General features: G+C 41.6%; 2 protein-coding genes across 3 annotated transcripts in view; one reads left to right on the forward strand and one right to left on the reverse strand.

Moving 5' to 3' along the window:
* The first annotated feature begins 24,307 nt into the window (after positions 1–24,307).
* SLC2A12 (solute carrier family 2 member 12) lies at positions 24,308–59,456 on the forward strand. Its single transcript, XM_008923837.3, has 5 exons — positions 24,308–24,624; positions 32,312–33,631; positions 53,730–53,852; positions 55,995–56,127; positions 59,167–59,456. The coding sequence occupies exons 1-5, from the start codon at positions 24,510–24,512 to the stop codon at positions 59,261–59,263; spliced, it is 1,788 nt and encodes a 595-aa protein (XP_008922085.3). The 5' UTR covers positions 24,308–24,509; the 3' UTR covers positions 59,264–59,456.
* Positions 59,457–67,874: 8,418 nt separating this feature from the next.
* Positions 67,875–72,089, reverse strand: part of TBPL1 (TATA-box binding protein like 1) — a 10,683-nt gene continuing 6,468 nt past the window's right edge. For both annotated transcript variants that reach the window (XM_018078136.2, XM_018078134.2), the window contains 3 exons: positions 71,343–71,446; positions 71,148–71,242; positions 67,875–68,405 (listed from right to left, as the gene is read on the reverse strand). In XM_018078136.2, coding sequence (XP_017933625.1) covers positions 68,335–68,405; positions 71,148–71,242; positions 71,343–71,446 — 270 coding nt within the window. In that variant the 3' untranslated portion in view covers positions 67,875–68,334. The remainder of the gene's footprint in view (positions 68,406–71,147; positions 71,243–71,342; positions 71,447–72,089) is intronic.

The raw sequence follows: 72,089 nt of genomic DNA on the forward strand, positions 1-72,089 counted from the left end.
AAGATGAATCCAGGCCCATCTGGACTCTTCTAAAAGTGAAACGAAATACTGCACAACATTATGCTTTTATGTAACTGCAGTACCACATCTACAGATGTTTATGTGATACCATGTGGCTCTACCCCAGCAGAGCTAGTGAGGTGGCTTACAGTAAAGATGGTTTCTGACACTCCCCACATTTGAAACTCTGCTATCAAGACCAACAAAGAGAGGGCTAAAATTTTCCATGCTGTCTAGAACATGCTGTCTATGGAAAGTTTCTGCAAAAAGGTTCCAAAACTTTCAAAAAAATTAGGGTTGAAAAAAAAAAGAAAAAAACTTGCTATTTGAAAAAGAAAACTTCAAAAAATTAATACAGATATTTACTGCATTTGTATGTTGAGTCAGACACAATTTGTCCAGAAGATTGCTTTAGTGTCAGGTCAGGCTCTGAATGAAAGTTCTCTGCTTTGCGAGACTGAAATTTGGTAGCTTATGGCTTTCCTGTACAGGTACGGGCACTGCAGTGACAGCATATAGTCCTTATGCGTATCTATTTTGTCCCCTGCAGCTGTGTGAAATGAGTTTTCCAGCTTCGGATGTTTGCAAGCCCCGGAGAGAAAGCAGGGCTCTGTTGTTTATTCGGGACTTTCCTCCTGCTCCATATATTGGAGTGAAAGAAAAGAGGAAAAGAGAAAGAGTGGAGACCTCTGAGCGGTACGACAGAACGCACTGTCCAGTGCAGAGGCTCGGCAGGGTCCCCTTGCGCTCTTCCCCCGACAGTGCCCGCTCCGGGCCGCGGGATCTCCGGCCCCAGGCAGGGCCGCCTCCCGCCGGGTCCCCGCGAAGCTGCTGCCCGGGACGTGGTGTCGCCCGGGCCGAGGGTGACACCCTGTGGTGGCTGCCGGGCAGCGCTCGGCTCCCGCTGGGGAAAGGAGACTTCGGGGTGGCTGTCAGAACCCAGAACAGGACGGCGTGGGAGATGACGCTTCAATGTCACATCTCCAGTTCCTCTTCCAAACAGGCATCAACCCCCCGTGACACAGGGGTTTCGTTCCTGAAGCTCTGCAGGTCTCAGCCCAAGCTTCCTTCTGTCACATGTAGTCTTTGTACATCCTCGTCTGGACTCTCCTGCCTCTGAGATGCACCCTGCTAATACAGGAGTTCCCTCCAGATTGTTTTCTGGTGCATAGATTGCCAAATGCTACAATGGGTGATGCCGCCCTCCCTCTCCTCCAGCAGGCACTGCTGAATAAGCAGCACCAGGCAAGAACAACATGGTACTGTGTCCATGGCTCCTTCAGCAGTTCCTTATTTGGAAATATTGGACTTTTTAGGAAACAGTGCACAGCCGTGGCCTGTTTATCCAATAAAGATCTGTTCCCCAGATCATCTCTCCCCATGCAGAAAGGATGTGAGGAATTCGGTACTCTTTGGATGGTCTCTTGCATGTTGATGAGGAGGAGATATTCCACAGTTCAGGTGATCTTTTATGAATGTAATATATGAAGCACACAAATAAGTGGTTTATAGGATAAGGCCTAAGCCTTCTTATACTTTATCCCACTTTCTCAGTACTGGTAAACATCCTTCTCTCTGCTCTTTAGAGTCTATTCTTGTGGTTGTTCTCTAATGGTTTGGCATTATTTTCTATGCTGGTATAGAAAAATCTATATACTTACTTTTGAAATCTATAGAGATCTACTTTTGTAAAGATATAATATTCTTTATGGTCTACTAGCAAGTAGAAATCTAGTACAGAGTCTTATATATCTTCAACAATATATTGTAAGTCCGTCAGTTACCATTTTTGCTTTTCTCAGGGAAATAAACTCATTAGGTCAGGTAAATGCATGTACTGCTCTGAAGACAGCTGTGCAACTAATGTCTCTCCAAGTACAAAGTATATGCCATACAGAGAAGCTTCCTGCTGAGAACTGTTCTGTATCAATTCGGTTATAGACACAAAAAATAACCTTTGTATGGATTTGAACAGAAGTAATATATACCATACAACTGTAGTTAATGATTGACAGTGCTGAACTGTACATTGTAATAAGAAATAAAGATGATAGGTGAGACCTAGCTCTTCTGAAGGGGCAAAATAATCCATATACTTCTTTTAAGCAATGACCATGAAACAAACTATGGGACAAGCTTAACTGACTAATGCTAAAGAGGGTCTCAAATATGAGTTGTGTTTCCGGATTTGGGTCTGCAGTTTCTCTGTACTCCAGAATCATTTTGGCTTCAGAGTTGGGATCACATGCATAGTCCAGGCTAGATGCCATCCTTAAGCTCAAGAAAGAGAAGTTGATGGTGCAGGTACATACAATTTCAGACATTGCATTGGTACTAAGGTTATATTTTACTGATGTATTTTAGTGATGAACTTGCAGACTTGGACTAAACCTTCTAAGAACCATTTCTGCTTAACAAGAGATTATCCAATTATTATTATTTTATTCAGCACTGAATATGGAATATCATTTCACTGAGATACCTTGAGCCACACTTCAGTTAACAGTGTGTGGCTAACTTAAAGAAATTATATCACTTGATCAGCCTGGCTCAGACCTGAGCATGCCACCTAGTCTCTCTTTACAGCAATTTTCCAGGTACCCAGAAGGAGCAGGTGATCTCACTTGTCTTAAACAGAGATGTTGGGCACTCTGGAGGGGATGGTTTATTTCCATTGCCTATATATGGAGTTTTCACTGACTTGTAAATGCAGTTGCTTAAAACAGATTTATCCTGCCCCTCAGATGATCATTCAGCATGTGCATATTTTGCTCACCATCAATGTGTACTTAGCAGATCACATCACAGGCACATGGGATTGATATCAAAAGATGTAGAACTAACTGGAAATCATGCAGCTCACTAGGGAGTTGAAGTATTTTACCTCTGCAGATGCTGATAAGCCCTGCAAGCAATTAAAAACATTTACCAGAGAAAAACTGTATTTGTTTAAAACATCACTGCAAGCCAGTAGAAGGCTTAACAGATATGATGACTAGCATACTTCTAAAGCATGGCTTTTTAAATTATAGTTCACAGATGACTAGTGATATACTGCTCCTTATTTTGTGGTCACTAAAAAGAAGTATTTCAGCAACTGACAACAAGGAGACAAGAAGAATAACAAGCAGTCTATAAAATGAAAATTTCTGGAGAAGAAATATGAAAAGCAAAAAAAGCCCCCAATTGTTTTATTATTTCTAAAACACTTATCACTATGGTTATCTTCCCTGAAATATGCATGATATACTAACAATTATTAACATGACATTGCATCTCTTGGCATGTTGCCATCATGCAAAATATCCTGACAGGTAATGGCAAAGAGCTGCAAATAGATAAGATACTGGGACACTCCATTAGAAAATAATTTCCAGAAGAGTAGTTCTTGTGTGAAACAGTGCCAAAATCAACAGAGAGTTATACTAAATCATGTAAACCTCTAAACCATTTTTTCATATAACACGAGAGCATCATTAGTGGAGCCATTCAGCTGGCATATATCAAACCAAACATTTGATGAGGGTCTGTTACCATCTGGGTCAAAAATAATTCACCAACTGTTCATGGTAAAATACTGTAGTTAGTCACACTGTGCCAGGTTTTACAGCCTTACAACACACAAAGCCCACAACATATTCACTCCATGGGGACTATTTATAGGAATAAAAGTTAATGCTGGTGAGTGCCTGCTCTACCATTGTGTGTACTGATATGTTCAGATGAGTATTTTTCATATAATCATAGAATAATGGCTTGGGTTGGAAAGCATCTTAAAGATCATCTAGTCCCAACCCCGCTGCCACGAGTAGGGATATCTTCCACTGGACCAGGTTGCTTAAAGCCCCATCCAACCTGACCTTGAACACTTCCAGGGTTTGGAGCATCTACAGCTTCTTTGGGCAATCTATTCCAGTGCCTTACCACCCTCATAGTAAAGAGTTATGTATCTACCATTTTCTTTCACTCCATTCCAACTATGCAACTTCTGTTGCAGTGGACAGGCCAGAATTACAATGTATGTTGGTTTCCATGTCACCTTGATTGGAACAGCCCGGTAACAAAGGCTGTAAGAGCACTTGTGTATTCCCTCCCTTGCCTTAAGGAGTTCATCAGCTGAGGTGCTTCTGTCCCTGCCAGAGGCTGAAAACTAAAACTTACAGGGTCAAGCTACCTAAGTGCTGTTTTACTCCACAGCTGGGTTAGACCGACAGTGTCAATGTGTTTCCACAGACCACTGAGCCAAAATAGCTCTTCATTTAACCAAAACAGAAGGGTCCTATAACCCCCCTCCTTTCTGTTCTGCCTTGGGACTGGCACAGAATAAGGGTCCAGCACAGAGGTGGAATTGAAAAGACGTGAAGGGGAGCAGAACCTCATCCATTTTGGCAAAAGTGAAACTTTAATTTGGCTCAGCACTCTCACGTATGCGTAACAGCCACTGATGGTCACCCAGATGGGCTATGGAAAATCAATCCCTTCGAATCATGTTATTGCAACTGGAGGTTATAGGTGGTGACTTGAGCCTGCAGGTGCGTTCTCAGCTATTGCCAACAGGACCTTTGTTGTTGTTTTGCCTGTGTACAATCCCATGTATCAGGGCCCAAGGCTATGGCCCACAATAGCCATGTTCCAGCATGCAATTGCAATTTTTGTGGACTTTGCAACATTTTGAAACTGCTCCTATGTTTCAACTATAGTGGTCATATGAAGGCTCTGAGAGAAGCAGTGTCACATTCCAGGTAAGCATAAACTGAATCCAGATAATCTTCTCTTAAATATGTACATGCATCTCAATTTTAGTTATTCCCATTTTGTAGTCAGGTCTCCAGTCATTTCAGAAGTCCAAGAGTGCTCATCTTAAATGTATGAATGCAGTTCACATATTTACTTGATAAGTTTGATAAATATAATTTGCTAAAATTATTTTGGAAAGATGACTGATTGTGAAGTAAGAAAAAACAGAGCAAGCTTGATTCTCAGGTTTCTTTCTGTCAGTTTGGTTCTGGCACAACAAGGTTAACCCTACTGAAACTAGTCTAAGCTTCCTGTGCAATTAAAAAAAATTAGTCCCACAACTGCTTGAAAATTACAAGCAAGTTTTTGTAGTGAAAATAATTTTTGACAATATATCCTTACCATTTTCTGTTAGGGACAATTTTATATGACAGTTCTAAATTAGACAAATCACAAATTTCTACCAAGTTTAAGGAATTGCAAAGAACTTCCTTGCATCTGTACTGTAGCATTTTATGGATATACATGTACCAAGCAGTGACTATTTTTTCCATGTTTAGCCAAGTATATGGTCTCTCTTCAGTGGTTTCATTTCAGCTAAGCTCTTTCATCTGTTGCAGCAAATACATCTTTATGTTATCATGTCATCCTGTAAGTCTTCTTCAAGTTAAAAAAAAATTAAAAAAAATGTGCTGCATCAGTTCCAGAATTGCCTCTTTGAAGAGACTATTTAAAAACAGAAGTCAATACCCTTCCTTGGATGAGAATTCAAGAACTCAGTTTTCAGTGCTCTTGTACTCCAGGCACAGTCCTCATCACTGATGGATGACACTTAGGTATACTGTATTAGTCATACAGGCACATGCAGTACTCAAACCCATTACACATGGAGAGAAGATACACATTGCTTATAGTTTAAGATCCATCAGCTATCCATGTAACCATGTATTAAAAGTAGGATCCATTATACCTCTCTATTTATACATCACTGAGTAGCAAATTATAATTGTAATTTGGTTTCACAAAGACAGCAGCTAAAAGCCCATTACCCCAGTTGCCTGTGACCCCCTCTATTCGTCTGCCCTTTGTCACACCCCCATCTCTGTGTCCTTGTCAGATTCAGACAAGGGTATTTTCTCTGCAACCAAGAAATCTCTCATCTCTTTTCCCTCTATAGATGGTTACTTAATCTCCTATAGAAAGCACTGGAGTGTTCCTTTGACAGCTTTCTTTTTCAGTCTTTTGATTCAGATCATGGCATAGCAAGCCTCTACAATCTGATCCAAATGTTTTTAAGTTGTATACATCTCTAACAACATGCTAAGATCTAAAATGTAAGGCCTTGCGCATCTCAGCTTTCCCTGAATCTATTTCCAATTTCATTTCCAGAAAAGCTTTTATCCTAACTGAGATTTTTAATTCATAGACTCACAAAACACTTGTTGCAGAGTAATTAGGTTCTACATTAGTCTTGGAGGCTCTAAATCCAAGTAGAAATTTATTTCTATCCGAAACACTGCAAACATTGTTCAAGTCCTTTTTAAACTGGCCAGTTTTCAAAAAAGGTAAAATTTTAAATAATAAAAAAATGTGAAAAATCTGTTGTTATTTATGTCAACATAAATTACAGTAAGGCCAAAGGGCCCTTTGGGTTTTCATAGTTAAAACTGAAAGCAAAATTTGACCATCATGATTATTAGCACAAAATAGCGACTCCTGCTAAAGAACTGTATAGCCAGATAGTATTTTGTTCCCATGATGCTATCCATTTTCCTTTTCAGCTCTAAGTACAATGCTTACTGTTACCTTTCCTAAGTTTAGACTGTCCGTCTTTACAGATTTAGATTCTCTTCTTATGTTCGCCTGTCATGGGTTAAGACTGTCCCCCCCTGGGAGTCGGGGGCTCGGAGGTGGTTGGGTGCCAGGGCAGTGTTCCCTGGAGAGTCAATCACCACTTGTCTTGTTCGCTCCTGCTCAAAATCATATACACACAGCCACGGAAGCTGTTGGCAGTTTTCTGTTGGTGTCTGCTGCGTGTAGGTGTAGAAGGCCAGGGGGTAGCTGGGCTCCTTCTTCCCCCTCCAGGGTGGGGAGGGGAGCCCTGCGGCCCCCAACTCTGCCTAGGCCAGAGTTAGAGGCAGCATTGGAGTGAGTGTGTGTTTGTGAGGGACGACTCACAAACAACTGGTAAGCAAGAGAGAGAGAGGCAGGCCTTGCTGCTAGGCCCTCTTCTTCTTCTCCCCTTTCGCAGCCAGGCTGCAGAAAGAGGCTTTTTTTCCATTTCACTGTTTAGTGGGAGTGGTGCAAGGCTCAGCACTGAAGCAGAACCGAGTGGACAGGCTGATAACGAAGCAGCTCAGCACTAGGGAAAAGAATCCCAGGCGACATTGGAGATGGGCCAAAGGGCTCGGGAGTTGCCCTACAGAGGTTTGACCAGGGGCAGCCAAAAACTGGCTTGGAGGAATGAAGATTCCAAACACCTACTGTGATAAGCTACACAACAGCAGCAGCAAACCGAGGTATGAGAGGGAGATCACACAGCAAAAATGACACAAGACCAAGGAGAAAGGACTCAGAGCTACCTTCTTGGACTTCGTGAGGAAGGGACGACTTCCACAAATAGCTGGAGCTTGGTGAGGGGGGAGCATTCGGGTTCCCGAACACTCCCACGAGAGAGAGACTGGTTACCTATCATCCTTGAAAGGCTTTTCCTGGACTAAAGTTAAAAGGAGAAGCTTCGAAGGGACTGATAGAAGTGTTATATATATATATATATACATATATATATATAGTTGCTTTTAGTTTGTACAGTATATTTATTTGTGTAAATAAATGTAAATACTTCCCCCTTCCCCTATAGAAGCCTCTGGCCTGAAAGTTTTCTCTTTGGTGTTAGGATAAATTGTGGGAAGGGGTGGGGAAGTCTGGAAATTGGATTTTGGATTTCCAGTGTGGCTCAAACTGCCACATAAATTGGGAATCTTTTTCAACAGCCCTAAATAAGGTGAGGCGCTAGTGCCAAATTACTTGCTGGCTGAAGACGAAAATATACTGATTACACCATCAGGATATAAAAAGGATGTTAAGAAGCTTGTGAGTTCAATTGTGGTATTTCCAGGAAGCTTAGTTCTCTATAAAGGTGCTTTTTTTTAATTTAATTTATTATTTAAATTTGCACCCTGAAAAGGCAGCTGGAAAAGCACCATTCCTAAAATGAAAAGTCAATTCAGAATCTAGCTGATTACATCAAATCAAAAACCTAATCCCGTTCCCTCCTTTGAATTTAGTGTCAGCTTGCCAATATATATTCCAGAGCTAGGATTATAGAACTTTCATGTTATAAACTCTTCATCAGAAAAGCATTTGAATTGCATTTATTTAAATATTCTGTACTTATTTGGTTCCCACAAATAAGCTTATTAATGACATCTCCTTAATGACTTGTATGGCATTTTAATTTACACTCCAAATATAACAAAAGAAAATTTTTAGGTGCACAAACCCAAACACTTATAGCAGGTGCATCTTGAAATCAGCAGAGGTATACCCTAATATTTTCTCACTCTATATATACTACTTCTATTGTAATCCTTTTTACCTCAACAGCATCAAGAGCACAATAGGATAGGTTTTCTATCGCCCAGGTAAGTGATATAAGAAGCTTTTCTCATTTGGGTTAGTCCAAAATCACACGACTGGTGCCAAACATGGCACCAGTTTGCCATGCTTAGGAGGCATGGTATTGCATCTCAGAAGTAAGAAATCCTGCTTCCTAAAGTGGAGCTCAAACCTGCCTCTGGGAGGTTGTATGCCCTGTAACCAGAGCATGCCTGCATGAAGACACAGGCAGCCTTGAACTAAATTTAAGGTACCTGTAGGCTGCTCTTCCAAAGGAGATGATGTGAACACCCCTAGCCCTGGGTGGGGGGCTGCTAGCAGGGTGCTTGACAAGTCAAATACTTCTTTGTGCTTCTTAGCTGCGTCTGAAAATCTGCACTCAATTCTGCTGCAGGAACATGGTTAGCTTGATCGATGTTTATCCTACTCAACTCTGACAGCAACAGTGAGCAAGATGTGACAACCGGGCTTTCAGCCTGGGCTCAGCAGATCCACAGGGGACATACAGTGCTCACTTCAGCAGTGAGCCTGTGCAGAAACCACAGAAAATGTTCTTCACTACTGCTTGTATTCAAGATCACCAGATTAAGTTTCAACCATGTGCATTTCCCTGTCCTGTTCATCACACCTTCTTGTGGCAACAGATTTCCCACCTTCCTTGATACAAAAGAAAAGTGTCAGGTTGTATACCACAGGTCATATCTTGCCTGTCAGTTCCTAATGTGGCAGGACAGCAGTGATGCTTGACTGTGACCATGAACTCTTATCCCAGACCTTACTTCTATCTCTCTTCCCCTTGATGATCTAGAATTATTGTATTAAGAGGACAGTGAATGATTAATCACTATTCACCCTGTCCATGCCACTTGTGATTTATAAGTGAGCTAGAGGAGTGCCAAAGCAATTACCAAGGGAGTGAACATCCATGATTTAGTGAAAGGCCAATTTTATTCCATCCAGGAGTCTAACTTAAGCTATGCACATTGGTTTTTTTGACCCTGAACAAGAAAGGGCAAAAGTTATAGCAAGGACAGAGAGAAGATCCAGAGAGGCATTGTATTGTTCCTAAACCACAAAGACTTCATTGCAGTGACAGTGCTGCCAAGAGGCAGTATCTGCCATGGATTAAAGGCAACTAATGCTTGTCAAGTGTCATAAGGAATAAAATTGTTCACGTATACAGAGGCTTAGCTCTTCCTTCCAAAATCGAGATGTATAGTGGAGCACTGGAAAGAGTCTGCTTCAGTTCCTGCTCCAGCCATCCCAAACATGGGGATGGCTGAGCTAAGCAGCTGGGGATTTTGCTGTTTCTGATACCTCTAAACCACTACTTGCTGCCAGCAACATTAGGATGTTGTAGCTACCTTCTCTATCTCTCTGCCATGTTCCCCCCACAGATGGGTGTTGCAAGGAGTAAAATTTTGGCAAGTACTCAGATTGCCCAGAGACAATACAGCCAACACATTCAGTGCCCTATTGTGAATAGCTCCCTGCCTAACACCTCTTGCTCTCTCACAGACAGAAGCTGAACTGCTCCATTGCTGATGGGGACTGCGGTAGCTCTGAGTGTCATGCAGGAGAATGGTCCCCTGTCTCCTTACCTCCTTTGGTGGAGCATAGACAAGGTGATGCTTATAGAGGGCTGAGGTTAGGAATGTGAGTAGACCCAAAAGTGTGCAGAAGAACAAGGAGATAACCGGGGTAAGGCTTTGCAAAGAGTTGAGGGCAGAATACAGAAGGGGAAAATATCTGCCAAGGTGCATATGAACTCATTAACTGGTTTATATAAGCCATCGCTCATGGAGCTGCACAGTGTTTGGCAGCTGTATTTGCAGCTGATATCTGTTGATTCATGAGCAATGCATGAGTTTCTGGGAAGAGATTCTTTTTGTTTCCCATTGCCTGGCCCCTGATCTGGTCTGTCAGCAAAGGTGAAGTTCCTGCTGGTGTGCTATGGGCTGTGCAGCACGAACTGGGCTATTGTGTGCCCTTATCTCCTGGAGCAGCAGGATGTGTGATGATCCTACTCCCCTCTGGAAAAGCATACTGAGGCCTTTAATTGCATTATTCATGGAAAAATACAAACCAGACCAATATAGATAGGCTGTAGCTCTGCTCTAGGATCTGATCCTTTTCATAGGATGGAGTGTCAAGGCGAGGTCATGTTAAGGCCTTAGGATAACTGGTTAAGTAAGGCTTCCAGCTGACTCAGCTGCAACGACACAGAGAGAACTGCATGGTGCAGCTCAGTGGGAAGAAAAGTGGGATGCAACATTGCTGTAGGGAAACAAGGAGAGCTGTGAGAAGCCTCAAATTTCTGCAGCAGAAAGGCAGTTTTGGTACTCCCTTTGGGATACTCCTGTTGCTAGATGTGTGAAAGACAGGGAACCAATTTAACAACTGCTGCTGCCACCCCGGCTCTGATGATCTATATGTTATATAGTGTATCACGACAAATTATTTGATATTAGCCACCTGTGATGCCACTCAAAATGGAGATGTGACAACCATTTACTGAGCTCAGTCCGAGCTGCAGGGAAGAGGTAGGGTAGCTGAGGGCACAGCGCTGCAGCAAAAGCAGTGCCTAACACCAAGTATGTCTCTTATGAGTTAAATTGTTGCTGTGACCCCAGACTAGAACCCCATATGGCTGCAGTGAGGAGGCAGCAAAAGTGCCACAGGCCAGGGTATCTGCCAGTCTACTGCCAAGTGTTACAAACTTCGGAGTAGCCATAGGGCTAGTCTCAAGCCTCGGTTAATGTATCTTGCCATAAAACATCCTCTCTGATCCTCAGTTACTGAGCTGGCCACAGGAAGGGAGGAGCACAGAATCTAATTCAAATCCTTAATATTTTGCTTTTTAAGTTTGCCCTCAGCACTTCAAAATAACTGCTCAGTGTACTTATTTTGGTATGATCTAATTTTTCTAAGCTATCCTATATAGTGTGAACACACTAGTACAGAATTAAAGTGTTGGAGTTTTTTTGGTTGGTTGGTTGAGGTTGTTTTCCAGAAAAATGCTCAGCTACCAAAGCAGAAATCTGTGTGAGATGGTTCTCAAATTGGTACAGTTATTCCAGAATGATTAGCTGGCCAAATACATCATATAGTTAAGTCTCAAGTGAACTTCTTGAACTGAAATTATTCTGTTCTTTACAACAGTCTTCTTTGAAAAATACAGTGCTGGTGACCTCTAGTGGAATAAAAAGACATTTTTCTCAAGGTTCTTCACCCAGTGTGTGGTTGGGCACTGGAACAGGCTTCCCTGAGAAGAGGTCACAGCACCAAGCCTGACAGAGTTCAAGAAGCATTTGTTCAATACTCTCGGGCACATGGTGTGACTCTTAGGGATGGTCTTGTGCAGGGCCAGGAGTTGGACTCGATGATCCTTGTGGGTCCCTTCCAAGCATATCCCGTGATTCTGTGAAAAAAAACCCTATTAAAAGCAGGGAATTTCCTCCCCTCCAAACTGTATTAATCTGAAACCTATAAAACAGAAGCTTATTTTGCCTGTCTGTGCTCAAGAAGCCCAAAGCAACAATACAAAACTGTGAGCTCAGAGTTCTGATGGATTTATATAATGCAAGAATTATGATATAATCATTAACATAAAGGAGGTATGTGACATTGCTGAGCAAAGGCGAAGAGCCTGTAATGGGTAATTCCCTCCATGCCTCTTATGAATCCCACCTCGGGTCTCCTGTTGTTCTTCCTGTCACCAGATGGTGAAGAATGTGAAGGCACTTGGAATCTCGAAGATAGACCCTCAATGACACCCAGTAAGCTTGAAACTTAGCAAGGGTAATCTTTTTGCCAAGAATGCTTTCCTCTTCCTGAAAAAAAAACTGCCTAGGTTTGTTTAAATCAGGAGTTAGGACATGTACAGGCATGCTGTAGCTTAAAAGCTGAAGTTTCTGAAGGTGCTATCCTCAGTGAGTATGTTATATCCTTCCTTCCCAGCTCCTGGTGCCTGAGGCTGTATCTTGCCTTTCACTCTCCTTAGGAGGAGAGAGCTGCCCCCATCCAGCCACCTCAGGGAGTTTTGAACTGAGCATGGTGAAAAAAATTATCCCATTGTGGAGGTAGATGAAAGTTGAGCTCCAGTCCCTGTCTGTGAAACCAATTTGGCACCTGATGCTAGGGGAGTCACTTACACAAGACTTTCCATGGCAGTTCATTTGTAGATGCCTTGTTTCTTAAATGCACAGAAAAGAATTGCAGTAGGAACACTACAATAATTTGTTATTAATTCTTAATAAATATTAAGAATTATTAACAAATTATTGTAAGTTGGAGGCAAATCTGTTGTCACCTCCACAGTGGTCTGTCCCATGTCTGCTTCTCTTTTTTGCTTTCTCTTCCATCACTCATGTCATTAGTAGATGTGTGTGTTAACTTTTTGTGGGAGACCACAAACAACACCCAACTGGGATGGGAGCTGCAGGCACATGGGAGGGCAGAAAACTAACAGATTAGTATACAGAGTTGAAAAAGTGTGAGAAATAATTCAGTTAGTAAGATCACAAAATTACACATTTAAGTAAGAGTAATTTATTACAGAATTATGAAGTGAGACTTGGTGGGTTGGCTAATAGTTCTGCAGAAAAGTAATTGAGGTTGTAGAATACCCTACACTATTCATGAGCAGTAATGTTGGTGCTGTTCTGAAGAAATGTGAGGATAGCATCTGCAACATATAAGCAGAAAAAGTAACACGAATGAGTAATGAAGAAATTTTTCTGCCTTACTCAGCACCCCTGAGGCCTGCACTGGTGTTTCATGCTCCATATTCTGGGCAGCATTCCCCAAAGAGAAGTGTGAGCCAGTGAGGGCTCTGGGGTTGAGCAGGAGATATCCAACGCCTTCAAAGAGCAGATGAATATACAGTTTTTCACATACCCTGGGGACAAAGAAAGGAAAGATGGACTAGTGCTTGTACAGAGGATTTAAGCTAGACACCAATCTAACAATGAGCATAATTAGGCACTGGAAGACACCTGCCTCAGAAGACAGTGAAATCTCTGGTTTTAGGCATTTTTTAAGAACAAGTTAGACAGGAACGATTTAGCAATAGGGATGGATACCCAGGGAAGACTGATATACCTGACCTTTTGTTAGGGCAGGAAGATGGACTAGATGGCCTACAGAGGACGCTGTCAGACTTATTTTTACTCTTTGCATGATCTGAAATGCTAAAGCTTTATTTTCATCTGTGTTCCAGATTCCCAAGTGCAAACAAAGTCAACGGTAACTGCCTTTCTATGTTTTAAGACTTGCATAATGCTAAATTGTAAGGACAGTGCCCAGGTTTCTCAGACCGGGCATCCAAATATAAAGGATGTTTTGAGTTTTAAAATGACACATCTTAGTTCCTTGACCCAAATGCAGAGTTAGTGCTACCCATTCATCTTACTGGCAAGTTGTAAAGCTGGATTAATTCAGGCTTATGAAATTTTTATATATTACAGTACCATGTAGCATTTTATAGGGAGATTGTTAACCACATTTCCATGACAGAGTATTTCCATTTCCGAGGTTAGGCTGGAAAAAAACAAACTATTAAAATACTCACTAGCGCTTTAGGTTATAAGGGTAGCAGCAATAGCTGTGGTTTTGCAGTTTGAGCTCAGATGTACCACAGACCTCCAAATTATTAGCTTATTAGCTAATAATCTGCTCTGTTTAGGTTGTCCCCCCAAGTTCCTTAAAATGATCATCTCACTCCATGAGGATAAGCATGGCCAAGTCAGATATGGCAATTCGCTTTCTGAGCCCTTTCTAATAACTAATGGTGTGAAACAAGGCTGCATTCTTGCACCAACCCTATTCACAATCTTTTTCAGCAGGATGCTCCAAAGGGCCACAGCAGACCTCGATGATCAGGACGGTATCTACATTCGATCTCGTACTGATGGAAGCCTTTTCAACCTAAGGCGACTGAAGGCCCACACCAAGACCTTAAACCATCTTGTCCAGGAGCTGCTTTATGCTGATGACGCCACCCTTGTTGCCCACACAGAAGCAGCTCTGCAGCGTTTAACATCCTGCTTTGCAGACGCTGCCGAGCTTTTTGGGTTGGAAGTCAGCTTAAAGAAGACAGAAGTTCCCTATCGACCAGCACCTCAGGAAGTCTTCCATCATCCCCATATCACCATTGGCCAATCAGAGCTCAAATCAGTCCAGCAGTTTAATTACCTTGGTAGCCTCATCTCCTCAGACAGTAAGATTGACGGAGAGATAGACAACAGGTTAGCAAAGGCATATAGTGCTTTTGGAAAGCTTCATAAAAGAGTTTGGTGAAATAAACACCTGAAGAAAAGTACAAAGATCAGTGTTTACAGAGCCATTGTGCTGTCTACTCTCTTATACGGATCTGAATCATGGGTCATCTACTGCCTCCACCTGAATCTCCTAGAATGCTTCCATCGACGCTGTCTCTGCACAATCCTAAACATCCACTGGTCAGATTATGTGACCAATACATCTGTTCTAGAACAAGCAGCAATCACAAGTATTGAGGCCATGTTGCTGAGAACACAGCTGCATTGGGCAGGACACGTCTCCAGGATGAAGGAGCACCGCCTCCCTAAGATCCTGCTTTATGGTGAACTTGCCACCAACTGCCGCATGAGAGGAGCCCTGAAGAGAAGATACAAGGACTCCCTGGAACAACATCTCAGCCTTGGCCATATTGATCAACATAACTGGTCTACTCTGGCCTCAAATCGGGAGGCCTGGAGACACACCATCTATAACGCTGCTGATGTTTTTGAGAAAGCACGCAGGATCACCCTTGAGGAGAAAAGACAACGCAGAAGGAATCGTGCCTTGCAAAATATACCACCTAAGGAGTCTTTCTGCTGTGCCTTTTGCAACTGGACACATCTATCTCATATTTGGCCTTTTTAGCCACCAACGCGCTTGCAACAAACGTGAGTAGAGCCCTTCCCAAATCTTCGTTCGCAAAGCCCAGCCATGATGATGATCTGCTCTGTGTACTGAATAAAACTGTTCAGTTTGTGAACTAAAAAACCTGTGTGTGAAGAAAACTGTATGCAGTACGGATATTTGTGCATATGCACAAAAAACTGAGTAACAGAAGCACGAATACTGTCTGTTTCTGGGATTTACCAACTTCTGCATAACTGCCTTTTGTAATAGTGTTTCAAGGTGCCCTTGTGCATGAAATCAATCTATGCAGTACTCAAACATGAAGAACATATATATATGACCCTGAAATTAGCTCAGTTGGTTAGAGCACAGTGCTAATAATGCCAAGGCTGTGGGTTTGATCCCCATATGGGCCCATCCAACTCAGAATATTCTGTAATTATCTGTGATATGAGTAATTGAGATAAATCTGTCTTGTCATCAAGAAGAAGCTGTTAGTTTCCTTTCCTTGCTCAGTTAAGAGGGGAGACACAACACAAGCTGTTGCTGAGACAGTTGTGAGTTGCTCCCTAGCTTCCTCTTTTCCAGAGCAGCACAGCCCAGGCAGGAGCCACATCCACAGGGAACCAGGTGGCCTCTGGCCCAGCCAGCTCCCAGAAGTCTCTCCTGTTGAACTCCCAGCAACCTACAGACATCAAACATCAATTCGATCTGCCAGTCACTTGGAAATGAAGCTGGAGGGATGGAATGATGTGGGAAGTCTCTGAAAGCAGACGTGCCACATCTCAGAGTAGCCTGTGCCATCTGCACAGTCCATGCAGTAGGTTTAAGCCCATCTGGCCACAAGCATCTGGCCAGCTGCAGTTACTATGCAGAGCAGTAGCACCTCTGCTCTTTCTCCAAGAAGCTCCCTCCAAATCCCACTTGCTCCATGGCATCGATTATCTATGAGGAAGCAGGATCTGATAAAGAAATGACTGAGACTTTGATAAGGAAAGTGGCTTTACCCCTGCACTGAGCTAAACTTTATGAGAGCTAACTACAAAACTGTGCTTTGTTCACTCTTGTTTGACAAGACCTGCTGAAGTTAGAAGTTGTACTGAAAAGCTAAAGCATTGTGTGCACCCTGTTTGCTGTGACCCCAATCTCAGACATTCGTTCCTAGGAGGCATTCCAGCTTAGAGGCATTGCAGTGGCTCTTCAGGGCACTGTGAGTCCCCAACACAGCACATGCTGTACCACTGACAGCCCCCTGGGCTTTGCCAGCGCCTATTTATCACTGTGAATTTAAACAGCTAATGCTTCAGTGATTAGTCTGAAGCAGAAAGGCTTAAGCCAAACTAAGCAGCACAGAGTCTGAATCTGAATGAGAAGGGAGGGAGGAGGGTGTCTGCAGAGTGAAGTCCCTCATAGGCTGGCAGTCCATGCCATGGAAAAGGCAAATGAGTACACCAGGACTTCTGTAGTCTTCAGAGAGGTCTAAGTCTTGATACTAAGGTCTTTTGTTGCACAGAAGTAAGTCAGCTAAGCAGCCTCTCTGGGATGACAAGGATCTTGGGAACAGATGGCAGTTGCCTTCTCGCAAGGCTGTGTCTGCCTCTGCCAGTGGTGTGGAGGGAGGCAGCAGCCCCCCCACCAGCTGCAGTTCTCAGCTTCTCAGGGAAGTCATTCATAAAAATGCTGGTAAACTAAACAGAAAACTACAGGAGATGGTTTGCTTCTACGAAAGATGTCACAAAATCAGCTTTGCCCAGAGGTGATATGTACCTTGGGCTTTTTAGAAAAGCAAATTAAAACTCCAATGCCGGAAGACCAAATGCCTGCCCCTGAATAGCACTAGGCTGCAATCCCCACCAAGCGCTTTTGGAGGATGTATGTCACGAATCCCCTCTGAGGCTACAGCCTGACTGAGACTTTCTTACCTAAGGAGGTCCCCAGGGGTCCCACAGGAACACACCCAACAGATCCATGTTGGATAACAAGGCAGCTACTGCCCACCCAGGAACAGCCTGCCTCCAGGAGCTACACCAGCTGGTGTGAGAGGCCAGAGAGCTGGTGCCCAAAGGGCACTCCCTCCTCATAGCAATCAGGAGAAAACATCATTTAAGTGGGAAGAAAATAAGCCATTTCCTTCCTGACCTCTCTCTGCCAGTCAAGTGCCTACCTGCCCCTCCAGGCCATCACAGTGGAGAAAGGAAACTGTCACGTCCCTGTTGAAGTGCTGCCAGCATAATATTACCTCTACCTGTATTTCAAATGATGAGATTTTGGTGTGTGCAGAGGCAGAAAAGGATTCTGGGGCAGAAATCCTCCATCTCTTCCAAACAGCCTCTCTTGTGTTGTCCTGGGTTCTAACAGATCTGTCACTCCACCTACTCAGCTTTCAGTATCTCCAGCTCTGAAGGGGAATGGTGGTCTCAAAGTAAATTTTCCCCAGACAGTGAGTACACTGTCCATTAAAGCCCATCTTTGCTACCTGTTAATGGGCCCAGGTGACAGTTGTTCTGGGGAACAGATGACCTAAACCTTTTATAGCATTGCAGGATTGTCCACTGCTCATTTCTTTGTGCCCACTGGGTGAACACAAAATGACCTGCGCTTCGGAGGCTGGTTTCATTTCCTGCTTGCCTGCAACAATTTGAAAACGTTGATGGACTTTGGAGAGCTTTACCCAGACATTTGGTTTTAATGAATGCATGTAAAACTGCTTTCAGTTTGCCAGCTGTGGTCAAAAATCAGCAAGAAGTTGAAGCACAGTGTTGATGACATTTTGTTGTTTATTTTTGCAACAACAAGATTTTCAGGAGAAAACAAAACACTTTCTCAGTGGAAATAATTAAAACCATTAAAATTACTGCATTTCCTGTGTGACTGACATATTCCATGTGGGAGAAAATGTTTCCCAGCAACAACAACAAAAAAAAACATTTCAGCAGCTCAGATATTTCTTAGCAATGTACATACTTTTCCGGTAACTGGAACAGGCAAAGGGAATTTCAATTATACAACACAATTTTTAACAACTCATCACAAGAGTAAAGAGCTGTATTAGGGAGGGGTTTGAACATACTGAATCTTAACCCATGACACCGTTAAAAGCTTAACAAAAAACAATATTTATTACCAAGAGGTGGCCAACAAAACAAACAAAGCCAAAAGGGAGGAAGGAGGAGAGAAATAAGCCCCCAGCACGACCTCCCCAGTTACCCAGCTGTTGCCCATAAAGTTATCTTACCGACCTAGAATGCCCATAGTTACCCATAGCAGAAGCTGCATCCTTGGAGAGTCAGTAAGTTCACAAACTGGCAGGAGTCCCTGCCAAAAGGCAACGTTGTCCTTGTTGTGAAGCTAGCTCTCCTCCAAGAAAGAGCTATCTGCTTTTTATACAATTAATTGAGTGACCACAACCTCCCAGGTGTGGCCAGCACCTCCCAGCCAGAGGCCCTCAGTCCCACCCCCTTGGTTATGTAAGTGCATCTCTTCTGTGCACGCGTGGCTTTCCCTGCGCCTGCGTACTGCAATCAGGGGGGTCTTTTCCAAATGAGTCTGGGGGTGTCCTTCATCTTCGTCCTCCTCAATCTCTCCTTCAAGCAACCTTGGAGGACAATTAGCCAATCACAGAACACCAATTAAAAGAGTTTATACAAGAAGCTCTCTTCAAGGACAACTTTCCCATTTATCAGTGCTTGTCTTCCCATAACTTGGCAGGGAAAGAGCAAAACTTTCACAGATGGTGGGGCCAAACACAGACCAAAAGTATCAGCATAATTAACCCCTGATACAAGAGCAAAACCCCATTTCCACTGCACAATGATCTTAAGGGCTTCCATTTTTGGCACATTATTTGGAAATTCCTAAAAACCACCTTATTTCAAGCAGTGGGTGACATTACTAACTAGCTGCTCCAGGCCCAGTCCTTGCCCCGGGACTGTGCAGTGCCACCCAATTTTATTTCAGATGAATGACTTTCTTTTAAATGTAGGGAACTGCTGTTTCTACAATCTGTTTAATAAAAAGGTACATTTGAAATATCTGAAGCAAATAGGAAAGATCAGTGTGTGATCAGTGAACAGCCATGTTCAGCGACATTCAGCGACTATTACAAGTGGCTCTTCAGGTTACCTAGAAGATAAAAGGCCTTTCCTTTTATTTGTTGGAAAGGTTACACTGTCATGAAAGTGGAAACCTGAAGTAAAAATTATTTTTTATTTTGTTTTCTCTGCTAAATTCTATTTGTATTGTATTTTCCAACTTCCAATTCTTACCTTCATTTTGATTTCAAGCTTCTGCCAAAACATAATTCTTAGTTGCTGACCCAGGCCACATTGTACTTCTTAAGAGTACTTTTAAAGAAGATGCTAACAGAAGACCAAAGAACAAATATTTGTGCAGTGAATTGGGAGGGACCCTGGAGGGATTTGTGAAATGTGGTGAGCTCTGGACTGTATTTATGATCTGATTTTTTTTAAAGCCAGATAAAAATATATTGGTATAAATCAGTGGCTCTCAATGAGTAAGAACATAACAGAAGAGAATTACTTAGTAAGAAATCACATGACTCAGAATGAAAAAAACTTGTGTTCTCAGTTCTGTCATGAATTTTCTGTATGTTATCACACTTTATTATTTATTTACTTACTAAGTATTATCCACTTATTGATGTATTTATTGTTTATTCAGTTGCAAAATGACACAAATGGCATAGTTTAAATATGAAATTTATCTTACATTTATAAAAAGCATCTTTGCAAAGCTGAATTGCAATTCATTTGCTGCACAACAGTAATAACAATTATCTTTATATTCATAGTTCCCCAAGGATGGATCATTTTACTTTCTTGAGATAACTCTGTCTTTTTCATTCGGTTCTCAATGCCCTATGACTGGAATTTTGGCACATTTTCCCCTTCATGTGTATCAGTGGGTCAACACTAATGGTAAAGGTTATGTATGTTTTTTTAGTTTGGTACTTTTTTTAATAAATGGTATCTTTAATAAAAGATATTTTGTTTTGGGGTTTTTCAATTTCTTTTTTTTTTTCTCTCCTCTCCATGTCACTTTCCTTCTTTCATCCTCCCAGCCTTTCTCCTGTTATTGCATGCCAACTATCTTATGAACCTCTTCTGCAAATGGTGAACTATTAGTTCTGAGAGAAAAGCTCAACAATCAAAGATGAAGGCAATGTAACTTAAGCTGATATGTCAAGAAAATCCTCTCCGCAGTTTTGCTGAAAAGCTTTGTTTCTACATTTTAGAATAAATTAAATGGGAGACTTCCACTATCTTCTTTTTGAGACTCATCAAAGGTACAGAAAAATAAGACGACCTTCTTTACTCCATCTCTGATAAAAATTGCCTAAGAAAACTGATTCAGAAAACCCTTCAATTCTTAATTAATTTCTACTGGCTTAACTCCAACTTCCCCATCTCTCCACAGTCCCAAATTTGAGTTATTAGATCACTGTAAACACAAACAAATACAAATCACGACCAGATATTTCAGAAGAAATCCCTGCATCACCCTCACGGGTTTTCCAGATTATCCAGCAATTTAATACGAATAACTTCTCTTTTTTCTAGCCTAATCATGTTCCTAATAATAAAGTGTTTGGTCAGTTTTGAAAGCAAGGAATTGAGAAAATACCACAAAAGATGATTTCTTGCCAACCACATGTGGATAACACTGACAGAGGAATCTCATGACAGTGAGATTCATACTCCTTACTTGTCTCCTGACCCTCTCCTGCTTTGGGTTTTTAAATCTTTTCTAGTCTTATTTCTCCTGAAACATGTGTCCTCCTGTGGCATAGCTGAGGAGCCAGGGCTTCTACCCTTCAGACCATTATTAAGTCATTGCCCATCCCAGCGTTTGGGATTTGTTGCCTTCTGGAATATTTCTCCCTGCTTCTTGGTTCCAGTAGGACTTTCTTCCTGGGTAGCCATGAGAGGGGCAGAACAGGTGCAGTCCTGTCCTAGCCTGCCAATGCTCCAGCAACCCCCTTGCCCCTGATCAGATGGACACCTTGTTCTTGGCACACAGCCCCAACCAAGTGATTGTTTGAGCACTGTGCACAAGCAAGGCAGTAACAGGAAAAGAACAGAGAACTGAAAAGCATTGAAGCACACTTCCTTTTCTTCCTTCTTATCCCAGTCATGTCTGTCCTACTGGAGTTTTTCTTGCTTGCTTGACTATTTATTTCTGGTGGGAAGTGGAGGGGGTACAGGGCTGTGGAATCAGGACCCTGTGGCTGCCAGCAAGGGTTTCACAGTCACTGCATTTCACGAGATCCCTCTACAATTGGCTGGACTGCAGAACCAGCACAGGCTGTTTGCTTTCTCTCCCTCTGTTTGCTTTCATTGGATGGAACCAGCTTTTTTCCAGTTCCTTCCTTTTCTGGGTTCCCATTTAGCTCCAGTTAACACCAATAACATCAGCTCCTCAGATTTTTGCCACAGTTTTGATAACAGATTCTTGCACCAGCCGAGCTGTGGCTTTTCACTGTCAGCTGGCTACTGATGACACCACAGCACATCCCTCATAACTACACCATGAAAGCAACAGATCTCAGGATATTTCACATTTCCACTTACTGGAAACATTTTTCCCTGAGATCATATTACACCAATACTATGTTTTTGGCTTAGGTGTAACTGAGGGAGCAGGTTGAAGCCCAGGAACCTCCCTGGTACCTCTGCAGCACCTGCAGCTCAGCATAGCAAGGGTGCACTGCCCTCTGGACAGCCCAAACACAAGTCCCCAGAATAATGATGTCTTCCTTCATTTTCTGTATGGCCATTATGGTTTGTACTGTGTACTGGCTGCTTTACTCTCTGTGCAAGCTAGGTACATACCTCTTGAAGTTACCACAGGGGCAAAGTTAAACCATTGCTGTGTTGCAGCTGGCATTGCTACCATGAAATAAAGGCAGAACTAGAAAGGAAAAATGGATTATTTGGCTGGATTTCTGAGTAAACAAGTAGGTAAACATTTAAAAATCAGTCTAGGCTCTGGCTTCTGAGGGGAATATAGGTAGCACTGAACTCCAGGGGTAAACAGTTAAAAGAAATTCCACTGTTTGTCTAAAACACCTTTTTTTTTCTATTAAAAAAAATAGTGAAATTCACCTTTGTATTCACTTAACATAATTTCATAAAATCTGTTCATTGTAAGATTTGTGAACTCAATGTAATGCAACCTTTTCTTTTTATTACTTACTCCTGGGGGTAGTATGCTTCTTGTTCAGGGGAAAGCGCAGTTCCTGACAAGCTTTTAAATACTCCTAAAGTACATATGTGCCAGCAGATATATACAATCAGCATATTTAGTTGGAAGATGGCATTTAGTTTAGGGAGTTTTCGACCAGAAAGGGCTGCAATTGCATTACATCTCTTCCATCAAAATCAGTAATACCCTGTGGCTGATGAGTGATTCAGCAGGAGGAGTGAACCCTCAAAGCATCCTCCAGGGCCACACGTCTGGAAGCACAACTTTTGTCGCTGTCAAGGTGCCACAGGTACCTCTGCAGTTTTCTGACATCTCCAGGACCATAACACATAAAGGCATTTGGGAAGTGGGAACAAGCATGTACCTATGGAGTTAACTGAGTTTCCACAGAGCTCCCACTGAGCAGAGCTGTGGGTTATATGAGGTGTGGGCTGTTAGAGGAGGTCAGTTACACGCCACATTATAGCAGAAGAATCTTATCACAGCTGAGTTTGATCTATGAAAATATTTCATTTCCTTCCCAGCCTAAACAGCCTCTCATTTTCTTCCAAAAACATACAAATAATTTGTTAAAAGTTAACATTACTTTTTGCACTTATGCCATGAAGAAACAACACGTCCCCGGATGTGGCAAGAAATTGTTAACAGCCTTGATAGCATCCCACACTGCCTGACAGGAGGACATCTTACATGGAAAATATGTTATACATGAGAACAGAGCTAGATTGACTCATTCAACTACATGTCAAAAGCACTGCCCAAAACCAAACTTCCCACTGGAAGCAGTGCCCCCGTGGCAACCCTGGCACTCCAGTTTCTGAAGCTGACAGTGAGGCAGCTGTCAGATGGAGCAGTTACAATGTCTTTTGTCAAATTTTTCTTATTAAGCAAACATCAATAAAGGGTGTATTATGCCTGCTCTACTTAAAGAAGAAGTTTTTAGGAATTCTCCTTTCTGGAAATACTGCAAAAGCTACCAACTTTCCACCTCTACCCTTCCCTCCCACACTATCTGCAGGCATTAGTGTATTTAAAATGAAAACAACCAAGACAAAACAGCAAGTAATGAAAGACAGCACAAACAAGAAGCCTGCAGCACTGCCAAATTATACAACAGCGATTCCCACTGGGGATAGCTTGGACAACTTGCTTCATGAGACCAGTGGGTCTGCTGAGAGGATTTGGAGGCTCTCCCACCAGGACTAGGACAGAGCAGGGCAGGCAGCCCCTGTATGCAGCTCACTTGCACCCTCTGTAAGCTTTTCCTGCTGCTGCCATCCTGCCTCTGGCCGCTGCATCTACAGAACCAATAGGGATGGAGTGACTCCCAGCAGCTGTCAAAATCAAGCTTTGACTGAATATAGCTGAGATGGTATCAGTTTTCCCACAAATAATTGCCATGGAAGAGAGGGTGGCTTGCCTTTCATTTGCTTATCATGTAGGTCTTTGCCATGAAAAGTCCTGATTCCTACTGTCACAGACTGTAAAGGACTGCCATGGTTTCTTTCTCTCCGCTATTTCTCACCATAACTTGCTCATAACTTACAAGAATGAAGCGATGCTGTGCGTGTGTGCTTGGTGCCCTAACTTTAGCTGACACAGCAAATACTTCAAACCCTCCCCTTCAGTGTGCTTTCTCTGCTAAAAACCTGTGCATATGAACAGCAGAGAGAGGAGGAAAAGGCAGAGAGGGAGAGAGATCTTATAAGTGAGTGGGTAAGGAATGTACACTGAGCTGTGCCTGAAAGTCTGATGTCTCCAAATATTTGTTAAAAGGCAAAACCACCACTTCCGAGAGAGGGCCCTCCCCTCGCCTGCAATAGGCTCCCCAGAATAGCAACAGCCTGTGTCACTGCAAAGGGCAAAGCCTTCTGAAATAGCAACAAAGTTGTTCACAAACCACTTTGTGGTTTGCATTTGGTTTCAGCCAGCTTCAGCAACTTGTTGCCATGAGGAAAACAACCTGCACTTTCCTGGCCGGCCGGGGAAGGATCGCTGCCCTGTGAAGTGCTCCTGCCCAAGGTGCAGAGGGGGTGGCGATGGTAACTGGGCAGAGCACGGAGGACCTCAGCCAACAGAGCCAGACAATGAGAGCAGGGGAGGATGAGGAGAGGAGGCAGGGCAGCAGCTGCCGCCAGCTCCCAGCTGCAACAGGTAAGGTGACAAGAGCTGAATGCCAGCTGTTGGCCAGTAGCAGCTGCTCACCTAGCTAGTGCTCGGGACTGGGGGAGAACGGCCCCATGAAGCCAAGGGACTGTCAGGATATGCTGTCTCAGTTTCTGAAAGTGCAAGAGGGGAACATATGAGTAAGGAACGGGACTGCCAGCTTGAATTTTGAATGAAGGTTTATGTGGTACTTTCCCTAAAAGGCCTCGGTCCTCTTGCTTGTGCATGTGCTGTTTGTTGTGTAAATCCTTTTCCTTTATGAAGATCAGTCACCTGAAAAATAGGAGAACCCGTTGCCATCTCAGATAACAACGGTGCTCTGGTCTTTGCATACTTGGGAGCAATTCAGCCCTTTTCACCAAAGTGAGTGGAGGGGGGCCAGGTAAACACTGCACCTGCTCATGAAGGGAGACAGTAGAAGGGAGAGGGACAGGGTCTACCTCCTGGTTTTACTTCCTTAGCATCTCAGGAAGAAACAGGGTTTCTGTGCTGATGCCTTCAAACATCAACTGTAGCATTTCTTCTGCAGAACATTTTTTAGTCCGGAAGCTGAATTTTATAGCTGTTCATCTTTGCTGTCCTATCCAGCCCCCTTTTCTAAGCTACAGCATGGGTTTGCATCTTTAGATTCTTTCACTGATGATAAGATCAAGGGGAAAATGCCCCAGAATTATGATATTTCTCACCCACAAGACAGCTGTACCCAAACAGCACAACATGGTCATAAGCCAGAAATTACTGTCCCAAGCAGGTTTTGTTCACTTAGTACTGAATGAACTAACTAGCCCATGAATGTTCAGATACCATAGGCACAAATGCTTTGTTGAAGTGTAATAATGATCAGCAAGCAACATCTCCTGATACCTGGAAGCAGAGGTTAATCAAGAACAGAAAGCCAGGAGATGTGCAGAAATATTTATCATTACCTTAGGGACTGAGAGGAGCAATGCAGGTGGTTGTAGGATAGCCTTATGAAAGGGAAGCATAGCAGTTACAATGAACAGCAAAGTTTCTGCAGCATAAGGGCTAAGGTTAGAAGAGTATGTGCAAATTAGTCACTTGACATTACCCTGAAAAATTAAATCAGTAACCTGAGGAATTTATAATCACCTAGCTAGGAATTAAAAGAACTTGTCAATTCTCACAGGAAACTAACAAATCAAAGCCCAAATGCCATTTAATGAAGGATCAGGCTGTCTGTTGACATAATAAAAATACATGGCAGAGCAGTAAGAGAGGACATGGTCAAGGTGGGTCTGTCCAGCATGTGCATCCCCTGTCTTTCCATCACTGCCAGGGGCTTCTGTTCATGAAATTGAATATTATTCACAAAGTACATTTATCACGCTTATGCTGTACAATGTATACAATGCTTTCCACCATCAGAGGAATTTAGATGTGTGAAAATGTGTGATACATTAGTTTTCTTCTGCCACCTTTTTTAGTTCAATTTACAAAATATTTGTTTTGGGTTTGCCTTTCACACTTGGGTTGTCAAATGGTTGTGATCCCACATGACCCTTACTATTTTTGGGTAAAGTTAATATTTTCTGAGATTTTCCAGCTCTGTTTGCAACATAGCTTTGTCTCAAAGCCACCATTTTTTTCATCCCATAGGGTCTTGTTGGCCAAATGTTTTAGATCCTGTGACAGATTTCTAGATGGCCACTTAGATCAGATGTGTCCTAGCTAATAGGAGAAATGCACCTATTGAGCAGCTACCGGATCTAAAGAAAGCTCAGGCCTTGGACTAGATAAAGAGAGTAATGTATCTCTTTATACCAGACAAGTGAATGAGACAGAGAAAGTGGTTGTGACAGTGCAACAGAGATCATGATAATATGAAAATAGGATAATCACCTTATGAGAAGCAAACCCACAATTTAATTATGCAGCAATGCCCAATACATGCCATAAATATTTATCCTAAAAACAAAAAATGTGATCCACCTGCTATAAACTTTAGCAAAATCTTCTTTAATGACAATGTGGGAAATTTTAAGTACTATTTCCCTGGAAAGACAAAGTTTTTGTATGTCAGACAGTACTCAGATGGAAAAGAAATATATTGTTAAAGATAGCTTAAAAATTTCAGATACAGTTGTAAGATGTTTTAAGATCTACCACAGATAAAAGTAGATACCTTGTTCTATGGAAAAAAGGAGATTCCATGCTGTGGATTCATATCTATGCAATGCACTCAACTCATTGTGGTTTTCTAATCTGAGCTTATTAACCAGTGGTTGACATTAACCTCTGGTTAATGGTATTAACCAGAGCTTGATTTCACCTTCCAAATGTCTAAATAGATCAAAGAATTTCCACGGATTTAAAGAATACATATTTGACCTTCCAGAAAACTGTCCTTCCCTACCAAACTGAGGCATTTTTCACCTTAGATTAAATCAAAGTAAACAGAAGAAAGTATAATGGTGGAAGAGATTGTTGAGTCCCCTCCTATCAAAATAGATATATTTGCACAGGTTACATAAAGTAATCTCCCCTCCTCTGCAGCTCAGTAGTTTTCTTTATGCACACTGCATGATCTCTTGGGAGAAAAGAAAGAAAAACTACATCACAGAAATATCAGTGTCTGGCCTAACTTGGAGTGTACTACTGCAAAACTGAGCTGGAAAGGGCTCCCAGGCACCTTTCCCATACCTCTCCCTCACACGGGGTGAGTTAAGAGTGGTGTTTCCCAGCTCAGCTTGATTGTGGATCTTCCCTGGCACTGATCATTTATCCATAATGCCCATAAAATACATGCACAGATCAAATATTGTACCTTTGGAAGGACTTTATTTTCCCAAATATCTGACTGAAAATAAGTAAAGGGGCACACCCTTACTGCTTGGCCCCATCCAGCCTCATCAGCAGTACACTACGCTATACTACAACTGCACTTGGTCTCGTTTTCAGGAACCAAGCATAAACATTTCCAGTGAATGTTCTTAAAGATAGGTTTTGTTTGCCAAGTAGTGCTGCTTTTGACTTGAATAACAGTTGTGAGAAACCACTTTGTTTACATGGGGAAACTAGAGAATAGAGTTTCGAATCACTTGTCACATACCAGTCACACACCCGTTAGCCATGGAGTTTGTGGCAGACAGAAAGAGAAAATTCTCTGGAAGCCATCATTAAAATATTTTATTCCCCTGGGCTGCCCACTGCCATGTATTTTGCAGGCATCTCATAAAAATAAGAGAAATATATATATTTTTTAAGAAACTTTTTTTTTTTTAAAAAAAGGAATGCCTAAGAACTGCCAGCAACGTCATTAGAAGTGACACTTAAAAGGGTTGTGAATACAACTACTGCAACATGCTTTATCTGGAAAAGTTAAAGGAAAACATATGCTGAAGTCAGAGGCAATTTTGCCTAGAGGAAGGCCATGAAGGAAAACTGAGCAGAGATTCAGGGTTTAACTCAGCAGGCAGTTAAGAGCAGGCAAGTGTTGGGTACATCAGTTAAAACAAAACCTCATAATGATATAAGGACGTTTCTCAGCAGAATAGTGGCTGTGAGGGACAAGAGATACCGACTTAACTGCTGAGTTTGCTGTTGCCAATGAAGAATGACAACGTTTCCCCCTGCATCACATCAGGATCTGCTTTTCACTCAGAGGTGCTCTACTTACAGCCCTCCACCATTTCTATACAACTGTGGGCGAGTGTCACTGGATACATGAAGAATGATACCAGCTGACCAAGTTAAAACAAACTAACGAAACATTAAGACATTGATCAAGTTGCTCTACTTGGAGAAGCAAGAAATATATGGGCTTGAATGCTTCCCTGTCAAATTCCCAGGTGTCCAAGCTCCACATCCAGCTTGTACAGCCTCTCAGATTAAAAACAAATAATCATCTTGGTTGCTGTGATCTGAAGACCACAGGCTGAGGAGAGCACAGTCTGAATTGCAAAGAACCATGCTGATGGTTCAAATATCTCTCTTGAGATATTTGACTTGGCGCTGTCATGCAGAAACTGCAACCATACAAACATGACGCTCGCACATTTAAAGAATTAAAAGCTATGCAGAACACAGACTTCAAAGTATCAATAGGGAGCACTGTCCATGCTGCTGTGTTTCTGCTGGAGAGCCTTAAACTCAGTTTTTGTCCCTCTGTTACTAAACATTTTTTCTCAATTGCTTGGAAGAAGATAATAACAGATTATTTGTGGGTGATACAGGTGATGGGTGATTAATAAATGGGATATTTCACTGGTTGAATGCAATCTGGATGGTTTGGCCTGCTGACTGTAAGTGAATGTGCTGTCTGGGGTTCCTCTCTGCTAACTTTAGACATCTGCATCTGAGCAAGCTGCACAGTTGCCTTTTATAGACAATAGAGAGAATAGGCATCCAGCTTAATTCAGACATCTAGAAGTGCCTATTTTTTGCAACTAGTTTAAAAAGAAATCTAGGGATGCTGCAGATCTCTCACAGTTAGGTAAGTTTAACCCATTCTATGTATTTTAATACAGACAAATGTAAAGTGATTTGCATTCCTCACTAGGATGCAAAAAGGCAGGCCCTATTTAAAGGAAAGGCAGTGCTTTGGAAAGAACCCAGTCAGTAAAGAAGTTGGTTTTCCTGCAGGATAGCCAGAAGATGAGCTCCTTTACATGGCTGTGACAATCCTTAGACAAGCAGGGAAATGTCCACCAGGAGTGGGATAATTATGTCAAATTCCTATCTGGCACTGTGCAACCACTGCAGGAACACTGGTTCCAAATCAGAATTTACTGAAGAAGCTGATGATCTGGATAAAGTTCAGAGAACAAGGTTTTGAATACTTAAGGGATTGGTAAACTTATAAAGCCTCACAGGCTAAGTAGCTAATAAAGGAGATGTCTGTGGGATGACTCAATGACAGGCTATAACTTTGTACTTAGCAACCACAGATAAGTGCAAGGAAATGGAGAATGGGATCTGATAGCTGGAAGTTGAAGTTGCAGAAATTAAGTCTAGAAATAATTTACAGTGAAAGCAATTAATGAGACAATTTATGACATAAAGTCATTGGTTTTCAATCAGTAGCAATTTTTAAATCAAAGCTGAATATTTTAAGTCACCTAGTTCAAATAAAGTGTCTTTTAAGTGTATCTGAAGGATTATGTTATGCTGTTCATGAGTGTCAGACTGGATGACCACAATGGTCTCTTTTCCCTTCATAATATGCAAATTGAGGCAAAATCTTATGTTAAATCTATGTGGCTCATTGACGTAAAATACAAAGATATCCAAGAAAGCACAAACACCATCACTGAACAGTAGTTCGGGCAGATCTGTGATCAAATTAGCTGTTTCACTTCTGATACCCAAGATCATTCCTTCAGCATAACACTGTATTGTTATCAGCCCTGATTTCCAAACAGGGTTCATTGGACGGGTATATTTTCTACATCTAATAATATACAGCCAGCAAGCAAGTCAAGACTATAAAGGGGAAGGAGAAATTAGTTTTGCAATGATAAAACAAATATTGCACGCGTGCACTGGAGGATGGAGCACGTGTAGCACAAAGCAGCTTAGCTGGAGTTAGAAGTACTTCTGCTGAATTACTGTTCAATGTGTGAAGTAAGGACAGCAGGACCTTACTCTAACCCATGCACTAACCTCTATCTAAAATAAGCGAACTGATCTCAGATACTGCAGATATAAATGAAGAAAAAGCTTTAGACATGATACAGATATGGACAACACCGATATAAAAAAAGATTGTTCCATCACTGGAGCATTTTGCAAATTTGTTTCTGGTATTTTCTTCAAGATGTCCCACCTCCATCTGCCCTCCACCCTCACCTTCTGAAAGACTTTTCATAATACTCCCATTTCCCCCATGTCCTTATGGCCCATCATGACAAAACCACGTGCTTCTCTCCTATCTCTTATCTCTCTCTGGTTTTCGAGCCACACCAGTTCAGTGACAGAGTGAGTTGAGGTGCATTGGGTGTGCTCAGTATCTCAGGGTGGCTGCTGTTTGGCTTCTGCTTGGCTCAAAGTTAGGAGAACTAATATGTGATACTTATTTTAATAGACTTAATGGGCTTACACATCTCCTCTGATCCTGGAGGCAGCACTTATAGTCACACAGTTATACTGTGCTACTCTCCAAAATAACCCATCTGCCTGTGGAGCAGCTGCAGGGTGGGATGCTGGGCTCACACTGCTTCTGGGAAAAGCTAGGGGAGCACGAGGTGGCTTGGGGCATAACCAGGCCAGGGATCATGCCAGAAATTTAGTAGGGTATGTGGCCACATGCCAGGGTCTGGGCCTGGGCTCTGGCAGTGTTTATTTTAGTAGTGCAGATGTACTGCTAGGGCTACTCTCCTCCTCTCTTTTCATGATTTGCTTTCGAAATGTAATATCCTCTTGTCAAACGGGACTGATCCTTGCCAATGTGCTCAAAAGTTACTGGCAAGGAACTCCAGGCAGTGCACATGATCAAAGAGCCCTAATGCCTTAGAAAAATAAGCTAAAAATAAACAAACTGTATGTATCATTTTCAATTAGACCATATACCACTTTCCGGCTTGGCTGGAAAGTACTTGTTCCAGGATAATTAACTAAAATACGGACTCTGTTATGCTGCAAAAGCTACCTCTCCTCAGACACATCCTACTTCTCTAACTAAGCAGAAGTCAGAAGTCAATTTACTCTTTTCCTAGTTGCTTGGCAGCCAACATCATGATGAGAGGAAAATCATGCTGGGAGAAAGAACAAGGCCAATAATAACAAACTGATATATTCCTCAAGGTTTAGGGTGCAAAAGGCTTCACAGTTAGTAGAATATGATCAGTCAAGTCTATCTTGTAACAATAAACAATGAATCACAGTTGTATAAAATGAGTTTGTTTTAAAGTGGACATTCAAAGGCATATAATCTCCATTTGGTTTACGTTTTCACCATCTGTTTCTTATTCCTGACATTATAGCTGTCATAAACTATGCAAAATATTTGATCCTGATATTCCGAAGAATTCGAGATTAGAGATGAGCAAAGCTCAGAAAGTTCATGAGTTTGTATCTCATAGATTGGTTTCCCTAGATTATCCCATATTTCTGGATCAAACTGGTGCTCATTGAATAAGTCTCCATTGGCAAAATAAAAACACTTGTACCAGCAGCCTTCATAGCATCCTCAGGTGAAGCAAAGGAATTAATAAGTGGTGAGGGAATACTTGTTACTTATTCAAGTCAAGGTTGAAGCAATTTGGATGGGAAATTACTGCTTTGCTTGCCCATGGTACAGTAGTTGGGTGGATGAGACTTCTTCAATTCAGTACAGAAAAAACACTGAAAATATCTCAAGGCAAAAATTGCTTTCTTACCAAAAGGCTGTAATATAAATGTTGCTTTTTACAATGATATTCTGAAGCAGAAGGTTTGATTATTTAGGACCTGATCAAAACTTTATTGACTTCAGATCAGGAAGATAAGGTACCCAAAAGCATTAAAATTAAAGAGGATTTTATATAATTACTTATTTTTCCCCCGAAGTAGTTTTTTGTGTCACCACTGCTGCTGAATATGTATGGAACTTAAGTGCTTTGCCTAGAAGTTACAAATAGATTTTTTAAACCGGTATATCAAATAAAGTTATTATTAATTGTCATAATGTTACAGAAGTCACTCTTTCAAGTTTTTGTGTTTTATTCTCTTATTTCAGGTTGTGGAACATTTACCTTTCTATCTTCTGCTATTGCTGCCATAAGTGGACTTCTGATGGGTTATGAGTTGGGCCTTATCTCTGGAGCTCTTCTTCAGATAAGCAGCATATTAGCACTCTCTTGCAAAGAGCAGGAAATCATTGTAAGTTCCCTGCTTTTTGGGGCCCTATTTGCATCCCTTACTGGTGGATTTCTAATAGACAGATTTGGAAGGAGACTTGCTATTATTATTGCATCTTCTTTACTTGTGTTGGGGAGTCTGATTTTACTGCCCTATGAATCATATGAGATACTTATTGTGGGACGGATTGCCATAGGTATTTCCATATCATTATCATCAATTGCGACGTGTGTCTATATTGCTGAGATTGCCCCACAGCACAGAAGAGGCCTCCTTGTATCATTAAATGAACTCATGATTGTGATAGGCATTCTCTTTGCCTATATTTCAAATTATGCATTTGCCAGCATATCTCATGGCTGGAAGTACATGTTCGGCCTTGTGATTCCATTAGGTGCTTTGCAAGCTATTGCCATGTATTTCCTTCCTCCAAGTCCTCGGTTTCTTGTCATGAAAAATAACGATGAAGCTGCAAGAAAAGTACTGGAGAGGCTACGGGAAACGTCAGATGCTACTAAAGAACTTACTGTGATCAAGTCTTCCCTGAAAGATGAACATCAGTATAGTCTCTTGGACCTGTTTCGTTCAAAAAACAACATGAGAGCCCGAATGCTGGTAGGACTCACTCTAGTCTTTTTTGTGCAAACAACTGGGCAACCCAACATTTTATTTTATGCATCGACTGTTTTGAAGTCAGTTGGGTTCCAGAGCAATGAAGCTGCCAGCTTGGCTTCTACTGGAGTTGGAGTAGTAAAAGTCATTAGTACAGTCCCAGCCACAGTTTTTGTGGATCAAATTGGAAGTAAAACTTTTCTGTGTATTGGCTCTTCTGTTATGGCAGTATCGTTGGTCACTATGGGCTTAGTGAACCGTAACATACACGTGAATTTCACCAGTGTCTGTAGAAGACAATCTCCAGAGGATTTCTTTCTCCAGAGACCAGGAAACTTCACTATCACCAATGGGAGTCTTAAGGACCTCTTTGCTAGCTTGACTTCAACAGAAAGATCATCATTTGATGCACAGAAAAGCCCAGATGTTGCCAGGACAGGAGAACTGAACAGGACTGCATTGCCAGGAGGCAAAAGCACAGCAGGGTCTCACATGGAAAGTGGGGAGGTTTCTGTTGTCCTGAAATGGCTCTCACTGGCCAGCCTGCTTGTTTATGTTGCTGCATTTTCCATAGGTCTTGGACCAAGTAAGTGTTTCATTTTTCTAACTCTTTGTAATGATTTACTTACATTATTAAGTGCTGGGATGACATGCCCAGCTTGGCATTACATAGTAAGTTGAGCAAAGCAGTGTTTTCTGCCAATATGCTCTGGTATTGTCACAGATCGCTCTGGTGGGCCTGGGGTGTATTTTTTAGAAAGAGGTCCTGTCCATTAAGGCCAATGACCTAATCTACCTTCCATTCTGTGAAATTAATTACTCCCTCTTCAGTCAAGTTAATAACTGCTGTGGGCTTCGTACAGCAAAATTATGGGGCCCCTGGCTATCCTTCCTCATTGTGTCTGTTGTGTCCTTACGTTGGGAAGATTAATATGTAGGTATTTTCTGATGCTAACTCATAAACCCAAGATAATTATAGGCTCTAGACCTCTGTATGGTATGACATCATCAAATCCATGAAATACCAGCATGCCTGAGTCCTGCTGAGAATCTGTCCCCTTGACTATGTAATAGTCTTCAGATATAGGAAAGACATCCAAGGTATCATAAATCATGAGCAAATTCTAATATTATGGCCTCTACCTGTGCTGAACAACATAAGTGGAAGGACACAAAGGCATGTCACTATACAGCTAAGGTACTTCTGCACCTGCCATCACACTTGCACAGTTCCCATTCTCTTCAGAGAAGAACAGAATGTTTGTCATTCCAAGGGACTAGAAATTAAATCTCTCCGTTTTCTTTTGTTTTGTTTCGATAGCACTTGCATATTATTGTTCTTTGAAGGGGTTGATTTTTTAAGCCATACTGCAAAACCCACATGCACACAGTCCATTATTTATTAACAGAGTTTATGTGCTTTTGCACCTTGGCTCAAACTTGCCTTGCAAACAAACTGTACTCCTGTTGTACTATCATGATAAAAAGCTTGCCACAAGGATACAACCTTACAATTGTACTAACAGCAACTTCCCTGCAGTATTTGTTTATTTAAAACATTACTCACTGGGAGAGCAGCGTGAAATAAGCATTCATTGCTGGAGCAGCAAGCTTGACTGTGTTATTGCAGCATTATTCCTTTCCTTGAAGATCATCTTAGCGCTACTCTGCTTTTGATGACATAGGTTTAAAACCAGGGGAGAAACCCTGAAAAGAAAATGTTACTTGAATTTTACTTGGGTGTTTCAAACACACATTTAGCGACCCTTAGAGCAGGGTCACACATTCAGTCTTGGCCTCCTGTTGAAATCTGCTTTCCTGTTGACCTGGCTGTAAATGGGTTCCTAGTCATTTGAGTTGGGCTAATGTACAATTAATGAGAATGATGTCTACTTTCTTGAGGGTTACAAAAACTGATATGTGTTTGCCAGGCTGATCTGAGAAATCTTTGAGGCCAGTGCTTGTTTTTTGACCTCTTTCTTGACTTGAAAGCTCAAACGCTTTCAAACAGAAAATGGGAAGGAACAGACACCATCTCAGCTCCAGCATGTAGAAATTGTGTATGATAAAGCCACAGTGAGGCAATTTTATCTGACAGATGCATTTGCCTATCAAGTGAAGGCCAGGTCTAGGAGACATACAGGTATTTCAAATTGCAGATAAGTACTTTCAAAGCATTTCCATGCCTTTGAAAGTACACTATTCAGTTAAAATTTACAACATATAGAAAATGCAAGTGATTAAGTACCAAGAGATTGTTGGAATCTGCAAAGGCTCTATTGTGGTTAAATAATCTGGGTTGAGATGCACGGTTATAATTTGCGTGTCATATACAGCCAACAACATCTGCTGCCTGGAGCCCAAATCTCTGAATGCATTTTCAGAGCCTATCTTTCTTATCCTCAGTGAATCTATCTTAGTGTAAAGAAAAAAAATGAGCTCCTCTGCTTATATAAAGCAAACAATTTTAACATGTTTATGTTATTCATCTCTAAATCTGGGCTGTGGTCTGGACCAGACTGTTCATCATTGTCTACTCAGCAACAGGAAGGAGGCAGCGAGGCTGCACTTGCTGGCTGCTGTGGCCAGGCGGTGCCCAGGGCACCTGAGCACAGAAGCACTGTAATCCCTGCACCGCTATATTTTCAGTGCAAAAATCTCATACTCCATCCAATGTCTGCAAGTATGCCTGGCTAAGGTAAAGGCAGTGTTGGGGATGTGCCTCTTTATAGATCAAATCAGCATCTTTTGGACAGAGAGCAGAGAAGATCTTCTTCTTTTCCCTCCATCCCACAAGGCCATTTCTGGAACGGATTCACTATTTTGAGTCCATGCTGTATTACATTCTGTGGGGATAAAGAAGAATCTACGTAACACCAATAGGAAATTACACACTCTTCAGAGGGCAGATCACACAACCTGAGCTCTATCATCTTCTTTTTAATTACTTTGTTGGTTTTTTTTTTTACCCTTTTATTTTATCTTTTGATTCTGGCCAAAGAGATAGTTATAGTCCATACATAGCAGACATTTACAGATGTTGTATTTTTCCATGATTTCTCTTTTGTCTCCAAATTACAGTAAGTAGACTGATTTTTTTTTTTAATGAACTGAGCATATGCTAAATATATTTATTGCCTTTTATCAAAGCACACAGGCAGCACAATGATGGGCACTCAAAAATAGACAGTGAGAGATAAAAGTAATTTTTGCATTACAAAAGAATTCACAGACTAGCAATCATCTGCTTAGTCAATTTTTTGATTCTAGGGTGCTCTGTATTTATATCATACACAAGATAAAAGGAGTATTTCTGCTGCTTTGTTTCAGATTATTTATGTTTGATGAACTGCGATTCAACTGCTTGTTCACACTCAATTTCACACAAGTATGAGGATGTTTTGTAGATGCAACAAATCAGTGTTGCATCATGTCACAGAACAGCACATGCCATTTCTCCTGGGGTGAGGCATTTCAAGGCAGTCATTGGCTGAGGGGACTTACTTGACACCCATGTTTGTCTTGAGTTACCTTTATCTGTGTATCAGAAAGGTCAAATTAGGATCAACCATTCTCACCAGGGAAAGATGCCTGCAGAGCCCTAAAGAATCATAGAATCACAAAATCATAGAATCAGCTGGGTTGGAAGGGACCTCTGAGATCATCAAGTCCAACCCTTGATCCACTACCACCATGGTTACTAGACCAGACTAATATCTACCCTAAATCTCCTCTGGCACAGCTTAAGACCATGCTCTCTTGTCTTGCTGATAGTTGCCTGGGAGAAGAGACCAACCCCCCCCGGCTACAACCTCCTTTCAGGTAGTCATAGAGAGTGATGAGGTTTCCCCTGAGCCTCCTCTTCTCCAGGCTAAACAATCCCAGCTCCCTCAGCCTCTCCTCATAGGACTTGTGCTCGAGTCCCTTCACCAGCCTTGTTGCTCTTCTCTGGACCTGCTCCAGCACCTTGATATCCTTCCTGAACTGAGGGGCCCAGAACTGGATACAGTACTCCAGGTGAGTACACCAGCACTGAGTACAGGGGAAGAATCACTTCCCTGGTCCTGTTTGCCACACTGTTCCTGATACAGGCCGGGATGCCATTGGCCCTCTTGGCCACCCGGGCACACTGCTGGCTCATGTTCAGCTTTCTGTCATCCAAACTCCAAGGTCCCTTTCTGCCTGGCTGCTCTCCAGCCACTCTGTCCCAGCCTGTAGCACTACATGGAGTTGTTGTGGCCAAAGTGCAGGACTTGGCACTTGGCCTTGTTGAACTTCATCCCTTTGGAATCAGCCCAACTCTCCAGCCTATCCAGGTCCCTCTGCAGAGCCCTCCTGCCTTCCAGCAGATCAACGCTACCCACCAACTTAGTGTCATCTGCAAGTTTGCTGATGGTGGACTCAATCCCCTCATCTAAACCATCAATAAAGATATTAAACAGGACTGGGCCCAACACTGATCCCTGGGGGACACCACTAGTGATGCGGCACCGTCCACCACCACTCTCTGGGTCCGGCCCTCCAGCCAGTTCCTAACCCAGCACAGAGTGCCCCTGTCCAAGCCGTGGGCTGCCAGCTTTTTCAGGAGTATGCTATGGGAGATGGTGTCAAAGGCTTTGCTGAAGTCCAGATAGACCACATCCACAGCCTTCCCCTCATCCACCAGGTGAGTCACCTGATCATAAAAGGAGATCAGGTTGGTCAGACAGGACCTGCCCTTCCTAAACCTGTGCTGGCTGGGTCTGATCCCTTGTCCATCCTGTAGGTGCTGTGGGATCGTACTTAGGATGATCTGCTCCATAACCTTGCCAGGCACTGAGGTCAGGCTGACAGGTCTGTAGTTTCCCAGGTCATCCTTCCAGCCCTTTTTGTGGATCGGTGTGACATTCACCAACTTCCAATAATTTGGAACCTCCCCAGTGAGCCAGGACTAATTGGTAGATGATGGAGGGCGGCTTGGCGAGCTCTTCCGCCAGCTCCCTCATCACTCCCTGGCTGCCATGTGAAGGGTGAGGAGTGAGAGAGAGGCTCTTCATTGTTTTCAGCACATGTTTGTGAGGAGAAGCATTGGAACCTGCTGTATGTGGACGGAGGGACAGGAGAAATCTGAGCCTCACAGAAATACTGCTATGCCTTTCATAGGGATCAGTGACTGCAGGCTAATGAGATGAGTGTAGTGTGGAGGAGGTAGATCAGCAATTTGTCACCCAAACTAAAAGTTCAATGTGATCCTGGAAATTAATTTAATACAAAGGACACACTGAAAAAATTTAGTCATGGCCATGACCATGCATGACCACTTACTAAATGACACAGAGTTAACTGAAGTAGTTTCAGAGCATCTCATTTGTCAAATATTCTGTTCAAACCACGTGAGGCGCAAAAAGTAGAGGTCCTTTCTCATAAAGAGGTGTCAACTCCTTCACTCATCACTGTTGTGCGATACAACATGTTGAGATGCAGGAACCAAGAAAGCCAAACTCCTGAAGCATCAGACTTATTTTTCAAAGTAAAGGCTGTAAGTGTGGGATTCCTGCATTTGGGTGGAGCATGTGCAAGAGATTTCTCTCAGTTAACTGTAGGGCAGGTCCAGCCTCTCTGAAACAGAGTGGGTGCCCCAAGCCCTGCTACTTTTCTCATGGACCTGATGAACAAAATTCAGATTCAGGTGTCAAATAGCACCTGTTACCAAAGATCTGCTTTTCTGCCTTGATCATCTCCTTTTGCACCATTTAGCATGAAAGACTAACTAGGGACAACTTTCCTCTCTATTTTCCCGTATATCCCCTCAGTGAGAAGGTCTCATGGGGTGATCTCACTAATAAGTAGCTGAAAGAGAGATAGTTGCACACACACTGCAGGGATGCAGTGTGGTCTAGAGACACTCCTCTTTATTGAACAGAAATCAGAGTGGCTCCAACAAGACTTAGGGTGACAAGTAAGTAATGCAAACTGAGTCCGGGTCAAACTGAGCATCTGTTTTTCCACTCTGAATTTGTTCTAGGAAATTAAAAGCAAATGGGCCAAATAGGACTTGAGCAGTACCTCTTTACACATATTTTGGAAGTTAAGCTCAAGGGGATCCATGCATATCACAGGGATTTTTTCTGTGGAATGGGGAACACTTTTAATGAGAGAGGGATGTCAAATGCATGCATTTGGACTGGATGTATGGCAGTGGTACCTTGCACAAAAGAGCTCTTATAACTCTGTCAGTCCTTTAAATGAGTTTCTGTATAACTGCAAAAACATTTAGGCAGTTGGTCACTGAACCTTGGGGTAATCTGCTGGAGCAAATCACTTCAGCTCCACTGGCTTCACAGCAGTTCATGCTGAACGTGCAGATGCAAATCAACAAAAGTACCTACAAGTGGGACTGAGGAGCAATTTCATGACATGCATCATCCTAAAAATCACTTAGATGTATAAAGTCCAAAGATATTTATGTCTCTGACAACCTGTGACTGAGGATGTTCTATTACTTTATGTCCTAGAGCAGCTGCCAGTTTTATGTGGCTTTTCAAAGCCAAGGGCAAAGTCTCAGAGCTCTTCTCTTGTAGACCATCACAAGTTTCTCTTTCAGATGACATCTCAGAGCTGCAGGGATGCCCCAAACACTCAGTCTTTTTTGCACAGAGATTGCTGTGGCCACAACACACCCAAGGCAAGTCAGCGTCTGCAGCTGGAGAAATGTCTTCTGAGTTTCAGAGCTGGCATAAAGAAATACCACATTTACCCATCCATGTAGATATAAAACTTAAAATATATTTTTAACATACTTGTGGTCAACATATAAGTGCACAACAGAGTCTTGGAGGAGGGATTTAGAGCTTACTGCAAACCCTGCTTTTCCACATAGCTGTTGCAGTCCCACTGAAGCATAGCTCCCATGTGTTGGTGCTTGTAGGATGGGGAGTACTTTGCTATTGATAAAAACCTGTTAAAGAATGGAATTAAATACCCATGGGAAGACTTCTCATATTGAGGTATTATGCCCTCTGTGACTATCTACTAGCCTCAGCCATCAGGTGAATATCTGTGATTGAAAAACTGGAAAAAATTTGCATGCTCATTACTTCATTCCCAGCAGTCTTTCCTTTTAACTTGTGAAGTGAGCACATTACCCACAAAACAGGAGACCAGCTGGCTGTGGGAGTAACCCACCAGTGCCCAGGGCTGTGAGGTCCAGACCTTGCAAAGCACATCTGCAGACCATGTACTAGGGGAGGGCAAGCACAGGACCCACAAAATGAGGGGCAGTTTTGGGAACGGCAGCTCCCCCCAGGGTGTCTCCCTGAGGGACTCTCAGCCACTGACTCACAGCCACCTTGGACTGAAGCTCCTCCTGCATTTGCTCCTCCTGCTCCTCTTCCCTCCTTTCTCTGTGGGGGATGCAGAGGCACCAACAGCTCCCTGGCTGAAGCTAGCAGTCAGATTTAAAGCTGTTGGAGCAGACACAAGAAAGGATATACACACAGGTGACTAGGTCAGGGACTTGTGGTCCCTACGGTCACTTTCTTCATCAGGAAACCTGCTCTAACCACCAAAGCTCAGTAGGGAATTGGCTTTCCTTCTGAGTTACCTGTTGGTAAAGGCTTTTTGTCTCTGATTTCCATTCAGCTCTAACCTGCATGCTTGGGCCTCATTTCTGAGCACCTGTATAATCCTGGTGCAGGGAAGGGTGGCAGACCACCAAGCCTGCCTTCCTGATTTACTAGTTTCACACTGATTAAATTTCTCCCATGTGAAGGACCCAGGACTGTGTCTAGACCCAGCTTGAGTCCCTCCAAGAAGGTGCAGTGACTATGCTCTACTGTGATGTACCATCTCACTGCTGTGGGAGCTCTCTGTGTGGATTGTCAACCTGTGTGGAACAAAACTCATGCAGAGAAGTCAGTAAAGACAAGTCCCTAGTGAGGGCAAATCTTAGGAGGAAATTTTTACTGATGAAAGACTAGTTTAGGATGACAGATGTCTGTTTCTAGTTTAAACCTAGGCAGACTTGCCATATTAAGTATATCTGAGTTGAATTTATATCAGCTTGAATGAATACTTTAAAACTGACATACTTTATACCTAAAACGGAACAGATGTTTCGACAGGTTTGGTAATCTAACTGATGCAGGAGCCAGATTCCTCAGATAATCAACAAAGGGAAATATTTTCCCCACCCAAGGGGGGCTTTCAAACCCCTGCTCTCTGCCTCAGTTGGTTAGAGCATGGTGCTAAAAACACCAAGGTTGCGGGTTCGATACCCATTTGATCCCCATATGGGCCATTCACTTAAGAGTTGGACTCGAAGATCCTTGTGGGTCCCTGCCAACTCAGAATATTCTGTGAAATCTGTGACCTCTCCTTTGGCACAATGCTCCCTTCCTCACTGGCTATTAAGGGACCTTAGGGTGATCAGGAAGCTAAATTAAACTGTGTGATAGCATTCCACACATAGTGTGCTTTAACTTTTAGTAAGCCTTGAAGTGTTCATGTAGTTGGACTAGATATTCATTGTAGATCCCTTTGTACCAAACTATTCTATTCTATTCTATTCTATTCTATTCTATTCTATTCTATTCTATTCTATTCTATTCTATTCTATTCTATTCCCATGTAAAAACCCACTTGTTTTCTCTACATCTTATTCTAAGCTGTTGGAGTAATTTAAATGCAGCTTTAAACCCATGCTGGGGACAGTGGGGAAGAAGGAAAAAGGATCAGGTAAGAAAGATCAAGGAGGATGGAAGAAAGCTCAAGGGTTCACACAAAAAGTAAATCCATAGAGGTGAAGAAGGAAGTAAGTCTGCCTTCAATTCATCGTCTTTCTTGTGCAATCTTATGTGGTCTGTGGTGGTTTTTCTCTATGTATTTTATTGTATTGAGCAAGCCAAAACCCAGAGCTGGAACACTCCCCTAAAGCCCAAAGAACTGCACAAATTTAATCCCTTGACTTTGGTCCTGTGATTGTTAGATTAACTGGCTACCTGAGTTAAAGCATGATTCATTAGCACAGTTAAATGCTGAACCTTTTATGTGTCTTTCACCTCAGTCATTAAATGCATCTGTAACAAAACCCAGAACAGCTGGTTTCACATATGTTTCATATGACACTGAACAGCCCAGAGACTCGATCACAGAGGTCATATCTCTTGCCACCCTTAAAATACGAATTGCATAGGACTGCTTTTTCTCTGCCCCTTAATGCTCTTGGGCTTAATCTTGGCCACCAAATGTTCAATCTGAAACTGGAGAATCTTGTGGGAATGAGAACTGTCAGTGTGGAAATTCTGACCCTCCATGGATTTCGTTGGCTATTCCTGTGTTTTGAAATACTGTAAGCTGTATGGCCTTGCACTAGCTTGGAAAACACTGGTACAAAATTTGGTTGTCTAGAATTCACATCAATATCTTTGATACTAGAGCAATATTTAAGGCTTTTACAAAACATGTAGTTATTGTTTTAATTTATAGCGCACATGAATCTGCACTATAACAGACATTCATACTCAACATTGCCTCATGTGACATTTGTTTGCAATGTTTTATTTTTGAGCTTCTACATTTTTCAGAGCAGATGTGACCTAGTCTTAAATTTCACAGAAATGAGCAGCATCAATTTTATGAGTTTTTTTGCAGTTTATTCTGGAAAATGGGATAGTGGTGGGGACTAAATAAGTGTTCAAAAGCAAGCAAGTGCTTAAATGTTTTGTTGGAATTTAATCAGGATAATAAACCTTGGAAATGTGCATATTTCCCTGAGAAATAGTACAGAAAGTCCTGCTTTAGAAAATCAAAAAATAATCTTGGATTCTTTGTTTTATTACAAGATTCCTAGCACTGTTTATTTGTACTGAATCATCTTTTAATGCATGCATCCATGTGGTTTGAATATACACTCCTAGTATTTATCTAGTTCATCATTCCTGTACTATTCAAATGGTGCCCCATGTGGCCTTTATTTCACACTGTGTCTATACTACCCAGCTGCAGCAGAAAGACAAGGCATGCCAAAATTAAAAATAAGGCAAGGATTGTGAATTTCCCACTTCTCTCTATTTCCTTGCCCCAGACAAAATTTATCTAAAGCCCCAGGAATTGGTTTGCCTTTTCACAGGCTGATTGGTAGTAGTGAAGTGTGATATTTAAGATATTTTTGAATAGTTTGGTGTTAATTATAGGATTTCAAATTGCAGGAGATGTTCTCCAAAATACCAGACAAATAGGTTTATCTTATCTAACTTCATAAAACCTACAAGTGTGAGGGCTTTTTAATGTGTCAAAAAGGTAATAAGAAGGAAAAAGTGCTTTTGCAATAATGAGACATGGAAATGTCAATGGGAGCTTCTTACTTATTTTAATATATATTATTATATTTCTCTTATTATAGAGCCTGAATTTAAACTATATACTGAGGTGCACACCTAAAATCAGTGACACCATTTTCACTGACATCTGTGTTCCTGTTCATAACTTTAAGTATGCTAATGAGGGAAAGTCTTGGTACATCAAGACAAGGGATCTGCCTTCTGAGAGACAGAGCCCTTGCTACTGTGAAAAGAGGGAGAGACAACACTATGCCCCAGTCAGTATTCCTGTGTTTCTGCAATGACAGTGGTTCAATTTGCTGTTGTGAGCACACAATTTGGCCCTCCAAGAACTACCTAGAAAAGGTAGGTAACTACCTACAAAAGGTATGTGACTACCTGTGGTTTGGCACGTTATGCTCCCCTTAAATGAGGATTTGAGTCAGTGTTATGATCCTGGTGCTCTGGATTATTTAAATATCTCTTTTCTAACAGTGCTATGTTAATAAACCCATTGACACAAAGACACTTCTTAAGGGGAATGGTACCTGTGCTTAAAATTAGGCATAGTTTTAAAGTTCAGCTCATATTAGTTAGTAGCCACTGGTCAAAATAAGGCATTTTACCTCCAGACTCACTTCATAAAAAAACCCCAGAGAATTAATATTGCTGTGGTTCTAACTAGTAACTGGGCCTAACAATCCTCTTTTGTTCCACAGGGACATTATCTTCTGTAAAGTGATGCACTGTCAAGTGAGTCTCGCATATCCTCTTGTACAAGCTTTGGAATGGTAGTCAAGACTGCTTACCATTAGCCAAATTTGCCCTCCTTACTTTGTAGGTCAAATTTAGGAATTTAAGCGTTCAGTAAGTAATAGGGTTCTTTGATAATCATATACAAGACGGTGAAAGCTTTTACATTTGTTTCCTTAACCATGTTCTAGGGGAGAAGATCATTGTGACACTGAAATGTGTGAAAAAGTTTCCAGGTCATATGTCAAGCTTCATAAAATCCAATTTCCTTTGGGAGAAAGGGCTGGGGAGAAATTTTTTAGAGGCAAACTGATCTTGGGTCAGTTTTGTGCAAAAACTAAAACCAGCAGTAGGACTTAAGTGCAAAGTCAGTATCTTATTTCACTTGTAAAGTTCATGAAACTAAAACACGTATTATAAAGTATGAGAAAATAACTATGCCATAAAGGTAAAAATGTGCAATCAATCACATAACTTACTGGCACTGCTGAGGAAGGTGAGACTGGCAGCCAAAGCACAGAGAGCACGGTAAGTCAGTGCATGAAGTCAGGAGACTCTTTCTCCCATGGCATCTGAGTTTCTGTGTCACATTGAGCTCTGTGAGGAAAACCGGGAAGATTTTCTCAAAGGGAAAGGGAACACAGGAGGGCACCCAGCTTCTGGTTGCCTTTGAAAATCAACTATAGTTGCAGAAAACTCTTATGAAAGGAGGAGACATAAAAGCCACTTCGTGGTGGTTGAACACAGAGCCTTCAGACCTTCCTCCTGCATTACTCTGGCAGCGACAAAAGCAAAGCCTGAGCAGCAATTTCCAGTGAGGAACTTAAAAAGACTGGATCACTGCAGGCCTCTCACTAAATAAGTCACTACTGTAAAAGGTTGCTTACCTATCTACCAGGAGTTTTGTGAAGCATGCACACAAATCTCTGTTCTGCAAGAGCAAAGGCCTAAATTTACCTCCCACCTGCTGTGTCCCAACAGTTTTTTCAGCTGTGCAACCCATCAAGGACCAACATTAGCCCTTGGATACTGGAAAAACAGGTTAATTTACCCCACCCAACTGGGTAATTTCTCCTCTGCATACTTTTTAGAAGTGAAACATGTGATAAGCCAAACTAATTCATGTACAATTTCCTCATGAATTAGAGCCTCTGGCTTCTGCAGTCATTCCTCTGCAAATGCCTCAAAGGATTATCCTCAATTCAATATTCTGAACAAATAAACACCTACAAATGGGAATACATATTTCAGGTTTTAATTAAAAGGCCTTTTTTTGGATGGCAGTAGGTGATTTATTATAATAAGCACATTCTCCCTTGAAAGCTTGTCTAAAATTTTCCTTTTTTCTCTCTTCTTTTTTTTCTTTTGCTGCTCTGCAAGTTGTTCTGCCTTGATGGGAGAATTTGAGAGTCTACATAACAAAGGATGAGAGAGAGAGAGAGAGACAGTGGCTGTTAATATCCAGTTGCAAACAGAATTGTCATTTCCTACATTGGTTGAAAAAAACTTTTATTAGGGTACCTGAAAAGAGGTACAGACTATTACATATCTGCCTACAGTAAAGCTGGGATGCATCCTTCTTTTTTAACCCCAGCTGGCAACTAAGTATCACACAGCTGTTTTCTCACTCCTTCCCCTGCCCCTTACCCAGCAGGGAGGAGAATTCAGAAAAAAAAGATAAACCTCATGGGTTGACATAAGAACAGCTTAATAATTGAAACAAGAGAATATATAAAAATAATTCTAATGATAATTATGATAATATTATCAATACCGATAATTGTAATGAAAAGGGGAGCAAGCAAGAGAGAGAGGAATAAAATCCAAGAGAACCAAGTGATGCACTATACAATTGCTCACCACCCACTGACCAATGACCAGTCTGTTCCTGAGCAGTGATCAGTGGCTCCTGGTCAACTCCACCCCATTTATATACTGGGCATGACGCTGTATTGTATGGAATATCCTTTTGGCCAGTTCCTGTCAACTGTCCTGGCCATGCTCCCTCCCAGCTTCTTGTGCACCTGCTCACTGGGAATGGGAAACCTAGCACGGGAAACTGAAAAATCCTTGATTTAGAATAAGCACTACTTAGCAACAACTAAACATCAGTCTGTTATCAACATTATTCTCATACTGAATTGAAAACACAGCACTGTACCAGCTACTGAGAAGAAAATGGCCTCTCTCCCAGCTGAAACCAGGACAATCCTACTGATAGATTTGATGCTGAGCACTTCTTTGGGGGCAAGATGGGCTACAGATCACATTAACTAAGAGAATTCTACCATTTCTAGATCCTTATATATCTATCACTACTTGTCTGGTAATCCTTCAGATGGGAATCACTGTCTCTAAGAAAGCTCATGTTTGTGACTATTCTGTCAAGATGAAAATGGGCAGTATAGATTTAAGAATATATTGAACAGCTTGCACTAAAAAGGAAAGTCCATATGAGACATTATATTTCTTTCAAGTTCATGGAGACGAAAATTCAAATAGTAAAAAAGGCATTAAAAATGCAGGCCTACAGTTGTGAGAAGGTTAAGGGAGGAAGGATGGCTCGGGAAAATCAGAGGTGAATTACATCTCACTCTTCTCCTTCTCAAGTGGCCGAGAAAACAGGAAGGAACTAATGCATTGGAATCAGTCTCTTCCCCTCTAACCCTCCTTCTCCTCTTGCATAAACTGGAGGAGGCACAAGTGAAGGGTGATTTCAATGGTCCACTGAGGTTCCTTAAAAAAGCACATGTGAGTTCTCAGCTTGTCTATCAGGTAGTGATGCAAATAGTACAAACACTGGGCGAAAATTTTTATATATTCTGATAGAGCCTCATAGAAAAAAGGATTAAATCCCACTTGTCCTTAGAATGTTATTGCAAGGAGTCAGCTTAAAGGCTTAACCATTAGAAACAGAATTGTAGTGTACCAGAAGGAAAGAAAAATAATTTAGATTTGCCACACCACATCAACTCCTTTTAGATCATCAATGGTATCAAGTGTCTTGCAACCAGTAGTCATAAAGCCGCTTGGAGAGAAGCACCTTGGAAGCCATAGAATTAATGAACATATTTATTGCCTTTGCCAGGATGCAGCCAAAGGCATGAGGTTAGCTGAGGCTTCTCCTACTCCTCTCTCTCTCAAGCAATATAGCAATTCCACTCCTTTTAATGTGCGCATACAGGGTATGACTGTCAGGCTGGCACTCCGCTGGCAGCTTACACGCTCTGCAAAGCAATACAGCTGCTCATTTGGTCTATATTTGCCAGTTATTAATTTTGAGCAACCACTTCAGTCTCATATCACGGGGCAAAGCCAGAAAGACAGCTCTCATTAAGCAAAATCATAGATTTTTTATGCCAGTCACGATCGTCTTTTGCCCCTTGCACAAAATCTTGGGCAGAGTTCCAGTCCGCCTTTTGTGTGTCATACCTCCTTTATCTGCTTTGGAAAAGGACAAACTCCCTCTCACACTCTCTTCTTTCCAGTCTAAGCAACCCTCACTTTTGCCAGCCCCCTAGATTTCTTTCATTGGAATTGCTGCAAAAGCCTTTGCCAGAGTTGCATTGTGTGGGTGCTGGGAGCCATGCTGGGACAGTGCTGGTGCGTGACAGCAGCAGGTGTGTCCCTCCCAAATCCCAGCTCTGTCCCAGTGCTGCAAGCCCTCATGGGAAAACACCTCATCACCATGCACACTGTGAAGGCTTGTGCCATCCCTTGCAACATGCCCTTTGAAATCAAGGCCAACTAGGTCTGAAGCTGACCTTTAGAGGGAAGTAGCTGGCCACCTGACTATTTCTGTTAATACCCAATGGAAACAGAAACCAGGCAAATGAAATACCTGTGGGGTTTCATAAGCCTGGAAAAAAAAATCTGGTCTTGGCAAAGCCAGTCATTAGCCAAGTCCTTTGACTTCTTTCCTGTCATGGCAGCTTCACAGTGGCTTGCTGGCATCCTTCCCCAGTGTTCTTAGATGGTCTGTCTGCATCACTTGGTGGGATAATCCCCTCCTTATCTTCCCTTGGACCTCAGGTTGTTAACAACCCAGTCCTCCCTTTCAAAGTCTTACATATTCTGCCTACTTCCCTCCTAAGCTGTAAATCCACCTAATCTCTTTCCAGAGTTTATACCTCAGGAACTTGAATTCTTTCATGTATTGCAGTGACCATTTTCTAAATCTCACCATAAAGAATTTGATCACACAATACAGGTATAGGAAAGAAAAAATGCTAAGCAGCAATTGAATACCAAGGGAATCTAATATTTCATTAATGAGAGCTGCTGAGCAGGTACCAATTTGCTTCTACCTCCTGGCAGGAAAAAGGTCAAAACAAGGACATTTTTCATTCTTTCACTTCAATACTGAGCACCCTCAAGATCGTGGTATTTCTCAGATATTCTCATATTTTTCTGTTTCTCTGATGTCTCTTAATTTTTTAATTTTTTTTTTTAAATTTTTTATTTACTGCATATCTGTAAAGAAAGGAAATAAGAGAGATATTACATGAGAGTTTGAGACATCTCTTTGCTTATGGCCCAGGTATAAAGCTCATTAAGTTGGCCACATTGGCTCAAACAAAAAGACCACTCAAACAATAACCAATAGCAGGTATTGAGGGACAATATAGAAGAAAAGGCCCATGCAGCATGCAGAGTGTGTCCTTCCACCTATTGGTAGGTCTCCAAACTTCAAGAAAAATGTTGAGGATTTATTTTTGTTATGGTAAACAGTAGTTCTTGATGGATCTTTTTTCACAAGTACAGAGAAATAATGTTTAGACAACCAGCATTTAATGATTTAACTCATCAATATTTTTCACATATGAAGCATCTTGTAAAAGTGAGTTCCATAGTTGAAATACACATTGTTTGTAAAAGCATATCCTCCCGTCTCACCTAACTGCTGTCCCTGGTAATTTCACTTGGATTCTCTTGGCTTGTGTCTTTAAAAATGTGACTAAAACCAGTCTTCAACTCCACTGCAACTCTGTTCCCCTCTGCTGTACGTTTTCTAAGCTGAAGAGTCCTCACCTGTTTAACTGCTCTTTGCAGAGGCCATTATACACATTCTCCATGGCTCATCTAGTTTCTGAGTTGACCAAATTGGCACATAACGTGACAAATACAGAGGCGCAGTATGCTCGATGGCACATTCATTGCCTTCCTAACTGCCAAACCTTTGCAGCCATGGCCTCTGTCTTGCAAAGATGATACTGTCCCTGAGCTGACCATGGAGGTTTTAACACTTCTGTCCCAAGCACAGCTGGTGTGTGTACTGCTGTCTGGTTTTCTCCCTGCCTGTTACTTTGCATGTGTTGATAAGGAATTTTATGGGTCGCTTTTCAAAGTACTCAATATTTTGAGATCCTTTTGCAATTCTTTATGATCCTTAATTTTTATTACCCCCAATGATTTTGTACCATTGGTAAGTTTTGCATGTACATTCACCTCCCTTTCTTGAGAGATCTGGAAATACAGTAATTGTCTTCCACTCTGAAAACTGGCCATGTCCTTTGTTTCCTGTAACAAACAGTTATTGATCCATAGGAATAGCTTCTTTTATATCCCACAACATTTCTCTAAAGCTCTTTGAGACTGAAAAGCACAGTGGCTCATTCAGTTCTAACCCCATGCCTTAACTCTTTCAAAGAGACATGGTTTTTTTCAACTCTTCTTAAAGACACTGTGCATATCCCCCTTTCCAGCTGAGATTAGTTACCTATATCCTACCTCCAGCCAACAGCTTGGTACAGTGTACCAGGCTGACCCCTTCCTGCATCCTAATGGAATATTTTCTTCAGTGTTGGCATGTCAGCTCCTCTGTCCCTGTTCTCTCATCCTCTCAGACAGCATGATCTCAAAACACTCAGCTGCTTGATGATGGTACTGCTAGTAATGTTTCAGCAATCATACTGTTTTCTTTGTTCAAACACAGTGTACACCTTTAGGAAAGACACATTCCTTTTTCTAATAGTTTTCTTCATTCAGTACTTTATCTGAGCTGAGCTATTTCACATTTATTTGGTTATATGTGTATTTTAAGCCTTTAACCAGGTAAACAGACTCCATAGCACCACTGAATTTACCCTGATCTTTATAGAAAGCAAGCTTATGCTAATATTGTTCTCCTTTTGAAACAAAATATGGTGGGCTCTTGCTTTTCCATTTCTTCAAGAATACTGAATTTAAAATGTTATAACCAATGCAGCAGAGCATCTCGGTCACAGTTGCTACTACAGTTGAACTACCCATGCTTAGCACTGAAGCATGATTTGACTTTTTTCTCTCATTAAGTATCAGACAAAGTGCTAAAAGAAGCCATCGTCTCTGGTATCTAAAATATACTCCCAGAACTGTGTTCCATTATGCAATTTATTCATCCTTAATGGAAGTAGCAGAAATCTTCCATTATTATTCTGTTTCCTGCCTTTACAGCCCCTGTGACTTTGTTTAGAGGTGAATGTCACCATCGTGGTCAAGGGGCTGTTTGTATACCTGAATCCTCTGCTCTTCCCACTTGGGCAAGGAATGTCAGGGCATTTCGTTTTTGTGATATTTAATGAAACAGTTAAGCTTTCTGATCCAATACAGTATTTTTGTCTGCATTTGCAGTAGGTGGGGTTTTTTCTGGATTGTACCATAATAAAGGACCATTAAACTGCACAATTTTTCGTAACTGCTGTCAACATACAGCACACTGCAGGTCAGTAAAGGTGAGTTACTGCCTGCAGCAACAAACTCTGCAGTTGTGGAATCTAGCACAGAGACTCCTGCTGTCTAGCCCTTAGCCATATCTCTTATCTACATCTGACCTGGAGAGCACCAGCTCTAACTCTTTTCCCATCTGATTCACTAACATCAGGCAAGAGTGGCTGGAGCAGGCACTGAAAACTATTGTTTGTGCAATGTGGTTGCTATCACAACATCCTTTTGAAATACTGTTAGATTACACAGCAGATGGAGGGGGGGGTATTTGGATCCTCTTTTCAAGGATAGGCTGATTTCCCCTGTAGAATGCCACTGCTTAGGCTGGTGAAGGCAAAGCACACAGTTGACTTGGCAGTGACTTCAGGAGCGTGTAGGTTAAATTTTTTCAGTGTTGTGTGCACACAACACAGAAGGTAGCAGCAGTCATTATGAATTGGAGCCTGAACCTAGTTGCTGGCTCCCCCCAAGAAAGTCACATCCCTGCCATACCTACAGCAGCTGCTGCTTTTTGGCAAAGGTACAAACAGTATACACAATCCCACAGAGGTGCTAAAAGCAAAGAATCGATCGTTATTGCTGCCTCAGCTTGGTGAAAGGAATAAACAGACTGTAGTGTCGGATTTCTACAACTGCTCTTTCTCCGTGAGGAATAAGCCTATCCACTCCTTGCCAGCTAAGTGGAGGTCAGAGCCAGCGGATGTAGCTGCCAGTAGCAGACGTGAAGAACAGTCTGATGGGATCTGTCTGAACTAAGTAACTGGTTGCAGTAAAAGCAGCTAACCACTATTGTGGCTGATGCAGATCCTCAAGTATTTTAGTTTTTTAACAGAAAACCAACATGTTTCAAACCTCCAGACAAATTATACTCAGCCTGAAAGGGCTAATCTGTTCTTGGGGAACTGCACAGTATTGGAACTGCTGCAGTGTCACGCATTTCAGCTGTGGCATGAGCCATCCCCCAGTGCCCACAATGCTGCTTTATTCCTGGAGGTTAGTTTATGCCCTGCAGAAAGTGGGCTTGAATTCTTTCAACCTTCATTTTAATCCTAATGTGACTTTGTAAATATCCCCTTTGCCAGTTTTCAGTGTATAATAATTTTTCCAGCTGAGCTGGCTGCTGGCTGCCAGGCCATCCTGTGGAGACACACTTAGCAGCTGTGCATGCACCTCTCAGAAGGGCTCCTTTGCTTCTCACTTACTGCTTTGTTTTTCAGGTAGCACTCCCTGTCGTGACATGTTATATCAGATGTGACTAACAGGACTGGTTTCAACAGCCCTGATGCTGAGGAGGGGCAAAATATAATCATGATATACCCATGAATTTGCTCAGGTACAGGGCTAGCTGGCTTGGCAGGGAAAAAACACCTGCTTGAGAAGTCAGTTTGCTTCTTCTTTGCTCCTTCCTCATCTGTAGACACACTGCAGAACAGACTGAGGGCATTTCTTCAGAGCAACATTTGTTTTGTCAGCAGCGAGTGTATTAAACTTTGATGTGATCCAAGTCAGAAAAAAAAAAAAAAAGAAAAAAATCTACCTGCTGTTAGACTTGGTGGCTGTGTTATGGCTGTGTGCCACTTGACTATGCCCAACAGTGTTAGGCCTTTAAGCAGAATGGTCTTGATTCTGCAGAATAAAATCATTACTCTTCTGGGTCACTCCCACTGTGGGAACAAAGCTTTTTATATTTTTCCCTAAAAAACATAAAAGTCTGGGCCAGGTCCACAAAATATTTTTGAATTCAAATCTCTGGTACAAAGAAATCTAGAGTTTGCTCAAATCTACTCAGTTGATTCAAGTCTTAGGGGTTTTTTCCCCCCTTTTTGCTAGTCCTTTCTAATCTCCTTCTGGATCACCTTTTTCTTTTCTACCTTTACCAATACTGTCACAGAGGAACTCTACAAGGATCCAAAGGGATAGGGCAGCATGAAACACACTTGCATGTACAGGTGTACAGGAGTCTATTTTTAAAATATATCTTTAAGACTGCCCAGTTCAAGTGTCCCGAGTAAACTCTTATCTGTCATTTTGCAGAAACAACAGCACAGATGAATTGTTGTTTTTATAATGATGGCCATTATTGCATCACCAAGGCTCTGAAGCCACAGTTCATCCATGTGTGGTGTACCTCTCTGCTCTTGTTCTGGTCATCTGCTAACCCACAACCTCTCCACACAGCAACCTCTTGTTAATGCATCTTGCTTATCAACAAAAGGAGGCAGTTTTTGGTTAGGGTTTGGGTTTGTTTGTGGGGTTTTCTTTGTTTGTCTTCTAATAATCAGAAATGGTACAAATATGTGGTGTCCCTTTTTCGTCTTTTTTTTTCTAATTGCTCTTGCTATCAAGTGGTTACACAGCCAGCTCTTCACATCTGAATTTGCTTTTGTGAGCTAGCAACACCAGCATTTAGATCACCTGTGGTGTGGTGTGATAAGAAGCAGTCAAAAATCAGTCCCTCTCTCTTCATTTATACCTTAGCAATCTCATTTATATCTTAGCAATCTCATTTATATGGAGCAGAGAGCTGGAATAGCAAACATACTTCAGTGTGGCAGCTTGATTTATAAGGTGGCATAAACACACGGTGCCGCTCTGAGGCTGAAGATTATTTTGGTTTGCTGCCCCACTTCCATTAGTGTTATATCAAGAGTTATTTAGTCAGAATTCCCTTTCATACACAGATGTACAGTCAGAGCTCACTTTCCCAGTCCAGTGCCACCCGTCCTTGGCTCAGGGATGAAGGGGTGGTGACCTGGGGTGATGCTGACAGCTGCACATGCTGCTTGCAGAGCATGGGCCCTCACAAACCTAACCCCCTGAAAATAACTATTGTTTCAGGTGGCCTCACCTGAATTCATTGACTACCTAGATTTACAGCAAGAAAAGCCATCCTTTCAAAGACAATAATTTTTTTTCCTTCTATTTCAGTGTCCTGGCTGGTCCTAAGTGAAATTTTCCCCGGTGGGATCAGAGGACGGGCTATGGCTTTGACATCTAGCATGAACTGGGGTATAAATCTCCTCATCTCCTTGACATTTTTGACTGTAACTGGTAAGATTTCTCTGTGCCCTTCCAAGTTTATATTCTCTTAGTGAGCAAAATAAATATTTCCTATACAAACAACATTGCTAAAATTGCAGCTGTGATGCCCCAGGAGCCAAGATCTCTGTTTAGGTGTTGGTGTAACATCTTTCTACATTTGTGCTAGTAATTTCAGCCTCACAGTGCTAGCTATCAGACCACCTTGCACATCAACTCCACAGGCTGTGAAATCCAGCTCTTCAAAACACCATTGCCTTAGTAGGTTGAAAACATATAATATTTAGGATTTAGTCCTGCGTCTTCCAAAGTCAATGGAAGTTCTGCTCTAGATCAGACCACAGCTTTTCTGATCAAACATTTTTGAAGACATTCCCATTTAATTCATTCCTTTTCACAGGAATGTGTTGGCTTTGAGAAAATTTTCTTTAGGAAAAAAGTGTCTTTGTGAGTTAAAAATATTTCACATTTTAATGTGAGAAAGTAGACTACCATATAGTAGCTTCTAATGTGACAATAATCAAAGGAAAAGGTTAAATGCTGATGCTGAAATTTATTGATTAGCAATTTTTTTCTAATTTTATATTATACAAAGTTTTGAAAATTTTAGTTTCAGTCTTATTCTGAGGAAAATATGTGCTGAAAATCAAAATATATAAGGGAGTAGAAATTCCAGAATTTCCTTTAACTCCACATTACTCTCCACCAGAGGCAGACAATCAACCCACAAAAAGTCAAGGTGGTTTTCACCCTGTTAGATGTTTTTTGAGACAGATTTGAAAATGAGTGTGATCTGTGTCTAAAATGGGGTTTCACATTTGTGTTTTCTTTTCTTAAAAAAAAATAAAGAGAGAAATAATAATAACAATAATAAAACTCCCCATCCTGAGTACTTTCTTGATTAAAACTAGGAAAAATATGCCAGGTAATATTCAGTGTGTCCACACTAGCACTTTAGTTAGATCAACGGTCTTCTTCAGAAGGAAACCATCCAGTTGACCCCAATCACTGCACTCTGGTTTGCATCACAGAACTGCTCTCCTGAACTGCACAGGCTTTTGGACAAAACCAAACAAGAAAATGTGTAGTGAATGCACTCCAGCTGCCAACACTTGGACCAGATTAGAGTTATTCCTAAAGAAACGTCCCCAAAACCAGACAGCACAGACCTCAGGTGCTCAGCATCAGCAGTTTCACCTGAAGGTCCCCTCTTGTCATGGAGTGTTATTTGTTAGTGCACACCTCACTGCTATCCTGGTCTCAGTTTCAATGACTGTAAAGCTCCAGTAACTCTATTGGCTTAGCTGGGTCTAATCTGGATTTATGGAAGTGTAAGTACATTCTTATTCTACACCAGAAAGGCAGAATGGGAAATTCTACTGTCAAATGAATACACATGGAGGTCACAGTGGCCAGCAGCACCTGCACTTAGGTATATGATGCAGAAGACACCAGCTGGATTAGAAGCTTCAGCTGCAACTTTTAGCCCGTGATGAAACTGCCAAATGTCTCAGTGGTCCAGCTGGGTACAGGCAGCTGTAGCAGCCTGTTGGGTTTGCATGTGCTTTACTTTCTAGGGGCTGCAGAGTTCATCCCTCAGCCTGAGGACCTACCTGCCCCTGGACTGTAGGCTCAGAAAACAACTAGTTCTTGGATGAGCTCCTTAGGAGTTCAGTCTTGGATCACTTTCTGGCACAGGACCCGTGACTCGCAGTGGAAATGCTGGGAACTGACAGGTGGGGAGGATTAACTGGAGACAACTGTTAACAGTGTAAAACATGCTTGGATTTGCTTCATGAAAGAATGTGGACCAAAACCATACACAGGCAAAAATTCAAGGCTCTTGTGATCTGCACTGCCTTGGCACAAGGCAGTAGCAATGGCTACTCACTGTTTTCATCCAGAGTGACCGCAAGCAAAATAAATCAACAGGTTCATGCTAAGTGGATCAATATGGGCTTATCAATTTTCTTTCATAAGGAGTATTAGAAAAAGTAAAGCCACTCTTCTTTTTTGAGCTATGTGAGCTAAGAATTACAGCCTAGCTTCTTTCTAACTTCTGTGCATTAGGGGCTGTATACTATAAAATACAGTAAGAGAAACTAAAAAAGCAATATTAGAAAATTTAAAAAGACATGTTTTCTTCCTTTGTAGAGCTCATTGGCTTGTCCTGGGTGTGCTTCATTTACACAATAATGAGCCTAGCATCCCTGGCTTTTGTTACTGTGTTTATACCAGAGACAAAAGGATGCTCTTTGGAGCAAATATCAACGGAACTAGCTAAACAGTAAGTACCAAGCATGTGACAGCATCCCTCAGGTGCCAGAGGGACAAACCCTTTCAATGCCGCATGCTAAAAAAAACAAAAAAGGAAAGTGGGGGGCAGGGGGGTTCTGGAAAGATCAGATTTTCTCAAGGTTTGAGATTGCGCATATTGATCTCAGAGGCCAAGCAAACATTTTGTTGCAGCTGAAGGACTGGCCCTAAAGGGCTGGTGGTTTCCAGCACCCCTGTGAGGAACACCTGCAGCCAGACCTGACTTCCCAGCACTTCTGCTGTCTGGCATTCCTGGAGAGGAAGGCAACATGATCTTGCATTTAAGGCTGTGTGTCTTGGTTTGAATGCAGAAAAAGGGAAGGAGAGACATCCTATCTCAAATACTTCCATGAGAGTTTTGATAACTCTTTTAGATGGACATTTTTTGGTGCATATACTGAGTGCCATGGCTCTGTAGACTCTACAAGCTTATATACAAAAACGGTTCTTTCAGCACAAGTATTGTGTCCCCAGCTCACCACATAAAAAGGGTAGAAGAGCAATGAGAGGGAGAGAGTGTTGGTGATGCAAATATCATGTGCCTGTTCCTTTATAGGACCCATTCTGACTGGTTTTGCATCTTTTGACTCTACCTGTCTGTTCTTATTCCTCAGAAATAGAGTGGCCCTTGAAATTACATACATTCAACTGTGCTGGTTTAAGAGCAAACCGGTGGGAGAAATGAATCCAACTCGAGAGTCAGAGATACAATTTACTAAAAAGATTACAATAAGTACAGTGATACAGAAAAAACTGGTTTTAATCCCCAAAGACAGACACATAACCCAGCACCCTGGGACAAGAATAGAACATTATTCATTAGCCCCTGTGCTGAGCACCATGTGGCCCCACTGGGTAGTAAGTCAAAGGAAAGGAAAACCTATTAGTCTGGATGCTGTTTGCAGTCCTGTTGAAATAATGGTTGCAGTCCTGTTGAAGTTCTGGTCTTCCTCTCAGTCCGACAAGTGGCACCAGAAGTCCCAAAACCTGAAGTTTATATATGCTCAAGTTAAGGTGGGAATGCTCAGTACCTTCCCCAGGATGGGGAGTTTCACAACGGGTGATTTATCTCTGTGAGTCATGGGATATTTTTGGAATCTTTGATGGTCTAGGTGTGTCAGCTGCCTATTATGCCCGTCAATTGTGACCCATTAGCAGAGATGACCCCTCAGGCTGGGTGTGAAGGTGCCTTTCCAGAGGAGAGTTATCACAGCAGAGTCATTGGTGTGAAAACAGAAGAACACTCCCCTACCTCGAAGGGTTTCTTTAACACTCAGCTTGTAACCTGAGGTGTCAGGTGTGCCCTGGGCAGCTGCTGCAAACAACCCATTTATTAAGAGTCCATCAGAAATTACATAGAGGGTATAGAATACACAGTTTTGGTTATACCCACATAGCAACAAACTGGTTCCAACCCTTGTAACTAGGACATCAACAAAAGTAGCACATCAATTTGGATAACTGAATTAAATGGGCTGCTGATATGCATGATGTTTGCTTATAATCTCCAAATGCAGGTGTCTTTGACTATAAATTAACCATCACTTTTTACTATCAATTCGCTACTGCCTCTATTCTTTTCAGTTGTTCTTTTGCCATTAAAAATTATAGAAAATGCTAAGTAGCACTGTTTTTTAAAATGCAGCACTCTCACGATATGTTCAAAAAGCTGTTCTACAGAAGCTACTTGCTTTTTTGGACTAATCCAAGAAGTTATCAGCATAATGATTAAAAGGATAAAGAAGTAATGGGGAAAAATTATGGACAAGATTTTTGCAAGGCTGATGGCTTGGGGTGAGAGAGTCAGACCTCACCACAGCTGGTGGCATACTTGTACAGGCAAGGCATCATTCCCCTGTTCATCCACACACCTGATGGGGCAATGCAGACTCCTTCACTCTCTCCCTGCTGACAGGCTGCCAGCAGGCTACTGCACCTTGAATCCTGTGTCCAGTTCTGAGCCCTCCAGTACAAGAAAGACATTGAGGTGCCGGAGCATGTCCAGAGAAGGGTAACAGAGCTGGTGAAGAGTCTGGAGAGTAAGTCATATGAGGAGCAGCTGAGGGAGCTGGGGTTGTTTAGCCTGGAGAAAATGAAGTTCAGGGGATATCTGACTGTTCTCTACAACTACCTGAGAGGAGATCGTAGCCAGGTGGCGGCAGTTTCTTGCCCCAAGGAACAAGTGACAGGGCCAAGAAGAAACGGTCCCAAGTTGCACCAAAGGAAGTTTAGATTGGTTGTTAGGAAAAATTTCTTTACTGAAAGGGTGGTAAGGCATTGGAACATAGGCTGCCCTGGGAAGTGGTGGAATTCCTGGAAGTGTTCAAAAATTATCTAGATCTGGTAACTGGGGACACGATTTCATAGTGAAGACTGCGGTGCTAAGTTAACAGTTGGACTCGATTTTAGAGGTGTTTTTCAATATGAACTATCCTATGCTTCTATATCCTTTTTTTGACAGTGGAAGTAATTAACATGTGAACAGCTTAGTGTCATCCTGTAATTGTTTCCACATTACCGAAGAAATTTTTTTCTAAAGAGCACGCTGCAACTCAGCCAGGCTTGAAGGAAATTGTGTATGGACTAATTAGTCTATGCACTAATCACTGTGCTACCGGAGGCCCCGGGCTCTCCCTCGCAGCCGTCACCGTTCCATGGACAGAGGAATTGGCATTTCTCGTCCAGCCTGCGCTGCGTCCCCCGCGCCTTCCCTCCCCTCCTCTTAAAGAAAGGCTGGAGAAGCTGGAGCCCGGGCTGAGGGGGTGCTGAGGGGGTGCTGAGGGGGTGCTGAGGAGGGTGCTGAGGAGGGTGCCGCGGGGGTGCCGCCGGCAGCGGGGAAGCGGCGCGGGCGCTGGAGCCCCCTGGGGCCGGGCCCTGTGCGGCTTTGCTGGGTGCCCTCGGCTGCGGCCGCCTGCGGTCCCCCCGCCTCAGGGGCAGGGGAGTGCCGCGGGGAGAGCGCTCTGCCGGCTGCAGGCAGTGGCGAACCTGTGCGGTTTTCTGTGCTCTGCAGGAAATACGTGAGGACGCCCTTGTGCGGGGTGAGCCACCGCAGGGAGAAACTGGTCCCGGAGGAACTTGCCGAGAGAGAGAAAGAGCAGCTCTACTAGACCCGGGGCAAGCAAAGCAGCCTTTGCCAGAAGACTGATTAAAAAAAAGAAAAATGTTCGGTGATCCTCACACACTGATGGAACACGTGGTATCGTTATAATACAGAAAATATTATCTCTTTCATTTCTTAGTAGAACTTCTTTCAGTGGCGGTTTACAGCCAACATTAAAGATTGCTATAGTTTATAACTAACTGGAAATCTAGGCTCTGTTTCAAAGCAGCATCACTCAGTTCCCCTGAGGTTAAGCATCTCTTACATAGAGAAAGTGAATGGAAATTGGAACATTGCACACAGTTTTAGTTATCCATATTCAGTAACAGTTCAGTCTGGAAGAGGTGAAAAGAAGAACTGGAGTGCCAAAGAGAAGGAAGAATCTCACAGAAGGAGCCCACGAAAGACAGGTCTGTTTAGGCTAGCAAAAATGGGGCTGAAAAGGGTTAACAACTCTCTGTTGGTGCTTTAGGGAAGACGGTGCTGTGGAGCAAAAATGGACAACCATGGAGTGCAACAGATGACATTAGCGCAGAACAACTGTATATGAACTTTCTGTAAGTGAATTTAGAATTCAGCTTAACAAGACGGAAAAGGATCTTGTTCATCTGAACTTAATTATTTATAACACAGGAGCATGCTCAACTTACAAGAAGAACTTTACATACAGTTTCTCAGGAGGGCCAGGATTCAGTGACTCCTCAGAAAACATAGTCAAATTGTTTAACGTGGGACATTAAATGCATTGCTCTATACAACTACCTGAAAGGAGGTTGTAGCAAGGTGGGGTTCAGTCTCTTCTCCCAGGCAGCTAGTGACAGGACAAGAGGAAATGGCCTCAAGTTGTGCCAGGGGAGGTTCAGGCTGGGCATCAGGAAGAATTATTTCACTGAAAGGGTTAAACATTGAAACAGGCTGCCCAGGGAGGTAGTGGAGTCACCATGTCTGGAAGTGTTCAAGAAATTACTGGACATGGCACTTAGTGCTGTGGTTTAGTTGACATGGTGGTGTTTGGTCAAAGGTTGGACTCAATGATCTTGGACATCATTTCCAACTTTCATGATTCTATTACTTGCATAATCAATTATTCTAAACTGAAGATGACCTTAAAGAAAAGGAGAGAGGATTTCTTTAGCCTCTCAGTTCCATGAAAGTTAGAAACTGAAGGTAGAGTTGATGCCAAAATCATTTTATTTCTCAACGCAGGCCACACTAGACTTTGACTTTTGGATTCAGAAAGTGGAAATTGTACAGTACATAGCAGCACAAAGGGAGTTCAGGAACTGTAATCACTGCAGATCATAAATTATGTCAAATTCTTGCTTATTGCTTAGCAAGTGCATTCTGAAGTACTCAACAAGCCTCTACAAAGGGTTATCCATATGGCTTCCATAAAGGAACATCAGTCTTTTTTTCTTAGCAGGTTAATAGATGTTGTTAGAGCAATCAGTAGATAAATATTTATCAGCAAATAAATAAATGGTTCTTTGTTTAAAAAAAAAAAGAAAGCACGCTTTGAAGGCATGTTGACTGTCTCAGTAGACACAAAGCAGCATTTCTTCCAGAATGTAATTGAGAAAGCAAGATTGACACTGTCAACTGGAGTGCAGACACTACTTTGAAGTAAACACGTTCCCACTTTATTTGGTGTCTCATAGCATTGAAACCACAGTGACTTACTGACGTAAAATTTTACTTCTGAGTAGAGCAAATCAGTTCTGATCAGATTCTCACATGGCTGCACTTCTAGATACTGCCATCACAAATTTATAGGAGCATGAACAGTGAACTCATGTTCAAAACCTGAAAACAAACTATTGAAGCCAAGGCCATGATTTGCCAGAAGTCACTGAGAATTTAGCTACCTCAGGATGGGAACCTATTGACCAAATCTCTACCACAACTTCCCTTCATCATAAGCTTTAAGGGAAGCAATATTGAAACCCTGTTGGACTTTTGGTACAAAAATCAGGTAAGTGTCCTATGGACCTGGAGGGCATCAGGCAAAGCGTGGACAGCTGGTCAAGGGAGGGGATTGTCCCGCTCTACTCTGCACTGGTGTGGCCTCACCTGGTGTGCAGTTTTGGGCACCACAATATAGGAAAGAAAGCTCTTAGAGAGTGTCCAAAGGAGGACAACAAAGATGGTGAAGGGCCTTGATGGGAAGCTGTATGAGAACTGGCTGAGGTCACTTGGTGTGTTCAGCCTGGAGGAGAGGAGACTGAGCGGAGATCTCATCACAGTTTACAACTTCCTTGTGAGGGGAAGAGGAGTGGCAGACACTGATCTCTTCCCTGTGGTGACCAGTGGCAGGGCCCAAGGGAATGGCCTGAAGTTGTGTCAGGGGAGGTTTGGGTAGATATTAGGAAAAGGTTCTTGACCCAGAAGGTGAAGTGGTTGGGCACTGGAACAGGCTCCCCAGGGAAGTGGTCATAACACTAAGCCTGGCAGAGTTCAAGAACCATTTGGACAATGCTCTCAGGCACATGATGTGATTCTTGGGGATGGTTCTGTGCAGGGCCAGGAGTTGGACTTCATGATCCTTGTGGGTCCCTTCCAACCCACCTTGTGAAGTAGTTATCACAATGCAGGATTTTTAACTGTGCAGATCCCATGTTATCTAAACCAAGTGAAGCTGAATTGCCAGGCCACTGGCTAGCTGGTCAGATTATGGCTGCTTTATTTTTTCTGTCCTGATCCTAGACCCGGCAGTTCTCACAACAACGTCATGGATGTCACAAGAAGGGCTGATGTCACGGATGCTTATGACAGTATACCTATCAAGCAAGATAGGCTCAACAAGATGCAGTTTTTGGCATGCACAACGTACCAAAGATTAAGTACAACCTTCTCATAATCTTCCATGTGAGCCCTTTTGCCATAGTCTGTAAGCAACTAGATACCAACCATACCCAGGGCACATGGACAGACAGTGGGGATGTGCACCTGAGATGTAGGTAACTCAGACTGAAGGCCCTATAGGAAGCAGTAAGCTCAAAAGACTTTTGCTCTCATTCCTAAGCTAAAATTCCACCCTGTATCTCAAGTGCTTCCACCTTTTCCACAGACATGGAAAACTTTATTTTCTAGTACTTTGAATTTTCCAATAAAAAATGAAGACTTGCTTAGGATTTTGTTTGAGGTCTACAGTTCCAATATCCACTACAAGGGACTAGGAGAAGAGGTCCTTTGCCCTTGCATGGGAGAGAGCCCACAGCAGAGTCTCCTTGCACTTCCATTACCTCAGCAGTAACAGCTGACTCCATGTTACAGCAGCAGGAGTTGGCAAAGGTAAAAGTATTCCTGTAACTTCTATAAATAGTCAGAAAAAGGCTACAAAATTGTATCAGAGCTGAGCGACGTAAAGTTTCATAGCAGTGTGAAACAGGGAGAGATGGAGAGCTGGGTTTGGAGCAGTGGAAGAGAAACCATGGATGAGGAGGGCACATGAAATGCAAGGAGAGGTGAAGTCAGAGATGACTCTAACAGTGGGGAAAAAGGGGCAGATGAAGTTTTTAAGTGTAGATGTCTCACGAATTCAGCACAGAAGGCTTAATTTTTTTACCTAAATTTTCACACTTAACTTGGAGGTGCAAGGAATTCCAGAATGAGAATATGGCCAAAACCCACAAGATTTGGTAGGGTTTTTTTTTTTGTTGGTTGGGTTGGGTTTGTTTTGTTTTGGGTTTTTTCTTTGGGGAGTTTTGGTTTTTTTTTAATTTGAAATACTCAGTTCAGCATCCTGATTTTTGCACTTTTGGGATCAGCTTACATTGTGATACATTGCCTGAACATTTGTAAAATGATCTTGTCTGAACCTACCATTTTCTGGGTTTCTGTATGCTAATACCTCCCTCAGTTTTGTAGCACTGATATCTATGGAAATCTCTCTACCTGTTTAATGTTTACGCTGCAGGACAGTATCAGTATCATGCGATCTACTGAATCAGCTTCAGAACAAGAAATATAAGGTGACTCTGGGTAGTCTTCCAAATATGCCATTAGTTTATCAGCATCATTCTTATACTAACAAGTGCCTGGGATTAAATTCAGTAATATTTAGTATTACTGTATTTTTAGTAAGACTATAGTACAGGAAATTCATCCATTTCCTGATCTGTGACTTTACCAGGTAGTGGATTACTCACTTTTCCAATAGACTCCCCATTTTCTCTAGTTGGCAGTGTTTTCTGATAGCTGCCGCTAGATAGCAGACCTTTGCACATACAATCCAAGCCTGTACTGGCTTTTAATTTCTATTACATTGTATTTACTGAAGGGAGCCTCTGCAAAATCTTTCTCAGCATTGCAGCTTCCCAAACAAACGTCTGCTGTAATAAATTTTCTGAGTGTCCTTATAAAAATAAATATAACTCAGAAAATACCATAGAAATTGTCTCACTAACTTACAGGTTTTGGGTTCATTGCAACCTCTTCTAAAATTTTCCCATGCACACCTATTTAGTGCAGAAACAAATAAATAAAAATGCCATATTCCTGAACAAGGCATAGTTCTAACACTGATTTTACTGCAGAGACCCTGACAGCTTCAGATAACTCCTAAAGGTAATGATGCTGTAGTCAAGGACTTTTAAAACTCATTATAGCTACAGTCTTAATTGTAGTCCTACAGGCTTAGCCCTATATAGCCCTATAAATGTAGCAATAATTATACTGGTCTTGGATAACAAAGCCTGCATATCTGATGAGAGAGATACTCACAAGCCCATCAACTATGAAAATACAAGGGAAAAAAGAGGCACATCTTACAAATCACATCCCTGGATCTCTGAAGTGCTCCCCAAAAAACTTTGTCCCAGATCTAAAATTATTCAGTATCTCCATTAATGGACTGGATTCCAGAACAGAATATGCTTATTTAATATGCTAAACTGGGAAAGATTGGTTTGGAATTCAGAACTTCGCAAATCTGTGAAAAAAGCAGGATACAATTCTGAAAATGCAGATTTCTCTGATAACACTATCTGCAAGTCAGAGAATGATAAAATGGTACTAGAAACTGCAGGAAAAGATCTAGCGGCTGTGACAACCCACAAGCCAGCAATGAGTCAGAGTTATCAATCTACTGCAAAAAGGAGTCCTTAGTAGGGCGTATAAATAGAACCAACCCTTCTCTCCAAAGAATGTGAAATGAACTTTTTATGGCACTGCCAGTGCCAGAGCTGAGCACTGTGAGGAGTTTTTCATGAGATCCACATGGAGAAACCAGGGACAGATGAACAGCGCCCTAGAAAACATGGCCATTGAGGAAGAGATGATGATTGACAGGTAAGCTTAACCAAAAGCATTGCTCCTCCCCCTGGAGGTGAGAGCCATCACACTGGGCCATGCTGTCTGGCCTGGGCTTCATGTTGTAGCTGCAGGAGTTGCTAGTGAGAACCTGGGTGGAGGCAGCACAATACAACATAGAAAACAAATGCTAACTTGTGAAGATGGGAAAGGGGGTATGTGTGCACACACATGAGTAGAAAGCATCAGCAGCAAGGCTTATTCCAGACTGAAGTGGGGACCTAACTTCAGAGCAAAGTAGGAAATGGAGTGATATCCCTGAGTGTAAGCATACACTATCAGATGCCCTTCATCATCAGAGGTTTTAAAACGTACTTTTCACAGTTTGAGGCTCCCTGGAAGCTAGAATGTGTGACCACACATTTCAAAGAATCTTTTATTTGCTATTATTCTCTTCCTCAATACTACCCTGCAAGTGTGCTAGTGTGCTTTTTGGCTCCATTATGGATTGTTACAAAGGCCTCAAACTGCTAGCATGGATCTAGGCAGCACTTCAAAAGAAACAGTTCCCATCTTAATACATTGCAGCTCATTATTAGCTTTCATTTTTGTTCTAAGAGACAGATTTCATACTACGTGACAGTGCTAACAAAGCAAAATGTTCTTCTTTTTTCACAGATAAATTTAGGAGACCCATATGCTTCATAAAAGCTCCAGATATTCACTAGTAGCACTCAAGGGCTTTGTAATTTGATTTGAAGAGGCGAGCCTAATCTATGACACCTGTTGTAGTTACAATGGTCAAATTCATCACTTTGTTCCTGTAAACCTATGACAATTTGTTCATTGTTCAAATACCTTGTGCTTTTTAAAGCTGTAATAATAACTAGTGTTCTCTAATAGCGGTTTGTCCATTGTTCTCGATGCACGAAATCCTTATTAGTGTCAGAAGTGCCAAGGTATATGTTATTTGGTACATACTGGAAAACTTACATAGAGCAAGCTTGCTATCGTAGATTTTGTGACTGTTGAACTCAACTTCATAATTTCAGGGTTGTAAGTGCTCTTGGACAAGTTCAAGAAATGGACTCATGAGAATCCCATGAGGTTTAACAAGACCAAGAGCAAGGTGTTGCACCTGGGTTGTGGCAGCCCTTGGTATCAAAACAGCCCTGACGAGAAAGACTTGGTGGTGCTGGTGGATGAGAAGCTGGACAAGAAGCTGGACATGAGCTGACAATGTGCGATTGCAGCCTACAAAGCCAACCCTGTCCTTGGCTGCATCAAAAGCAGCGTGGCCAGCAGATCAGGGAGGTGATTCTGCCCCTCTACTCAGCTCTTGTGAGACCCCACCTGGAGTGCTGGATCTGGCGTCCTCAGCACAGGAAGGACATTGTCCTGTTGGAGCAAGTCCACAGGAGGGCCACCAGGTTGATTAGAGGAATGGAGCACCTCTCCTATGAGGAAAGGCTGAAAGAACTAGGATGGTTCAACCTGGAAGAGAGAAGACCTAACTGTGAACTTCCTGTACCTGAAGAGAGCCTACAAGAAGGACGGAGAGGGACTTTGTAAAAAGTGACAGGACAAGGAAGAGCAGCTTTAAACTAAAAGAGCAGGTTTAGATTAGGTATAAAGAAGATATTCTTTAGGGTGAGGGTGGTGAGGCACTGGAACAAGATGCCCAGATAAGCTGTGGATGCCCCAGACCTGGAAGTGTTCCAGGCCAGGTTGGGTAGGGCTCTGAGGAACCTGGTCTAGTGAAGGAGGGGTTGGCACTAGATGATCCCTAAGGTCCCTTTCAACCCAAACCCTTCAATGATTCTATGATACCTACATGGAATTCAAAAAGGCTTTTATGAACATAGCACTTATGACTTGTAGCAAAACATTCCCTTCTTTTTGTTCTGAAGGATTTGGTGAAGCATTTCCCACACTACACCTTCCTTAGCATAATTTCTGCACAAAGTCACTATGGACAGCCCCAACTTCTATACCACCCCCTCAGGCAGATTAAATACGTCATGCCAGGCATTTTCTTCCTCTGGATGTTCTTGCACCTTTCTTCCATACCTGTGATTTCTGGTACAGTAACAGCTCCGTTTACCATTTTTAGTGCCCACAAAGACTGTACATTACCTGCAGCTCGTGAGTTGTGTTATGTTTCTCTTCAGTGAGATAGGGAAAAAAGACATACATATGTTTATACATATTTATTGTAGCTTTTTAAAAGTAGCATTTGCAGTTACTTTTAAGCATTCACCTCTCTTCTGCTTCAAATGTGCACTTATTGAGAGAAACATTTACTGGCTTCCAAGTCCAAGATTAATACCAATACTAATACATGCCAGAATCAAGCTTCATTGCTTGTTGGCAGCTCCTGTCATCAAAATATTATACAGTAAGAAGAGTGTAGAAAAGGTCTGTGTTAATTGTTCAGCAACAGGCTGGGGCTGGATTAGCATGACCATATCATCTTCTCCAGCTGAAGCACAACACTTTTCCCGAAACCCAAAGCTCATATCTTAACTTTTTTCCTTTTGTATCGAGTAGGTGGAAAAGGCAGTTGTTTTTTCTACAGTAGCTTAAGTTGATAAGGTAATTAAGCTATTAGGGAGTGTCCAAAGGAGGGCCATGATGATGGTGAAGGGTCTGGAAGGGAAGCCTTATGAGGAGCAGCTGAGGTCACTTGGGTTGTTCAGGCTGGAAGAGACTGAGGGACGACCTCATTGTGGTCTTCAGCATCCTCATAAGGGGAAGCAGAGGGACAAGTACAGATCTCTTCACTCCCATGACCAGTGCCAGGACTCGAGGAAAAGGCATGAAGCTGAGTCAGGGGAGGCTAAGGTTGGATATCAGGAAAAAGTTTTTCACCCAGAGGGTGGTTGAGCATTGGAACAGGCTCCCCAGAGAAGTGGTCACGGCACCAAGCCTGACAGAGTTCAAGAAGTGTTTGGACAATGCTCTCAGGCACATGGTGTGATTCTTGCAGTGTCCTGTGCAGGGCCAGGAGTTGGACTCGATGATCCTGATGGGTCCCTCCCAACTCAGCATATTCTATGATTCATCTATAGGAAAACACTTGCTTAAAACCTTTATATTTAGAAATGTCTTCTCTTCATGTAACAGCAAGAAAATACTTGAAGTCTGGCATGTAGTTAAGAGAACTGTGAACAAACCAAATTTCATCCTTGGATAAACATACATAACTATTATAGATTTCAATCTAACCCACACACAAAGTTTTACACATACTACAAATAGAAACAGAAGGTATCAGCAAAAGACTATTCTTACATTGCTTCAAATTAATTTGCAACTATACAATTTTAATGTAATAGAAAAAGGGAAGGAATATAACAGAACAGGTATGAAGAGAAATATTTTCCAAACTTTTATTTGTGCACATTCATCAGGTGAAAAAGGTAACTTTTACAGCTTCTTTGGTGCCCAATATTCAGCATACAAAAATGTAAAAGACTATTCACAAACAAAACACAAGCTCAAGCTAAAAAAAAAAAAGTCTTAAAGGTAGTGCACATCGTGACAGCTTTGCTTATGAATACACCGAAATTACTGCAAAAATAAATAGAATGTCTTTTTAAAAGCAGCAATTTCATATCTTGTAAACTTCCGTTCTTACAATACAGCACTGTTAAGAGTAAAATCCAAAAGAACTGGAGTCTATACTGTGGCCATGAGCAAGTAAAAGAGTCTGTATTCCTCTGCTATGGTTGGTCCAGTTTTCCTTTTTGCTTTTAGTCCAATGTGCAGCAGTCTTTAAAGGTGCTCGGTTAGGGAACCTAACCATCAAGTGGTGAGTTATAAAATTTATTTCCTGCTTTCAAACACGAATGGGTAAATCTGTTCCACAGCACTGGCAACAGCCTTTACGTTTGGCCCTGAGACATAGTTAAAAAAAAAAGGCAGTAGGAAGAGAAAAATTAGGGAATCAGAAATTGAAACAACAACAGTATCTTTAAAATAACCTTCATGTTTTTAGCTATCACAACCTTATACTGTAGACAGTAATTTTCCCCCCATTTCTCTTAACTTAAGAAGGTGTTTCTCTTATCAGTTTTACTTACAAGGAAAGACTTTCACATCAAATCTGCAAGATGTTCTACACTGGTCAATGGCTAGACTACAAATAAATAATACTGTCATTTAATTTCTTAACAACTTGTGTGGCTTTAGATTTACTGGCTTAAACAGTCTAGAGAAGAAGCAGATGCTGAGTGGCAGAGGTAAAAGAAATACTTTTACTTATGTCAATCTGCTGGGAAATTGTATTTCTCAAAGCCTAGCCACTTTCAGCTGTTGTTTCAAAAACCTACCAACAAAAACTGCTGCTAAATAATGCTGGATTTGACTCAAGTATGTTTCAAGCAATGTTATTTTATTTTTGAAAATTATAAACTATTACTTTCTGTCATGGGTTTTGCAAATCTGATCTTAGGACAAAACCTGCAAGCCAGGAAATGGTTTCATTATCTCAGGACAAAGCGTATGAAGGTTATCTAACATAATCTATGAGTATTTGATGAAAGAAAAGGCAGAATGAACTAGTGATGCTTTTTAATGGTACTAGACCATTTTACGCAATGAAAAATTAAGATTGCAAATAAATGAGCAGTGACATGGCAGAAGATGTTAATTCTGGATAGAAGCTTGGTGATTCAGATAAAGGAGAGCAGCAATTTTTCACATACTTTGATGACTGTGAACTCAGAGTTTTCTTAACCCTATACTTTAGATTTCAAAAGTTTCTTCCAAGTATAGAGAACTGTTCAAAAATGGCTCCCAAAATTAATAACTTCAGTATAAATTATTTAAGTAATTATTGCTTCCCATGCTCAGTCAGAAAGAAAATGGACTAGAATAGGATTCTTCCTGTATTTTCAAACTGGTTAAGTTAAGCACTTAGCTAAAACAAGAATGGTGAAATGTCTTTTGGGCAGATACTGCACCCTCCTTAAATTTCATTGCAATTATAGAAATGAAAGTTCTAGAGAAAGCCTTCAAACAGTGAAAGTATGAGTAGGCAAATAGTTCTAGTAAAAAAACCTGCTATTCTATGTAAGGCTGAAGACATGTAAAAACTGGATCATCATTGTAGGGAATATAAGAGAAGAAAAAACAAAACAAACACCCAAAACAACCTCCTCATTGCTCATTTTGAAGCATCAGTGAAATAAGTATTCTTTCACATGCCAGTGACTTTTATTATCTTTTCTCAATGTAAATAAATTTTTGATACTTGTCCCATTAGAAGAACCCACCTTCCTGGGTTTTTTTGGTAACATTTCTAATTATGTATCTCAAAATTCTTTGAGTCAGTGGTATGATAAGTACTAGTATTACAGAAACATTAATCCATAAGACTCTGGACATTTTTTTCCCCCTAGAAAAAAGGCCTAGACAAAACAGAAGCCTTCAAAAGCAACAGAGGTCTGAGATATTTCAAACTCACTAAAACAACTAAACCAGAAAGATGCAAAACTTGGATGTTTATCATATTTACCTTCATGTTTTGAAAGGACAATTCTGAAAATATGAAAGTGATTTTGTCCCGTATATGAAGTAATAAGAATCTTACAGAGAAACTGAATCTCATTAAGAGGCTGATAAGACATGCTGACAGCTTTTTATTATTGCAGTAGTACTAGGGCTTCTTATTTATTTTAAATTTAGTTTCTAGATTTGGCTAGACCAGTTGCTCTGTTCAGAACATATACTGCAATCTTGAAGTACTTTTTAGCCCTTTATATTTAGATTACTATCTGATGAAGTTTATCTTCTTCCAATATCTTGTAAGAAAAATCCCCCTAAACCTAGCTATTTGTTAAGGAATTAAGATGTGAAAATAATAAAAAAAAATCCTTACCCAACTTCTGAACCAGTAGCTCTAACAACTGCAACACATAATTCCCACTAAAGTGAAACAAAATGTTTTTTTATTTTAACAAGTATTTTCTGAAAAACCTGACTACTGGAAACCCCACGAGCAAACATGAAAGAGAATGAAAAATGAAAATCAGAAAGAGAGAGGAAAAAACATGGCATGGTGCCTCCAAGACCCAGGACAATCACGTCTCTGATTACAAGGGAAAAATCACTGATGCCTGTGATTCAGTGGTGGTTCCCTCAGTCGAGCTTTAACGAAGAGAACACAAGTCTGAAGAACTGCAGGTACTGCTCAACTTCATTTATGAAAAAATGCTATGCCACCCTATAAGTTTCCACAAATGTCCAGTTTGATAAAAGGTATTTTTAAAGGGATGTTAATGCTACATGCAATGTAGTTTACAGCACTACAAAGATCAAAAAAAGGAAGAAAATTCAAATATTTAAATACATAATAAATACCTGCATCTCAAATCCTATCTCACTTTTGTTAAAAAAAAACCAAAACAGACTAAGTACATTCAATCTAAGTAATTGTTTGAGCCTACTAATAATAACACTTTCTCTACATCTCTTCTGGCACTTTCACTCAAAAACAAACTATATGCTAGCACTGGGAAGCAAAATCCTTTCAACATAATATTTTGACTTTTACACATCTTTCCTTCCTAAGCCTACTAGATCTAAAGTTAAATATTCCCAACAAGTTCAATATTTATTTTTTGACATCAAAATACCTGTAACTGTGATACTGCCTGTGGAAAAAATCTGTAAGGTAGCTCTGAGAGATTTTATTCTGTAACACACGGCAGGATGAAGTTCTGGTTCATAACTAGAAAACAAAATAAAAGGTAAAAAAGAGAGATCTAGAACTGAAAAATAAAAGCTTAAGAAGTATATCAAGACCAAAATTCTTTAAAATCCTACCATACCTCGCATGAGGTCTGTTATTCTTCGTAAATTCTGGCAATCTGATCTCAAAGGGCATGTTGCACACTGCTAAAACATTCACAACTTTAAAATCTGTGAAAATTACCTTTTTGGAAGAGAGGAAAAAAAGACATTAGAAATTCAGTTTACAGTGAGGGAGATATAAGGGTTGAAAAAAAAAATAAAGAGAAATATGCTACTTAGAATACTGTGATGAGATTTCAAAATTAAAACCTTGTGACTGATTCATTTCTAATAGGCATCTATTAGATACTTAACAGACTTAAATAATTTACATTATCCCTGTATGGTGGAATATCTGTTGAATTAGATACCTCACAGTTGTATCATAGGGTTATAGTACAGTTTAAGAATGAGACACAAAAAACAACTTATACTGCTGCACTAAACATCTCCACACTGAAAAGAAAGTAAATTAAACAGCTCATGGAACAACAAAATAAGCAGAGAAAAAGCTTAAATTTCACTGAAAGCTTCTCTAATACCTTGTTGCTATACACCATTTTTATTAAAGCTAAGAATAAGAAAAAAAGGTGAAAATTGTTTTGCTCTAAATGTCCAGTGGCCAGTACAGCAAACTGGTTTTCTACTCTATAACTTTCTGAAATCCATTCGCTGGATTTGCTTTCAGTTGTTCTTTGCCACAGACATTTTAGATAACAATAAAATAGCCAAGAAAAAAAATACACTGCTGAGAAGTCAGTGTTGGCGGTATCACTAGGGAAACT

The sequence above is a fragment of the Manacus vitellinus genome, unplaced genomic scaffold (assembly GCF_001715985.3).
Source record: "Manacus vitellinus isolate BGI_N305 unplaced genomic scaffold, ASM171598v3 scaffold_4_pilon, whole genome shotgun sequence".
Classification (NCBI taxonomy): Eukaryota; Metazoa; Chordata; class Aves; order Passeriformes; family Pipridae; genus Manacus; species Manacus vitellinus.

Bases quoted from the DNA above. Each gene is read 5' to 3' on its own strand.
- SLC2A12 (XM_008923837.3), top strand. From the start codon at position 24,510: ATGGTAACTGGGCAGAGCACGGAGGACCTCAGCCAACAGAGCCAGACA. The intron at 33,632-53,729 runs GTAAGTGTTTCA...CTTCTATTTCAG, and splicing joins TTCCATAGGTCTTGGACCAA to TGTCCTGGCTGGTCCTAAGT. The intron at 53,853-55,994 runs GTAAGATTTCTC...CTTCCTTTGTAG, and splicing joins GACATTTTTGACTGTAACTG to AGCTCATTGGCTTGTCCTGG.